Source organism: Macrobrachium rosenbergii, unplaced genomic scaffold, assembly GCF_040412425.1.
Source record: "Macrobrachium rosenbergii isolate ZJJX-2024 unplaced genomic scaffold, ASM4041242v1 282, whole genome shotgun sequence".
NCBI lineage: Eukaryota > Metazoa > Arthropoda > Malacostraca > Decapoda > Palaemonidae > Macrobrachium > Macrobrachium rosenbergii.
Genome location: NW_027100730.1, coordinates 375,305 through 430,304, shown reverse-complemented (window position 1 = coordinate 430,304; position 55,000 = coordinate 375,305). Strand labels below are relative to the sequence as shown.

Below are 55,000 nucleotides of genomic sequence, written 5' to 3'. Positions count from 1 at the left end.
GGAATTTGTGGTTGTGAGCGCATGCGCACGCAACGTGAAAGCGAAATCTTGATAAAGAAAAGTAACTAACAAAAATACAAAACATTAGACAAATATTTATCATATTCACTTACTTATATTTCTCCGTGTACAAATTATTGTCACATCAGGATTGCAACCTGAAATTTGTCTGAGTGTTTTCCTTTGAATCACGATCAGGAAAAAATTGCAGTTCTGTGAATAAATGAGGGATTTTCTTTTTATAATTTTACTTTATAAATGTCATTACCTTCTGTTAAAAATGTCACGCCTCTGGATACGCTTCTTACAGCGTGAGAGACGGCCGACAGCATCCCTTCTTCAAATGCCATAATGCAAAACATTGGTAAGATTTTTTGCACTGCCTAAGACTATAAGCCATTAACTCTGTTCCCTTTTAATATGCAGATTTCATTCATCAAATTGGGTATGAGAGTTCAAATATCTCCTTTAACTGTAAATTCTGTTCCTGTAAACTTAGCTGTACTTGCATGAGGCTGGTTTCAATATTCTTCTCCTGGTTTATGGAGCTCATTCGAATGAGATTTTTGTTTGAGAGTTTCTTATCGTTACATTATTTATATTATCTACAGTATAAATTCTACTGGTATGAGATTCCTGCTTGATGTACCTTATTACAGTTACATTATTATTTCGCACAAGCATTGCATGGGGTTAAAGTTAGACATCAGAATCGGCATATCTGATTCAGCTGCTTAATTGTTGCTTAGATTTTGAAGGAGACTTTTGAAATGGCTCCAGAATTTCGTACGTCTCCCATCCATATTCTCTTTTCTCCAGCTTTCTGCACAGCAGACCTCAGACATCCATGTCCACTGACCTTTACAACATTTCTCATTTTCCTAAGCTTCACCTATTTTGCCTCCTTCTAATGTTTCTCCCGGGCTCAGCCAAAATGTCAATTAGACTATATAATTTAGCGTTGAAGAAGGTTGTTGTTTTCTAAACAAAATTTTTTCGGGTTGTCAGCGGTTATGTCAATCTTTATAAAAAAAAAGTTTTCATTTCAAACTTGGCTTAGTCTAAAAAAATATAAAGGTTTTCATATTGGCAAAATCTGTTCGTCTTTATTTTGTATCGGCGCTTAGAATTCCGCTTAACACTTTTTGTTTCTCTTATTTTTTAATTAGCTGGAATGACATCTGCGCATTCTTCGATGCAGAATTTTCGCAAAACTAAAATGGTTTGTGATAAACTTAAGTGCACTGTCGTTTCTATTTCGTGATTAACTATCATGCAAAAATAATCCTTTCGAATTATCTTTACTGTCATATATTTTGCTTATTTTTTTTTTTAGTTTTTCATGTTTTATCAAGTTGGAATTCATACGGAAATTAAAAATGCCGTATGCTCCTTAGGTCAGGAACTCTCTCTCTCTCTCTCTCTCTCTCTCTCTCTCTCTCTCTCTCTCTCTCTCTCTCTCTCTCTGTCTTATCTGATAGGCCCATTTCCATTCAGCTGCGATAATCGACACCCAGTAATGATTTCCAAACAGCAGCATTAAAGAGAGAAGGCTGAGAATAGGATGCGTGTGTTAAGAAGAATGAAAGCCCAATTAGGAGTTAGGCCTAGGAGGATAATGATTAAGGTTTCTTAATGTTAACTGATGAGCTTGTTTGCTTAATTCTGTTCAGTGTGGTCCTGTGAACTCTTCTCTCATTGGTTGATTTATTCTTCCATCAGAATATACGGATCGGAATTTGGAATTAATGAATATTAGAATATACTTGTACGGAGTAACTTCACTTAACGTGCTAAGGTCCTTAGTGTCAACGGAGGTAATTCGTCTTGAAATTCGTGTACACTTCGGCAGGACTTGTTAACCTTTTTCAGTCGATTAAATATTAGTATTGTTTATGCTTTGTATTCTAATATTTTCAAGTGGATTGGTGTGATTTCCGAACTGTCCGCTCTGCAGTACACATCATCACGAGAGACGCTAATCATTACATAACAGGGAGCCGTCATAACTGCCGTTTAAGACCTAAGTTCTAATTGGGCTTTGATAATCCATTATTAACATATTCTCCTTCTTGTGCCGTTTATGTAAATGGTGTCTGAAGTCATTACAGTGAATTTGTACTGATGGTTTACTTGTGATTGTATTAAACACACAGAGAGAGAGAGAGAGAGAGAGAGAGAGAGAGAGAGAGAGAGAGAGAGCTGGATCGTGCTCTATGCAATTATAACCAGTGCATTTAGGAAAACTAACAAAGTCAATAGCTATAATCGGCCTGAGTTCATGCTTCATATTCGCAGGCAAGTCATCATAAGCAAACCAAATTCAACTCGCGGAGGCGAAATCGCACTTCACAGAGCTGTGAGAACTCGGTTCAAAAGCTGACCATACTCATAGGCCATTGCATGAATTCGTTGAATGAAGAAACTTATTTCCTGGTGGCCAGAATCTCTTCATGCAACAATGAAGCCCAGCCCTGTTCCGACTGAGTTTAGCGCTTCCTTTGATTTGCATAACTTGGAATCTCTTACATATTTAGCTTCGTGACTGATATAACTGGGGCTGTCTGCAGTAGATGAAATCATTTTCAATTTTAGGAGATGACGACGGAATTGCTGGTCATGGGGCTTCAAGCGAGTGTAGAGGAATATTTGTGGCGTTCTGCAAGGGAGTGTTCTCCTGCCCTCATTAGTTTAGTCCCTTGCTGTGCCATGATGGCTGGTCTAAGAGTCAGCGTGGTCTAGTCGGCAGACGATAATGTTCTTGATGTAGTTATTCGCTTTTCCAGAATACAAAATTTGGATCTGAAATGGACCATCATGGAAATAAAGTATTAAAGCATTTGCAAAATTGGTCTGCACAACAATTTTGTTGCTTCTCTTTGACTAAAATATGCATGTGTATTTTGTGAAAATCCTCAACTGTCATGTAATATATGAGATTATTATTGCAATACCGTACGCTGTGATATTTACTGGTGAAACTCTGCAAGTATTCTGAGCTCTGTTAAGTGTTTGGTGTATACAATCATTTTTCTGTTTGAATTGTTTTGCCTTTTGGAGAGAACACGTTTAATGCACGATTGGCTGCTGTTATGAGGAAGTCTCACAGTTGTAGTACCCAATAAAGCCTACTTATCTGTCTAAAGATAAATAGAAATACTGTGATATCAAATCCAAACGTCCAGACTTATAAGAATAACCTCATTTCAGTCAGAGAGTCATATATTAGTAACAGCTATTTCAGCTAGATAGCGGTGAACTATCCAATCCTCTTTCAACCACAGTCCAAACACTAATTAACAGCCAGTTGTTTCAGCGTGAGGACCCATGAGAGAGACTCTCGTGAGAACAGTTGCTCTCTAGCAAGCGTGAACGCGCTCATTTGCATATTCAAATGACTCCCGCATGCGGATGTTTCAGGCGATAAGAAAAGCTGACTTAGAACGAGATGTTTTTTGCAATCTCTCTCTCTCTCTCTCTCTCTCTCTCTCTCTCTCTCTCTCTCTCTCTCTCTCTCCTACGCACACCGTGTGCAGATATTTGAAGTGGAGGAAGTTTTGGGAAGTTATTTCTACTTAGGAGACTCATCATTTGTAGGCAGTGGCAAGCTTTTGTTTATACCACTGGAGCCACCCTTATTGTTGGAAATGGCTTAGTGGTGATCAAACGGATTATTGCAATGATAATTGTTGGTCATATTATTATTACCATATAATTTCGACCTCAAGAACCTTTAAAGCTCTTCGAAAGAAGTAATATTTTATGAGGAGTTCGGCATCGACTCTATGTTAAGTGTCCAAAAGGCTGCTTTTAGAATGTCACAAAAGTCATCCTCCACAGATCCTCTGCACAAACTTATTCTCTCTCCGCGTCTTTACGTCCCATTTTTGGCTTCCTCGTTTTTCATCACTTTTTTCCCATCTTGTGTTTGTTTTCTTTTCTTTTGAGCTTTTCCACATCATATTTGACTCAGACTTGAGTGTGTCAGTAATGTTGTTTCCCGAGTTTCGTCGTACCAGCGTGTTGTCAAGAGTTCATTTAGCAACAACCTCACACGCAGTACTTCGCATACTGCTATCTTTGATCTACACTATTCGTTTATCTAGTTCTTCACTAGTGGGATGCGTAGAGCTCTCGGCTAGCGCGCTGTTGGCCCAGCGTTCGACTCTCCGCCCGGCCAATGAAGAATTAGAGGAATTTATTTCTGGTGATAGAAATTCATTTCTCGTCATAATATGGTTCGGATTCCACAGTAAGCTGTAGGTCCCGTTGCTAGGTAACCAGTTGGTTCTTAGCCACGTAAAATAAATCTAATCTTTCTTGCCAGCCCTTTCTAGGAGAGCTGTTAATCAGCTCCTCAGTGGTCTGGTTAAACTAAGATATACTTAACTTATTTAAAACTCATATTATGTTGTTTTTCGTGAATGAAAACAACTTTGTGGTTCAGTCTTGGCATAAAACGTTTTAGCAGGAAAGCAAAACTTTCCTAACCAGGACCCGGGGAAAGGGAAGGGCAGCCCACAACCACAAAATAAGCGCTGGATCATCAGCCTCGTAAAGGTAAACAAAAGGCTGACGCTAGTCAGGCAGGTTGCAATAGAACCGGCAAAGATCATTCTTTTCTTTGATGTAGAAGAAAATAGCAGTGTATTAAGCATTGCAATCCAAAGATTGTTAATTTCCGCATTTAAAGTGTTGGAGAGGTAGGCTGACACGTATTCCGAGGTTGCCTGAGAGGAAGAATAACTTCCCAGTTGAGCTCGATTGAGCATTGACAGAAATAGTACCTGCAGAGAGAGAGAGAGAGAGAGAGAGAGAGAGAGAGAGAGAGAGAGAGAGAGAGAGAGAGAGAGTCTTTTAATAATAAATGTTTCCTTGGAGATAATGAAAGTGAAGTTGTCTCAGGTATTTTGAAATATTTTTGCATGGTCTTGTAAATAAGAAACTGATGATCGATAAGAAAACTTTTCTCAAGATTCCCTCAGCTGGGTTCAGATAATTCTCAGGAATATCTCCTTGCACGTATCTGATCTAGAGATCAATGGGAATATGCGTCGATCTCCAGTTTTTTGAAAATTAGATCAAGAACCATCCCAGAACGATAATAGATAAATTAAACGTATTGATGTATCTTTCAAAGTAGTAAACCCCAGGGGTTAGTGCCGTCAGTGCGTTCCATTTACTGTTCTCTGCAGCTTGCCTTATTAGCTGCAACCCTTCTTCCATCTTGCCTCCCATTCCCTTCTTCCATCTTACTTTCATAGTGCAACTGCTTTGAGGTTTTCCTCCTGTTACACTTTTCAAACCTTTTACTGTCAATTTCCGTTTCAGCGCTGAATGACCTCATAGGTCCCAGTGCTTGGCCTTTGGCCTAAATTCCATATTCAGTTCAAAATACTAAATCCTAGAAATTTCAGAGAAAGTTGCTTTCGATATCGTGACGTCAGAATGCTTTCAGGAAATTTATCATTCCGCTTCCTTTTAAGAGTAATAGGAAAGAGATTGCCTCTCAGTGGAGCAGTTTCAGATTCGCTCCACTCTGAAACATCTCCTCGAGATTGGTCCTCGGATACGTGGCTGGGATTCCGAGGCAGACAGATGAAGAGCACTGGGCACTCAGCCACTTAGGAAATGATTGCTGACGATCCTGCCTCTAAGTATTTTCATTCAGATGTCAAATAAAACAAAAAGTGTAGGCAGTCCATTTTATTTTTATTTCTGTTTTTTTTTATGACTTTTAAGACACATCATCAATTCAATCGTTGATTCTCCTCTGGTCAGTGCTCATGGAATATTTCGTTTCTCTAATGGATGCTTGCATCTCTTGATAATCAATTCTAAATTATTGTTTTTTACTTAAAAAAATAGTCCCATCCCATATCTCAGTTTATTCTGTTATTTAAACAGTTACTTATTAAAGTGCATAAATGTGCTTGGGTATCTATCGATCAGTTATTGTAGAATTCCTACGAAACAAAGTTAGTTTCCAGAGAGGCTGCAATCCAGATATAACTTCCATGATATCTGCATGACATAAAAAGACCTATTTTCCCATGACACCCATCGGAAACGTTCCGCCAAGGTTGTGAAGGGAGAGATCATTGCAGAAAGTCTTGCGAAGTCACTGCGGAGAAGAGAAATTGCCTCTTGACCATCGGAAAAGTTGACCTGAGGAGCTCTCGCGCCGATGGCGTTATTGGACATCAATGAATCGTAGTTTCAAGATGCTTTTATAATGCAATACTTGAGTCTCTTAGAGTGGCTCAGGTTTGTTTTTATTTTTATTTTTTCTGTCTTTGTTTCACTGATATATCATTTGTCTGTTTCAGATGTATTTCACATTCTTTTGCAAGAGAAAATCTATTTTCAAGCAAACACATACAACCAAGCACACACACACACATTTATATATACGAGGTTTTGTGGTTGTTTTTTCGCTGGGATGATCGTTTTCCAATTGTTCCCAGTAAGGGTTGTTCCACGTGTTGTGTTGTTTCAGTTGTGAAGGTGAGGTGATAACCGACGGCCTGTGTCTGACTGCTCCAGTCAGTATCAGAGCAGTGTCAAGTAAGGGTGCCTGAGAGTCAGTATTGGAGCAGCTTCGAGTATGGGTATCTGAGAGTCAGTATGGGAGCAACGTCAGTTATGTGTATTTGAGAGTCAGTATCAGAGCAGCGTCAGATATAGGTGTCTGAGAGACAGCATCGGAGCAGCGTAGAGTCAGCATGTAAACTGCATGCAGGATCTTTTTTTTTTAAGAGTCCATAACAATTCAGTATCAGGATGTTGAAGACCACTTCGTCTGTTCTGACAGCTTGCCAGTGTTTGTGGCTTCACCTGTGTTTGCAGCTTCAAGGTTGTTTCACACTGGATGTGATGATAAGTGTGCTACACTATGCTATGGAGCCATGCTAGCTATACTTGCTATGTGTGTGTTTATGCCGACAGCTATGGATGTCTACAAACACTCAGTTCCTTTGTTGCAGTGATGGGAGATGGTATGCTGTGTGGTCACTTGAGATGGTGGAGGAGGAGAAGGAGGAGGAGCTATTACTGTTAAGTTTAGCAGTGAATTAGAGAAAAAGGAAGTTGGTGCATGATACAATTATGAAAAGACTAGAGTTTGGTGGATATCATCATCTTGTTTTAGAGCTGGAAATGGATGAGGAGAAATTTTTTGACAGTGTTTCAGGGTGTCTCCACCACCTCAGTTCTCTGAAGTTCTATCATTCATAGAACAAGATATTAAGAAGTACACCAACTACTGGAAAGTCCATCAGTACAAGGGAACGGCTGGCCATGACCTTAGGGTAAATTATAAATCATTTTTCTTGTAAAACAGGTTTATTCAGGGTTTGCGGCTCTTGGCTGCTTGACCACTTGTTGTCTTTGGCGAGCAAGTGCTTGACGAAAGCAGTTTCGAAGCTTTTTCCAATCATGTTTAATTGACTTGCCTGAAAGTTAAAACAATAATAAAGTAAATAGTTATGAAAAATTTATTTGGTAAAAAAAATTGTAGATTCTTGTTCAGTATTGTCAGATTTAAGGATTTTAGAATCTATTTATATTCACCTTAGCCACGATCTTCCAAGATCAGTCTTCCTGGCATGCATCAATAAACTGAATTTTCCAATCATCCTTTCCAGTCATTAGGCAGAATTTTATCTATTTTTTTTCTTATCGTGTTTGTTTGTCTTTTTATCAATTTCTTAGTTCTGTGTTTTATTTGATGTTTTTTTATTTTGTCTTTAGTTTGTTTTTGAAGGGTTTTATTGGCTGTTGTAATTCACTGGGGCTGGCATTTAAGTGTCATGTTTTCTTTTCTTGTAGTTTTTTTTATCTTCATCTTTATAAAAAAATTATCCTCCATATTTTTGATTTCCTAAAAGAAAAGTTTTATGTTTTCAATCAAACCTGTATTTTGCAGGTCGAAAATCTTGGTAATGTATAAAAGAAAGTCCCAGTGGAATAAAAATGTTGATTATAGTTTGTTTAGCTGTTCTGATGAGGATCAGATTCCTAGGAATCAAATATAGCAACTATTTATTACATTGTAATGAAATATTTACGTTTACATTAACCAATTCATAAAGACCATTGATAAAGACAAAAACACACTTGCAACTTTTGCATTTTATATTGAAAAACCATTCTTCATTGTAATCACAAGGTTAGATAATCAGTCAGTTAATAAAGACAAAAATACAAGCACAGCATTATTAACTTTTGCACTTCATCAATTGCCAATTAGTTTGTCCTAGGTAATCATTTGGTAGTCATGTTGCACTTATACACTAGGTATTTCCATAAATCGATTAGCTGTTCCATTTGGTTCTGGTATACTTGCAATACTAAGTGATTCGGGGGGGGGCTTGGCGGGAACATTGTCGAGGTTCTGGCGAGCATTCTTGCTTGTCGAAAACAGTTGCAGACATTGGCAGCTTTTTCCAGTCATGTTTAATTGGCTTGCGCTTAAAACAAAAAAAAATTATAAAATGATTAGTTATGAAAAATTTACTCAGTAAATAAATAGCATCGAGTTCTTTTTGAAACGATTCACCTGTGTTCGCAGACATTCCCTTAAAAAAATAAATGTTTTATGCTATCGTTTTGTTATATGGTCCTGTGTTTGCAGCTTCAGCTGTGTTTGCAGATTACAGGTGATACATTTCACCTGATTGGTTTGCAGCTACAGACTGGGTGTTTGCAGTCTCACAAATTGTGTGGCAACCTCTGTGTTTGCAGCTTGCTGAATGGAAAAACATTCAGCTGTGTCTTGCAGCTGCGTCTGAGCCAAAGCTCGCCTGTGTTTCAATTCACCTGTGTTTGCACAAAGTCTGCAATTGCCTGTGTTTAACTTCACCTGTGTGCAGCTTTCACCTGTGTTTGCAAAATCTGTGTTTCCATCTTCAACTGTGTTTCAGGCTGTTGGGTATTTCGCCTTATAAGAAACATCTCACTTGTTCTTGTTTTCCTTAGCTCAGGGATGCAAACTCTGTTTTCATCATTTATAAGTACATGGGTTGTTTTCTTAAGAACAGTGATCAGTAACAGTTGTTCAGCAGGCTCCAGGAATGATTAAGTATTTTGTATTGAAGACTCTGGTTCTTTCCTTATCAGAAAATTCATTTCAATAATTGAAGTCACATTACCACACGTAATTGTTGTTCTGTCCAGGATATTTTATTAGAAACATTTACTTGCTGACGACTGTTATCCGTTATTTTGACTTTAGTAGAATTGTTATATTTAATGTCCATTTATTTACAGGCTTGTTTGTAAATAGGGAATAAAAGTGTTTAAGGTCACCGTTTCCGATTATATCTTTGTCAGCAACGCCAGGTTTTCAGGCGCCATCCATTCTGTTTATTTTTTATAAAACCCTTTTGAACGGAGGGGGTCCATGAATTATCAAGGCAACATCAGTATATATAATATTTTTAGATCATCTGTTCAAGAAATATATATCTAATATAATATCAGGCATAGGTATATATATATATATACGATGGTTTCTCAAGATTAGGAAGATATATATGCTACCAGTGATTTTATTTATATATAATTATATGTCATGGTATGTGTTTGAAAGATAAATAATTAAAGAAAGGAATTAATAAATACTATAAGTAATGGAAATGGTCAGCCGTCGTTAAGAGAGAGAGAGAGAGAGAGAGAGAGAGAGAGAGAGAGAGAGAGAGAGAGAGAGAGAGAGAGAGAGAGAGAGAGGGCACCACAAGGAATCCAGAATAAGGTTCTGCAAAGATGAAAATTATTGAAACCTTGTCCTCAGTTAATATTCACGAAGATACGAGACACAAGGAGAAATAAATGAGTGGAAATGTCTGAATGCAAAATATTTCTGGTTGGGAAAACTGCAGTAGTTGCCCATTAAAATGACATAGAGAGAGTGCGTTCATTTATTAAATTCCATTATTAAAAAATGTAATTTTCGTTTTCACTTTTATGAATGAATGCTTACAATTGACTGACGACAGTCTTTTCACCTTGCTCCAATCCTTACTGCTCTTTGTATTTAAATTATCTGAGGCGACGAATGTTTTCATTCTCAAACACAAAGAGCAAACTTCATCCTTTCGACTCCTGATTTTTTCTTTTGCTCGCATATGTAGTATACCTGTAATTTAACAGTAACTATATTCATTGCTTGTATGGAAAGATATGTTGAAATAATCCTGCAAATTGCGTCATGACAGGCAAGATAGAATTATTCGTCAGGTTTCTTCCGAAACTCCCAAAATTTCGGAGCGCAGATATTTGAGAATTGTGGAATATTTTTCCTAATCGCTGATTTACTTCAATTGATAATGATAACTTTTCAGCAATTGGCGTAAAGAGGTCAAAACTATTTGGGTCCAAGTCGAAACGACCCAGCTCACAATTCTCACTCACTTCTCACGTGCCAGCGAACGAGAGAGACAAAGTGAGTTTTTTGAAGTTCTATAACAAAAAGAATTCTTTAGCTTTCAAGAAGCACTTCAGATTCAAACAGTTCATCATTGTTATACAAATAAGCTGCAAAACTAAAGTGTAATGGTCTTTTTGTTTTTTGCAAGATCAACCGCCATTTTTTTTTTTTTTAATTTGTACTTGATAGAAGAGGATCATTATTTTGGCAAATGGCTGATGTTTTTCTTTAACCTGACGATGAGTGACGCTCGCCTTTTGGCAATATAGAACACTTCAGCTATCTCTTTATTTTTCTAGGATATCATTGCCCACAACATCAGGTAGTCTTGGAGTCATAAATTACTTGAATATTGCCATAGCTACTTATAATTTTCTCTCATCATTGCTACCAGTATTATTATTATTATTATTATTATTATTATTATTATTATTATTATTATTATTATTATTATTATTATTATTATTATTACTGGAGAAACAAATGCACAGTTATGTATGGGTACAAATAAATTTCAAAATAAAAAACTACAGTGAGCATTCGGGAATCTGTTCGTGTCCCCGTTTCCACATTACTGTGGATTTGTTTCTCCATTTCAAGACTCGTGCTATTATTATTATTATTATTATTATTATTATTATTATTATTATTATTATTATTATTATTATTATTATTAATTTTTTTTGGTCTACCACAGTCATCCTATTCGACCGGGTGGTTTTTATAGTGTGGGGTTCCGGGTTGCATCCTGCCTCCTTAGGAGTCCATCACTTTTCTCACTATGTCCTCTGTTTCTAGTAGCACACTTCTCTGCATGAGTCCTGGAGCTACTTAAGGCATCTAGTTTTTCCAGATTCCTTTTCAGGGATCTTGGGATCGTGCCTCGTGTTCCTGTGATTATGGGTACAGTTTCCACTGGCATATTCCATATCCTTCTTATTTCGATTTTCAGGTCTTGATACTTATCAATTTTCTCTCTTTCTTTCTCATCTACTCTGGTGTCCCATGGTATTGCGACGTCAGTGAGTGATACTTTCTCCTTGATTTTGTCAATCAACGTCACGTCTGGTCTATTGGCACGTAACACCCTATCAATAGACCAGACGTGACGTTGATTGACAAAATCAAGAAGAAAGTATTATTATTATTATTATTATTATTATTATTATTATTATTATTATTATTATTATTATTATTATTATTATTACTACCGGACTTTAATAACGATTACATTAGCACACAACAAGGCTTTGATTAGGCAAAATTGTCGTTGCCAATGTCGTCAGGTCAATTTTCCTTTTAACAATGAATTAAGCCGTGTTATGTTCCACCAGTTAACCTCACGCTGCTCCACAATCACTTAAATAAACGGGCAAATGAAACAGATTCATAAAATCACATGGCATCAGCTTTTGCCCCTCTCTCAAAATACAGGAGTTAGACCCAAAACAGTCATTGTTACTAATATATATATATATATATATATATATATATATATATATATATATATATATATATATATATATATATATATATATATATATATTGAAAGCTTCACATTATTAAATTGTTAAAGATCGGTTTGCTTATATTCAAGCAATGACATAGTGCTTCATTAGGATGTCGCTTAGCACAGGCGAATCTGGAAGATTGATATTGCTTGGCGATGAAGTCGAATCGTCGTCAATCATTCCGCTTTCAGCCCAAGACGCTGTCCATAATGGCTTCATTTCGCCATTTGCTTTTGGCAGCAATTTAGATTTCGGTTTCATTTGAATATTTTGCTTACTTTTTATTGATTCATTTGTTAATTTATCTGTTTTCTAATAAGTGATCACCTTTTTCTGTATTTTCCTTTACATTATGTTACTCCTGACGAATGAACACCCTAATGTTCTTTGGAAGCTTGAATTTCAAGTCAGTGGCCCTGTGGTGGGGTTGTTCCTTGCGAATAGTGTTCTTCATCTTCTGAATAATAATAATAATAATAATAATAATAATAATAATAATAATAATAATAATAATAATAATTCTGGCGTGGACTCACGATCAGGCATTCCAACTTTTATCATAATGACAACTGGTCCCAAGAAGGGTTTTCACATGCAGGGATTGGTATTACGTTTCATTGGGGAATATGTCCTGTAGGGGGGTTAGTGCCGTCAGTGCCCCTCGTGCGGTGCACTGTAGGCACTACTGACAGTTCTTTGCAGCGTCCCATCCATAGGCCCCTAGCTGCAGCCCCTTTCATTATTTTACTGTACCTCCGTTTATATTCTCTTTCTTCCACCGTCCTTTCTCAACCCTCTCCTAACAATCTACTTCCGATTCCCCTTTCAGCTCTGATTGACCTCACTGGTCCCAGCGCTTAGCCTTGGCCAAAATTCCATATTCCATTCCATTCCATTTAGGAATGTGTATCCAACATAGAAGGTCTACAGATCCACTGAATTTTTTTTTTTTTTTTTTTTTCAGTTGTCAGTCAAGACAAATTTGTGCTAATTTCGATATGCTGATGACTATAGTAGATCCGTGTCATTAACATCTATAGTATTGTGGGTAACTTCAGTTAACTAAAATTAATGACTATTATATATTTTATTTATTTTCCTTCCTTAGGTGAACCGTTTCTCATCATTCAGCACTCACATCGTGTACGTCCTTTCTCCATTTCGTTGTATTTCTCTTCATGGTTACCAGGTCATTTTATTTTCAGATTTTTAGACATTTATGTAATTCATTCTTTAGTTTTGCAGTCCTCAGAAATTTGTGTATCGCCTCACTGTCACTAAAACACTGCAATATTTGAATATAATCTTACGCAAATGAAACTGCTCCATACCCCACAACCTGACTTGAATTCTCTCCCCCCCCCCTCCCCACACCATTTCCCACTCACCACATCTCTTCATTAAGCCAGTGGTCTCAATTAGTGGGCATGGTGGGCGCATGAGAGAGAGGGAGAGGAGAGAGAGCAGAATTGAATTGGCCCTGTCTTGCTCTCAGTGGCATGTGGCTTTCCAGGAGTTCTTGTAATGGTGAAAGTTGAGGCTTTTGAAGTTTAGAAGTTCCATTATTAACTGGAATTGTCGATGTTATGGGTATGAATGACAGTTTAAGGAGAATTTATATCTTTGACCACTTTAGTAAATGGGCATCGGTCTTTCCAGGGATTGTTATGGAACTGCGAATATCCAGGATTCTGGATGCTCTGTCTTATTGACTAGGATTATAACTGATTATAGTTGCACAGTTTCTTGAGTATTTATCTGCCTTTGGAATATCATATAAGTGCCTTTCATTATTAGATAAAATTGCGACTTTATGGGTCCTACACATTCTTGAATATTGATCCTACACATTCTTGAATATTGATCCTACACATTCTTGAATATTGATCCTACACATTCTTGAATATTTCTCTAACAAGAGAGTGATAAATTAATGCACGTTGAAACCCTTTGGGTCAGAATGTCTTGCATCGATAATTAGAATCATAACAGCAATTAGTTATTTAAACTTTTTGAGTATTTACCTTCCTAGAGAATATTACTTTAATGCACACCGAAGGCTCTACGAATCTGGATTCCTGAGTATTTACCTGCCTTGGAAATATTATATTACTAAACTGTGAAGCTCTTTCAGAGCGGCTCAGTTCCTCGTTGGACGGGTCAATATCGTTCTCGGCTAGCACTTCGCTGGGCCTGCGTTCCATTCCCCGGCCGGCCAATGAAGAATTAGAGGAGTTTATTTCAGTTGACAGAAATTCATTTCTCGGTGTAATCTGGTTCGGATTCAACAATAAGCTGTAGGTCCCGTTGCTAGGTAACCAATTGGTTCTTAGCCAGGTAAAATAAGTCTAGTCCTTCAGGCCAGCCTCTCTAGGAGAGCTGTTAATCAGCTCAGTGGTCTGGTTAAACTAAAGTATACTTAACTTTCTTCCAGAGCGGCTAATTACTACTGATTTGATTATGGGCACTGTGGATACGAGGAAGGAAGTACTTTTGATTTTTTCTTTTTTTATTCGTCAAGGAAATTCCTCTATGAGCCCGCTGTGTCACGAGACTCTCAGTTACTTGTTAGAATCAAGAGCCTTAAAGGTGTTTCGAAGTACGTCTGAAGTTTGGAGAAGATGTCTTCGTCTTTCTCACGTAGTAGGTTTCTGAAGTAAGTCTCCAAAAGCAAAGTGTTTGTGGAAGGCTTAGTGAATAGGACCACAGTCCATCTACAAACTCTGCGTTAAACGATTATTTTTTTATTGATTTTTTTTTATTAATGAAAGATACATGATTTCCTAGCCTGTTCACCTCAAAATGTATCTTGTGGCTGCAGCGACCCAACATCACTATGCCAGATGAGAATCTTTACAGTTTGAGTTTGATATGACAGGATGCACAGAAATAGTGAAAGGATTAAATAAAAACAATGAAACAGTTGTCCGTGTTTAAATTAACAAACATGGGAAATATGAAAAAACTTCATTCAATGTGTTCAATCTCCTGAAACATAATGAAACTAAGGTAATTTTCGTGAGAATAGACATTTACCCATCCAGTGCATCGACACCTTTGCTATCCATCCCAAGACCGGTATTAATTTTTGTAAGACTCCTTTTTTGGTTGTGGTGGTAATAGTGATGGAAGGATTTTTTTGGGGTTTGGGGGGAGAGCTTATTGGTTTCTGTATATTTTTACTCATCATCCATTGTCTTTAGTCCGTTCTTAGCTGACTAACTTCTTTAGCTTTACCCTGCTTCAATTTCAACCTTTTATTCAAGACCAAATCCTTGGCGAGTTTTAGGGGTATCATTACGATTGTAATTATGATACTCACAATTATTATCATTAACTTTTGCCAGGAAATCTTTCGGTGTGTATCAGCCTTCTGTTATAAACTTGTCATGGCTTCTTCTTCGATATAAAGCTTTGGGAGCTCGGTCCAATCCATTCTTTTCTCAAAAGAACCTTTGCAAGTAGAGCGCTCTCTCTTTTCTCAGCAGTCCTTCAGAAATCGGCTTTGAAACTGACAGCAGAGGTTTACGCTGATCGTCGTCTCTCGGCGCTCTTCCAGAAGCCTGTAGGCATTACATACGGGGCTTTGCATCGTCCCTTCGGCCCCTAGCTGCGTCCCCTTTCATTCCTTTTACTACAGTGTCCTTTCATTCATATTCTTTATTCCATTTTGCTTTCCAACCTCTTCTAACAATTATTTCGCAGTTAGTGTAACTGCGAGGTTTTGCTCCTGTTACACTTTTGTAACGCAGCGCCTGGCCCTTGGCCTAAGATTGTATATTCTAATCTTCGCTGAAAGTCTGGTCTAGACACTCTCATCGTGAGCCTGTAATGGGTTTTATTCCCACAGACAAGATCGTGTTCTTGCTCACAGCCTGCCTACAGGAAGTGATTGCTCTTGTTCTAAAAAAAAAAAAAAAAAAAAAAATATATATATATATATATATATATATATATATATATATATATATATATATATATATATATATATATATAAAGTGTGTAGTGAATTATTATGAAGAAACTCAGATTCTAAATAAATTCGTTGTCATTGCTGTTATCTAAATTGAGATCATTAGCTACCAATTCCATCGAGACGCCCAAATTTACAGTATACAAATTTTAAGAAGAAAGAACCGAATTTTCCTTTTTCGGTAGATTTTGCGATTTAGTATTTTAGGAGGTCCGATTTTTTTTTTTTTTTTTTTTTTTTTTTTTGTTCCGAATCAGATCGTCAATGTCAAGAGATTTGTTGCGGGAATCAGGTTTTGCAGATGTAATGATTTTTCTCATAGGACTTTTGGAAGTTACAGCCTTTGAATTTTTACGGGTATAGAAAATGAATCTCCAGTTATATTTCAAACCTATGAAGCTTATTATCACCCTTTTTTTTTTTTAGATGTATTAACGATTAAGATTCTAAAGAGCTCAACGAAATCGCGGCGAATTGAATGGCAAACGTCCAGTTTATCGTAGCTACAGGAAGAGCGTTTTTTCTCCTTCCCGGAAGCGAAAGGTTAAGGATTTTCCATTGGGAACGAAAACTTATAATTTGCAATTCTAATCCACGAAACCATTTCACATATATTCGCACACACACACACACACATATATATAGATATACATATATATATATATATATATATATATATATATATATATATATATATATATATATATATATATATATATATATATATATATATATATATATATATATATATATATGGAGAGAGAGAGAGAATAATGGCTGACTTCGAGGCCCTGACTTTTCTAAGGGACGACCGCAGCGAGAGAGGAGTAGAACTGATCAAAGAGAAAGATGATAGGACAGGCATAAATGGTAGAATGCCTACAGACGTCATCCTTCTGAATGTCGGGAAGCGAGAAATAACTCCAGGTAGAAAAATCACCCTGAGTTGATCGAACTACAAATGAGATTCTTTTCTTTGACAGAACTAGTTTCAAATCGCAATTTTCCGTCGGATGTAAACTGTCTAAGGTTTCCAAATGGTTTTGGGAAAACGGGATTTATTTTTTTTTTTATCCAATAAACAGGAAAGGTTCGGAGACCAATTCGTCTGGGTATGACAGAGGAGTGTACATCTGGAAATGGAAAAAAGAATTAGGAACACATAACTTCCGAAGGTTTCCTATTCTTATTGATTCATTTTTTGTGGATGAAGACACATTATTCCATGTCAGAGAATTTAAAACGGATGAGTTTATATATATACCAGCATTATTCCATGTAACCATAGAGAATTTAAAACTATTATAATATATATATATATATATATATATATATATATATATATATATATATATATATATATATATATATATATATATATATATATATATATATATATATATATATATATATATATATATATTGTGACAACAAGCCAATCCAGTGAACAATGTTAGATGCTAAAAACTGCATTCATATATAAAAAAAAAATCTGATTAGGTAACGGCGTTATATTCCATCCCAGTACATATTTTGAAAGTGATATGAGTTTCCTTTCACCGCGCTGTTATCAGAAAAACACGTAAGATTTTGAGAGGAGAACTGGAGCTTTCGTCATTTAAAATGCGTCACAATTCATTCCGGACGGATTTAGTGTGTGGTTAGACTCTCGTCCGTACAGATTTTTATCTCAGAATCGCCGATGTCTCTGTGACGCTCCGGTGAGAGTTTGCACTGCAATAGATTTTTAACTGTTGTTCCTTACTTCTCTGAATGATGATTGTTTACAGTTATTAATATTTGCGAATGCCATTACAGACTGATGCAATAATGAAAATTTTTCTTTAGTTTCATCTCGGGAACGTACCGATATTTTTTATACATAAGTATTTCCTAACAGACTTGGTCGTATTTCCTGCAGTAAAACTAGGCGGTGGGAGATTTCCCTTCTGAGTTGGTCATTCCGCATCTTGCTTTTTAACGACAGCATTTAAATAACTGACGTATTTGGCAATCCTTTCCATATTGTTTTGATAAATAGACATGATTTCTGGTAAATATTGTTTTCATTAAGTATTTTGCCATCAAGAGTGTATTCATACTTGCATGCATACGTGCTCATATCCCGGATTAGTTCTCATATGAGCTTTAAATATTGTTTTCAAAGATGGAATACTTGGGAGTTTTATGTAAAACGTTTGAACCTTCCGTGTTAATCATTTGTAAAACTACTTAGGGGCTGTCCGTAGGAGCGAGTGACCGTGCTGGCACAAGGCTTCATCTGGGAGAAACAACTGACCAGGCTCCTTTGGAGCATCCGGTTTCACTCTTGGACGAGTTATCACCGCCTATGAGAAGGGCTGGGTTGGTCCTTCGTTGCCAAGGGTGAAAGAGGGCTGGGTTGGTCCTTTGTTGCCAAGGGTGAAAGAGGGCTGGGTTGGTCCTCCGTTGCCAAGGGTGAAAGAGGGCTGGGCTGGTCCTGTTGCCAAGGGTGAAAGAGGGCTGGGTTGGTCCTTCGTTGCCAAGGGTGAAAGAGGGCTGGGTTGGTCCAAGGGTTCTCGTTGCCAAGGTGAAAGAGGTTGGCGTTGCCAAGGGTGAAAGAGGGCTGGGTTGGTCCTTCGTTGCCAAGGGTGAAAGAGGGCTGGGTTGGTCCTTCGTTGCCAAGGGTGAAAGAGGGCTGGGTTGGTCCTTCGTTGCCAAGGGTGAAAGAGGGCTGGGTTGGTCCTTCGTTGCCAAGGGTGAAAGAGGGCTGGGTTGGTCCTTCGTTGCCCCTTGGGCGTCCTTCGTTGCCAAGGGTGAAAGAGGGCTGGGTTGGCCAAGGGTGAAAGAGGGCTGGGTTGGTCCTTCGTTGCCAAGGGTGAAAGAGGGCTGGGCTGGTGAAAGAGGGCTGGGTTGGGGAAAGAGGGCTGGGTTTCCTTCGTTGCCAAGGGTGAAAGAGGGCTGGGCTGGTCCTTCGTTGCCAAGGGTGAAAGAGGGCTGGGTTGGTCCTTCGTTGCCAAGGGTGAGAGGGCTGGGTTGGTCCTTCGTTGCCAAGGGTGAAAGAGGGCTGGGTTGGTCCGTTGCCAAGGGTGAAAGAGGGCTGCTGCCTGGGGTGAAAGAGGGGGTGAAAGAGGGCTGGGTCCTGGTCCCTTGCCAAGGGTGAAAGAGGGCTGTTGGTTCGTTGCCAAGGGTGAAAGAGGGCTGGGTTGGTCCTTCGTTGCCAAGGGTGAAAGAGGGCTGGGTTGGTCCTTCGTTGCCAAGGGTGAAAGAGGGCTGGGTTGGTCCTTCGTTGCCAAGGGTGAAAGAGGGCTGGGTTGGTCCTTCGTTGCCAAGGGTGAAAGAGGGCTGGGTTGGTCCTTCGTTGCCAAGGGTGAAAGAACGAGGCTTTCCGCTGCACAGTCACAGAACAACTGTGTTTCTGTATTTTCCATTTACTTTTTTCCCAGGGCTCCACAGATTTCCTCTTTCCAGGTTTGATTTACTGTTTTTTCCCTTTACCTTTTTCCCAGAGCTCCACAGCTTTCCTCTTTCCGGGACTGATTTGCTGTGTTATCCCCCCTACCTTTTTCCCAGAGCTCCACAGATTTCCTCTTTCCAGGTGTGATTTACTGTTTTTTCCCTTTACTTTTTTCCCAGATCTCCACAGCTTTCCTCTTTCCGGGACTGATTTACTGTGTTTTCCCCCTGCCTTTTTCCCAGAGCACCACAGCTCTCCTCCTCTTCCCAGGACTGATTTAATATTTGAGTAAGGTCTGTCACTTCCAGATCCTTTTTTATCTGTTCAATTTTTTTTTGCCTATAATTACTGTCTCTGTTTTTTCCTTTTTGCTTCTTATATTTGACCCTTATGTGCGAAAATACCTTTCAGGTATTCTTATACATTTCAAGTATTTTATCTAAGATATGAGTACGGTCTGTCACTTTGACGTCCCTTTATATCTATTTAAATCTTCATTAACTATAAATACTGTCTTTGTTTTGTTCCTCTGTGCTTCCTGTGTTGATCTTATGTGCAGAGACTACCTCCAGCAGTGCTTCTACATGTCGGATACTTTATTGGCCTGAAAGTGTCCAACCCAGGAGAAGGCTGGGGGCCACAGTTGAAACTTGTGGCGTGGAAGTGCCAATATTGGTGGAGCAAAGTTTGTGATGGTTTCAAAAGTTTGGATCACATGGGTGGAGTTATAGTCATTCGAAGCAACACAGCTGGGTCAGCCCACTCTGTGTTATAGTCTGTGTCGATAAAGGCAAACTGAATAACATGGACATCAGTCAGTTTTTTAAGGTACATTACTTACACCTGCAATTGGAAGATTCGATCTTTCGAAAATATATAGTCTGATATATAAAATTTATATGCCGCATTCTCTAGAAGAAAGCATATCAGACCCTCAACACGTCTACTTCCAATTACCTTTTGGATATGCTTTCTAGTGACAGCATATCCAATCTTCGGAACGGAAAAGTGAATGGTGACGCATATATACCTCACACGATGGGATTCGAGCAGAGTTAAAGAAAGAGTTCATGACAGTTACCAGCTGCCATCGAATTTTATGGCAATGCATTGTGTAGATTTTGGTAGCTGCCTATTTGCCAAAAAGTGGAAAGTGACTTATGAAATTTTAGCTTTGTATGCGCTACATCCTTCGTTGCTTGGAAAACTTATCGAACATTTTTGCTGGTAAAAACTAGGTTCAAATTTAAAGAATTCGGGATCAGAAATTGCAGGTGTTAGTAAAAACTAGGTTCAAATTTAAAGAATTCAGGATCAGAAATTGCAGGTGTTATCGGGACCGATGCAAAATACAGATTATGAAACTTATTCTACATGAGAGACGGAATACGGCAATTAAGGTAAATCATAAATAGAAATTTCTAATGGCACCCTGTATCAAATACTTGAGATGACCGAGGTCGGTATATTTGCTGTGATATATCTGAAGTTTAGCGAATCGGATATTAAACGACATATGTAGCTTAGTGTTTCTGAATATATAAAGTCACTATATATATATATATATATATATATATATATATATATATATATATATATATATATATATATATGTGTGTGTGTGTGTGTGTGTGTGTGTGTGTGTGTGTGTGTGTGTGTGTGTGTGTGTACATGAGTTTGCCTGAGAAATTAAACGTCTGTACATAAAAATCCTCAAATGATAACGTTGGGCATCATATATGTCTGTATATCAGACAGAGAAACGAGAGTATATCAAGGGGGGGGGGGGATTTAGAGAGAGAATCAGATCCACCCACCCGGAAGGGCGATAACCAGACGAATTACGAGACAGTCGAAAGCAGGAACCAGTCGGGTGTCTGTGGAGAGCGACAGAGCGGCCGAAGGCGAAATGCGAGTTACCCTCGGGTTGAACTGTGGAAGGACGTGATTAAAAAGAAAAAAAAAAAGCAGCTCTTCGGAAAGCTGTGAATGTAGACACCGCCTTTGAATAGAACGAAAACAAACAGAGAGAGAGAGAGTTTTTAAGAGTGCAGTGACGTCTCGAAGAATGATTTGGGCAACAACAGAACCTTCTGGAAGCTGAAATGGTCTTGAACAAACATGACTACTGCAGCACGGAGGCATTTCAACCAAACAACGCTTCAGACAATAGTTCTGCTTACGAATTCTGAGTAACCGCCGGAATTGACAGTTGAAATAAATAAAACGTAACTTACATAAAGTTTATGCAAATAGATACAAAGATTTATTTTAACGGAAGAGAAACTCCTATCGTGCAAGCGGCACTTCAATTGCATACCTTTTACAGAACTCGTTCTCTGGTTCGTGGATTCGGGAGAATCGTCCTGAGCTAGAATAATGAGAGTGAATCTAAAAAGTCAGTCCTCTTTAGAAACAAGTTTTTCTTCGTTTTACCTGGCCTCATATTTGTTCTAGTAAAATGCCTCCTAATCAAGATCATGTTTATCACTGCCCTGTTGCCGGTAAATAGGAGTCTATATAATAGAGTAAGCGTGAGTTTACACGCTTCCTCCTTATCTAATGTTAAAATGCATTTTTAACTAATATTAGAACCGAGGAATTTATATGCTGGAACCCCTTACACAGATTCTTCAATGATAAACGTCAACTTACGTCTAAGAATTCATTTTCTGAAACACCGAATTTCGGTCTGAAATTCCATTTCCGCTGATGCGTTGGAGCCATTCTTATACAAAAAATGTTAGGTCGTTGTCTAGGTAATACGAAATCCTCATTAACCATCCCATTTTCAGCAATGGAGGACACTTCTCCTGTAGGTTGCTAAATACGTCTTGAAGCCGCATCAATTGGCACAAACAAAGCAAAAGAGGTCTGTTAGACATTCGTGACGTTCCTAACGGCTGTTCCTGAAAATTCCTTTGCAATGTGTTCAAGTAAACTCTCACCCTAACGCTTCTTCTGAATAGAAATGCGTGAACTGCCGCAACGAGAATGGAAATACAAAGTGCCTCAGTAACAGTTACCGCAGGAAAATGTTCTTACTCGAAAGTGGAAATGAGGTCCATTTGCAGTAAGAACTTCTGTCAAGGGGACGGTTTTACTGCCCCCGAAACTCCAAGATGCCCGAACATTTTCCTCCTGTTAGCCTCAGGGTTTTTTTCCTCCGTATTTTGGGAGTATCACAACACGGCCGTAAACACCTTACATATATTATTATTGCAGCGTGGCCTTGAGGTAATCGTTGGGATAAATAACATTTCTTTTTTCCAAGCTGTGTTGGTCTCTTTGGAGGTGATCTGAATTCCATATTATCAGATCTGCTTTTTTATTCGTGAAGGTAATGTAATTCCTGTAAATGAGAGCTAATGAACTTGATTGACTAATTTGTTAGTGTATGTTTGTTCGATCTCTATAGGAAATGCGAGGTTAATCCCCACCCCCTTCACATGAAGCCCAGAACTGTGGTCAGACAAGATCTATGCCCCCCCCCCACCTCTCCTCCCTTCCACTGGTATTCTCAAAAATATTTGAGGCTTAGCAGTGATCAGTATTACAAAGTAACTTCCACTGATTACCTCTGTGACACGTCAAAGCCAAAGTTTTAAATGGAGTGTCGTAGTTTCTTTGCATAAATTCGTAAAAGTTGGTTAGTGACTAGATTTTAGTGTTGTTTTAGGCAGTTCCTCAACTTCACATAATGTTTCTCCCATCATGTTTTCTTAGGAGATTATTCGAACTACAATTTGATTTGAGCCCCACCAGTTTCAGTTTTAGAGCATTTCTTTATACATTCCATTTTTTTTTCTGTATGACTTATTTTCTCCACTCATTTTCAAGTTCGTGGCCTTTAATTCTAAGTATAAATGTTTGTACGCTTAGAACATTAGTAGTGGAATTTTGAGGGAGGTATGAATTCCTTACATTAAAATAATTGTGATCAAGCTGGGACTTTCTACCACTAATGAAGAAAGGCAAATATGTTATTAGAGTTGAATCTTGATCATTCCACATCCTCCTAATAACAGACTATAAGAAATATGCTTTTTCACATAAGATATTCAACTAAGCTTAATATTCCGTTCAGGGTCTATGGCTAAAAGATTGATGGATTTTTTTTTTTATGTTTTAGAATTGCAATTACTCGTATCAGTTGAGTTCAATAAAACAGTGAATAATTGGGGTATCTTTGAACTGTCTGTATATTATTCTGCTGCCTTTAGAGATATACTCATCACCTAAGCATCGAAAACATACTTTTAAATCTCTGAATCCCCTTCGAGGTCAGAAGAGTAGGAAAAAGTATTCCAAAACAAATAGAACAGAACCTGTAGTGGGATGCTGACCTTTCTTTCCTGTGGCTTCATATTTGGTCGTTCTCCTTCTTTGCTTCATATCCCTGGACTCTTCGGGCCACACAAGGCTCGTCTTCTTTCAGTTCTGGAGAGGTCCCTTCAGGCCTGAAACCTTGGCAATATTCAGCCTTTGTATGAAGAGGGAAGAGGGACCGAATGCCAGAGGTCAGATACACTCCATGTTGGTCACCAACAACACTTCCCACCAAAATGTCGGTCGTTCTTGCAGGTACTTTCAGCCGAACTGTTATGGTGAGAAGAGAGAAGTCGAGAGAACGAGGCTTTGAAGATATTGTTTTGATAAAAGCAGAGAAGTTTTAGTGTACCTGACCTTTAGTTAGTGGGATTGCGGTAGTGGATAAATTTTGTACCTGGTTTAGTCCAGGATGGAGAGAGGCAAGGGGTTAGGAAAGTCATAACACATTATCTGATGAAAACCATCTTCTCTAAGATGAACTAGCAGATGCCAGCAATCGGATATTGAGTAAAATACAAAATCAGAATCACGACAGGAATTCGGGGACACATTGGGCGTCTAGGTGTGGAAATCTCGGAAATGTGGCTGCAATTTCGATAGGCGAAAGGGGGAACTAGGGAATAATGGCATTTTCTGTCTGTGTGGTGGTATTGTTTTTCTATCATAAGACAGTACAAAAAGTTTCTTTTTGTATGTGAATGATCTGAATACAATTTTCCTTATTATTATTATTATTATTATTATTATTATTATTATTATTATTATTATTATTATTATTATTATTATTATTATTATTATTATTATTATTATTTTATAACCGCTTCATGATGCTCATAGTAACACTACGAACACCTGAATTGCTGAACCAACAAATGAATTGTGATATTATCGAAATAACCGGAGTTCTTTTGACAGCAATACTTCTAGTAATGGGTATTTCAAAGAGAAAAATTAAATACACTTTTAGAAAGACTTGGACATTATATTCACTTACTAACGTGGCTGACAACGCTAAATCTCTCTCTCTCTCTCTCTCTCTCTCTCTCTCTCTCTCTCTCTCTCTCTCTCTCTCTCTCTCTTTGAAAAAAAGGTTCAGTAATTGGATACAGACTATATGCCATTTAGCTTTAAAAAACCCTATTTTTAATATTCATACATCAGTTATTGAACAAAATTCTCTCTCTCTCTCTCTCTCTCTCTCTCTCTCTCTCTCTCTCTCTCTCTCTCTCTGACACTAAAGGTGACATAGGAAGGTGCATGTCATGCTTTTCTCCTTCACACATCGGATGCTAAAATGAATTTGCGTGGTTCATATTGCAAGCTTATCCCTGTTCATAAATTCCTTAAGAATTTGCTTCCACAAAAGCGTTTCAAAAGACATAAGCTTAAAATCTTCAACATCACGTTATTTAAAGAATTAAAATTATTCTTTCGTATTCTCCTCTTTCGCCATTCTGCTGCAATCTTTGTTTCCTGTTGAATGTGTCATTCTTAATCATTCTTAACACTACGCTACTGAGGAAGTTCAAGTGTTCATATGAAGGTCTTTTACTCAGCGGAAATGAGAATAATTTAGATATCATTGTAGTTACTTTCGATTGTTCAGGTTTGATTAAGTGTTGGTGTCTTTAGGCTGGAATAAAAGAAAAGGCCTAAAAATGACTTAATAGCTAAAAAAAAAAACGATAACATGAAAATATCTCTCATGGAACAATAACATCACATAAGCTACTGGACAGAAATAGGTCAAAATAATGAAATCAAATGCCACACCTTTCTTTAACCTTCAGTGAAGATGACAATATAGCATAGCTGCATTTTAGAATTGCACATTTTTTCCGAGTGTGCAGCTGATTCATTTCTTTCGTGCAAAAATTAATCTTCTGAGGACAACGCCTACGGGGACAAAACCTAGATGAAATGGAAAGTAATGACGACAGAGCCACACCTCTTAATAGTCTGGTATTCGGCGTCACCACAGTGACTGATGGTCTGCCATCTGACAGATGCCCACCAACTTTATATGATCAACACACGTGGCCTTCGAAATTTAAGTTGCAGAATATTTTAACAAGTGACGCATATATTAGGATGAATTGCGACACTGAGGCAGTTTTCCAGAACAGTACGTAATGAATATGCCAAGTAAGATACGCAAGTGCTCTTTTATTATTATTATTATTATTATTATTATTATTATTATTATTATTATTATTATTATTATTATTATTATTATTATTATTATTTTCTCAGTAAATAGCACGGGTTATCAACTCCACGTTCAACCATCACAAAGAAAACACAAAGCAACACAGTGTATCATGTATATTGTAAACACATGTGAATAAATTCCTAAGGTATTGCCGTTATATTTCGACTGGCCAGGTACCGTGATGCTTCAAATAAGCAGCTTATGTGATGAGGGCACTATTGTTGGTTTTTATTGAGCTGACTTTATGCCAGCAAAGGTTCTTGCTCATAGAGCAGCCCGTAAATGAGGACACTGTGATTGAGTGCATCTGGAAGTGAGGGATCTTGGACAGAGTACTTTGAAAGACCATGGTGCTGAAGCTATGGCACATCCCACGCCCTGGGGTAGGGAGAGGCTGCAGTTATGATGCCACAGGGAAGGACCAGAAAGAGGACTGACTGAATCGTCTCACTGTATAAACAAGCGCCTATTGGGTGAGAGGGTAGGGTCTCAAACTGGAGGGCAGGGTCCATAAACAATCTCGGGGGCCAGGGGTTTCAGGTCCTGGATTGTAGGCCAAATCTGGAGGGCAGGGCATTCCAGGTAGAGACCCAAAAATCTGGATTCAGGTAGAGACCCAAATCTGGAGGAGGGGACAGGTAGAGACCCAAATCTGGAGGGAAGGGGATTCCAGGTAGAGACCCAAATATGGAGGGCAGGGGATTCCAGGTAGAGACCCAAATCTGGAGGGCAGGGGATTCCAGGTAGAGACCCAAATCTGGAGGGCAGGGGATTCAGGTAGAGACCCAAATCTGGAGGAAGGGGCATTCCAGGTAGAGACCCAAATCTGGAAGGAGGGGGCAGGGGACCCAAATCTGAGGTAGAGACCCAAAACTGGAGGGCAGGGGATTCCAGGTAGAGATCCAAATCAGGAAATGTAGAGACCCAAATCTGGAGGGCAGGGATTCCAGGTAGAGACCCAAATCTGGAGGGCAGGGCATTCCAGGTAGAGACCCAAATCTGGAATGGAGGACCCAAATCAGGGAAGGGGATTCCAGGTAGAGACCCAAATCTGGAGGGCAGGGGATTCGAGGTAGAGACCCAAATCTGGAGGGCAGGGGATTCCAGGTAGAGACCCAAATCTGGAGGGCAGGGGATTCCAGGTAGAGACCCAAATCTGGAGGGAAGGGTTTCAGGTAGAGACCCAAATGGGGTCAGGTAGAGACCCAAATCTGGGGATTTCAAGTAGGAAGGGGAGGTAGAGACCCAAATCTGGAAGGAAGGGGGTAGAGACCCAAATCTGGAAGGAAGGGGATTCCAGGTAGAGACCCAAATCTGGAAGGAAGGGGATTCCAGGTAGAGACCCAAATCTGGAAGGAAGGGGATTCCAGGTAGAGACCCAAATCTGGAGGGTAGGGGATTCCAGGTAGAGACCCTAATCTGGAGGGCAGGGTTCCAGGTAGAGACCCAAATCTGGAGGGTAGGGGATTCCAGGTAGAGACCCTAATCAAATTTTCTGAGACCCAAATCAGGAGGGCAGGGGATTCCAGGTAGAGACCCAAATCTGGAGGGCAGGGATTCCAGGTAGAGACCCAAATCTCCAGGTGGAGACCCAAATCTGGGGTCAGGGGATTGGGAGAGCAAATCTGGAGGGCAGGGGCAGGTAGAGACCCAAATCTGGCAGGTACTCCAGGGACCCAAATCTGGAGGGCAGGGGATTCCAGGAGTTTATCTTTTGAGGGAAAATCTCATTGACCCAAACCTGGACAAATTATTAGAGACCCAAATCTGGAGGGCAGGGATTCCAGGTAGAGACCCAAATCTGGAGGAAAGGGGATTCCATAGAGACCAAAATCTGGAGGGCAGGGGATTCTAAGAGACCCAAATCTGGAGGGCAGGGGATTCCAGGTAGAGACCCAAATCTGGAGGGCAGGGGATTCCAGGTAGAGACCCAAATCTGGAGGGCAGGGGATTCCAGGTAGAGACCCAAATCTGGAGGGCAGGGGATTCCAGGTAGAGACCCAAATCTGGAGGGCAGGGGATTCCAGGTAGAGACCCAAATATCCAGGTAGAGACCCAAATCTGGAGGGCAGGGGATTCCAGTTAGGGCAAATCTGGAGGGCAGGGGACCAGGTAGAGACCCAAATCTGGAGGGCAGGGGATTCCAGGTAGTCTCAAATCTTATAGTTGACAACTGAATTCCAGGTAGATTCCAGGTAGAGACCCAAATCTGGAGGAAGGGGATTAAAAATGGAGGGCATATTTTCAAATTTCACTAAATCTTTTATTGGATTCCAGGTGTTAGATCATATGGAGACGGAGTTTATTACGGAGTATCATGCTCCTGACAAATTATTCCTCGCCGTCGTACATTTGCTCTAAATGTCTTAATGGTTGAAAAAAAATTATTTTCATTTCACTACTTTTAATGGCTGCACTACGACTTACGGAGATATATACATTTTTTAAATGAATAATTGAGGTCTATTTAGATTTTCGTGGAGCGAGATCTGGAAAGGTTTCAGAAAATCATGCGGACTTACAGTATATATTTCTCTTTTGCTGCATATCGCATCATTTATATTGCCTGAACTGTACCCACTTCATTGTAACATGGATATACAGAAAATGAGAGAGAGAGAGAGAGAGAGAGAGAGAGAGAGAGAGAGAGAGAGAGAGAGAGAGAGAGAGAGAGAGACTTCTGAGGTCGAAATGACACATAATGCTTAAATATTACATCACTCAAGTGAAATTTTACATATCTTTAAAATGTTCCCAACTTGGATATAATCCTCTATAGTAAATCATATTCCCAATGACATGGTACTAGGATATTTATAATTAACATCAGTCTTAAAATATCTCAGAGCAATTGCAAACAGCACAACGATAATGATGCAGAAAGTCGCGTATTCTTTGACTTGCAGGAGCAACAGTGCCAAAGACGAATTTTCCTGCCAAAGACGAATTTTCCTGCCATTCTGAGCAAATCGTCTCATTCTCCTCGTGAGAGAAACGCGACAACGGTCTGAGAACATCGCTCAGTGTGAATCGTATTAATGAAAACTTCTAATCTGCAATTCGACAAGGCCAAGGCTTTTGCTCATATGTTCCTGCTGAATTAGTGAAGTCTGTAATGCTCTTTTTCTGTGATATATATGTATATATATATATATATATATATATATATATATATATATATATATATATATATATATATATATATATATGTGTGTGTGTGTGTGTGTGTGTGTGTGTGTATACAAATATGTGTGTGTGTGTGCGTGGTATTGGTAGAACAATCGCATTACATTTCTCATTCTCAAAAGTGTGAGGAGGACTTTCTCACTAATGAAACTGAAAGGATAGGAAATCAGATTCTTCCAGTTTTCCTCGAAATGAGCCACATTTTAAAAAGTAGAAAACAAAAAAAAAAAAAAAAAAAAAGATGAAGAGGTGTATAGTTTTTTAATTTGTCAACTGGCGTGAGTAAAAAAAAAAAAAAAAAACCAATATCATTTACTGCGAATATGTACCCTCGTTCTTCGCGTGCGCATGAAAAAATCGAAATTTATTCTTTCATCTTCGTATCTAGCGGTGGTAACGACAAGTAAACATGATTATTTTGGGCATTATTTTTGGTGAATAATGCTCCCTCGATCGTTTTCTGTGCATTCACTGTCGGGTTTTACCGTAAAGCTTTATTCTTCTCTTTGCGTCTTTCTTCGTCATGAACACAAAGCACAGGAGATACGGTGGAAGACTTTGCAAGTTTATACTCTCTCTCTCTCTCTCTCTCTCTCTCTCTCTCTCTCTCTCTCTCTTCGTATTTTAAAGGCGCAGCGTTATTTAACACCTATTAATATAATATATAACTTTCCGTTCAGTCATGTAGCTTGAATTTGTAAATCTTCAGGGAAAAAGATCCCTGCGTGTTTAAATGGCTAAAAATTGAAAATATAATAATTACCATAAATTCAACGAGTAGGTACAAAGTCTCAGACGTTATTGTCTAAGTCGGATATAAAATGTTCCTTTTCTAGTTCAGGTGCAACTCAGAACAGATTTCTGGGAATCATCTGAAATGTCTCGTAGCTGAGTTTTATGTAAATCGTCAAATTATGAAGTTTCCTTCTTTAATCCAAAACAGTGATTTCGTAAGAAACTTGAGCCATGTGGAACATTTACAAAGATTAATGTTCCATCTATATTTTAACATTAACCAATAAAAGAAGCTACGATTGAAAATTTAGTATTAGAATATCTTGGAAGCCATTTTTGTTTGATCCATTACTCTTTATTCAAAACAAGTAAAAAATGCGCTGAAGTGTCTTCGGCGCAATCGAGTTTTCTGTAGAGCAGCTACAGCTTATAATCGAGGCCACCGAAAATAGATCTATCTTTCTGTGGTCTCGGTATAATGCTGTATGAGCCGGGACCCATGAAACTTTAACCACGGACCGGTGGCGGCTTATCCTATATCGTTGCCAGAAGCATGATTATGGCTAACTTTAACCGTAAGTAAAATAAAAACTACTGAGGCTATAGGGCTGCAGTTTGGAATGTTTGATGATTGGAGGGTGAATGATCAACATTCCAATTTGCAGCCCTCTAGCCTCTGTAGTTTTTAAGATCTGAAGGCGGACAGAAAAAAATGTGGACGGACAGACGAAGCCGGCACAATAGTTTTCTTTTACAGAAAACCAAAACGACGTGTCATGTGAAAAAGGCGGCATTAAAAGACGAAGCAAATGAACGAGGAAATAAAAGAGAAGCAGACTCTAACCTCGTTTTCAGGTGGTTAGGAAGGCGCAGAATTATGCTAATGAGCTGCTGATGTCAGAGTTGACCACACCTGCTGAAGAGAGACTTCTCGACTCACATTCGTAGCTCTTAATGATAAACACACACGCCCTCTGTTCCTCTCTCAATATTCAGAGTTAAGGGTTGGCAAACAAATTATGGGAGTTTTCGACATCCAGTTTTGTTTTCTGGGAATTGATATGTCTTATGAGAAGACTCTCGTGTAAAGAAGAAAGCCAAACAATTCTCTTCTTGCAAATTTGACTTGTTTAATGTTTAATGGTTGACTGGAAGAGGAAAAACAGTTGGGAAATTTTATTTCTCTTCGTTGCTCTACAGAAGATGAGGTGTAATAGACTGGATAGACCATATGTAACCAGAATGTTAAGTGCATTGTGCATATAAGTTAATGGGTTTTCAGTATGTATATATACGTAGTGCACGTATTTTATGAGCCTATTTTATTCCTTTTGCTTCACATTCATTGATGTACTTTCTTCCACCTGACTTTCCACCCTCTAATAGCAATTGTTCCACAGTGCAACTGCGAGGTTTCCCCTTGTTCCACCTTTCAAACCTTTTGCTCTCAATTTTCCTTTCATCACTGAATGCCAGCATAAGTCGCAGCGCTCGGCCTTCTGCCTGAATTGTATATTCTATTCTTATCAAGGGAAGCCTTTTCCTTTGGATATACTCAAATCCGTTTTTAAAATTGAGCTTGTTGGCCGGAGTTTAAGCCTCTGACTTTGCGTTTACATATTGTTTATGCGTGTTACTGTGAACTTCTTCTACACCAAGGCAAATTTAAGAAGAGATTCTGGCGGCTGTTTCGGGTGTGTGCACGTACTGCCATGCCTGTCACGATCCAGTATCAGATATTCATCTTCATTACAAGGTCTCTGATGGAGGGGAGATTTCATTAGGTTTGCTCTTCTTTCCTTTATCGGAGTCCAGTGAATACCACTGACGGAGAGGGAGGAGGTTTCAATGATGCATGGATTATTCCCCCATTGTTCAGTATCTAAAGAATACATCCCAATCGCCGATTAGGGCCATCCGCTGTTACTTCGTGGAGTTGCAAGTTGCGTTCTTATCTTTATTTATGGCGGATTTTAAGATATTGTTTAAGTACAGGATAAATATTATCCGTTCCATGGCGTAATTCACCGCTAAAGCATTCATTTTTAAAATTAACTTGTCATTTTTTATTTTTATGCACATAGAAGTTTAACATTAATCGTAAATTGATGCGTCTTCTGAAGTTTGTGTAAGAGCCCTATGCATGCTAATTCTTTGCCGCCCTCTCTATCTTGGTATTCTTCTCTGCTTAATTGAGTGGAAGCTTCTGTGTTTCTTGCAATTTTATTTCTTCAGTTTGACAATCTACATTCTTTCAAGCACCGAAGTGCGTTCTGTTCTGTCTCCGTTGCTTGTTTTCCCCTACAACGATTTTTCTTACTATTCCTCTTTCAGTCAAGGGTCATCGTCATTCCAATCAGTTCTTGCATCCTCGAGCTCACAACCGTGTAATCTAGACGTGGAACTGTTGCAAAACCCATAAATAAACATAAATAAAGATCATATCTGCATATTACACATTAGTGGAACGGTTAGGCATTGTCTCCAGTTTCTTGCTCTCAAAAAGAATCCGGAATTTGACTCTTGTAACCCGGAATCCTGACTACCCACTCCATCTTAATTTTCCGTTCAACGATAACAGTTATTTTAAAAATTCACCCCGGCGGCAAAAGAAATCTTAAAATGTAATATGTTTATAGAACATTTTCTGCTCAAAATGACTTTTTCTTTCATTTCCCGAAATGTTTGCATACACTTGTGTTACACCCTGTGTATCTATCTATCATATATATATATATATATATATATATATATATATATATATATATATATATATATATATATATATATATATATATATATATATATATATATAGCCCTTCGTTGGCTGAGTCGGTTGAGCTTCAGACTGTTACTCGATGGGCCGGAGTTCAATTCCCCCGGCCGGCTGATGAAGAGTTAGAGGAATTTATTTCTGGTGATAGAAATTCATTTGTCGCTATAATGTGGTTCGGATTCCACAATAAGCTGTAGGTCCCGTTGCTAAGTAACCAATTGGTTCTTAGCCACGTAAAATAAGTCTAATCCTTCGGGCCAGCCCTAGGAGAGCTGTTAATCAGCTCAGTGGTCTGGTAAAACTAAGGTACACTTAACTTTTTAACATATATATATATATATATTCTCTCTGAAACTTATTTTGTTTATAAATCGTAATTATATATTTCAGCGAAAAAGAAAATCATGAACTTAAAAACGTGGCATACATTTTGACAAACGCTACCAATTTTCCCATCAGGTTAAGCTATACAACCAGGCAAGGGAATGAAATGTCACTTGTGGACACTCTCTAAAATAGAGAAGCAATTCCCTTTCCTTTGGGATCTGAAACGTCCTTGTATCCAACTGTTTGCTTTTAAGAATCTCACGTAAATTTTATGGTTTGATCTAAACTAACAGATAAAAAATCAGTTACCCGAAGTCGTGTAGATTTTTTTCGCGCAATGGAATAGTCAATTGGATCGCGATTTAGAAATAATTTCCACATTAGCTTTTGGGAATATTGTGGCTACATTCAAAATCCCCTTCCGGTTCATTGTTCCAGATGATTAGTAGTTGAAAATGCTAGAATGGTTCAGTCAGGGGTAATGAAATCACAGACGATCTGTAAACCATTAAATAAGGTCAGTCAAATTCCATTTTAAATAACGAGGAACAAAGCAAATGAATCTGTAATGGCCCTTTGATCTAACAGTAAAAACAAAAGTAATTGCTCCGAATACGTTTATTGATAAACATTGATAGATAGTGCCCCATTCATCAAAGCCTGAATTGCTTTTATATGAGTCATAATGAACAAAGATAATCCATAATGATTCAAATTCCTTCAAAGAACAGCAAACACAACATGAAAAAATATACATTTTATCGTCCACGAAAATATTTATTCTGTCTTCTGGGGGAGAAACAAAAACGCCATCGTCGAAAAATACGAAAATAAATGTAAACTACAGAAAGTTTTAACAAATATTTCATTTTTATACAGTATTTTTGGGAGCCATTTTTTTTTTTTTTTTTACAATTTCATGCTTAATAATAAAATCTAAAAAGCAAGGAACGGGAACAACATAAAATCAGAGAAAATAGAATCATTTCTTCGTCGATGAATTATTTTTAAGCAAAATTAGCAATAAGAAGCACACCGAAAGAGAATAAACTCTGATAAGAGCAAGCAAAAATGAAAAACGAGCAGAGCCAATGGGGTCACTTTCCTTCGGGAGTCTTTAAGGAACAAAAAAAAAAAAAAAAAAAAAAATTACAACGAGAGTATAGACTATGGAAGCTTTCGTTGTCTTCTCTGAATTTCGTGGAGTTGCGACACGAAGCAGCGAGCAGCACTCACAAGGGAAAATGGCTGTTGACGACAAACTGTTGACCTGCAAAGGCTGTTGGAGTTCCCGACACACAAGGAGCAAGCGAATAAAAGTCATTGCTTAGTGTGTCTAATCTCTCTGCTGTTTTGAATGATGCTTTTCGAAAGTTTGCTGTTACTCCTACGTACAAAAGTGAGCATCTAAGAAGTCCCTGAAGTGAATAAGACTTGAAAAATAAATGATATTTATACAAACTCATCTTGCATCCTATAATTAACTATTATTATTCCTTAAAATTCCTCTCAGGTAAATAAAGAGAAAAAGTAACAGGAAACTCCTTTCCTCCCAAATCTTTGACAGAGATTGGTGAAGTTTCACAGCAACAGCAACGTTGATGAAGGTAGTCATAAATGTAACATTAAGTCATTTTTGATGATGGTGAAAATATGACATAATACAACGACTCTCTGTGCATTCCCGAACGGAGAAGGATTCGCTTTACTGTAGAGCAAAGGAGCAGGTTAAGAGATAATACTCTTACTTCTGTTGAGCAACAAAGGCCAAAGGCACGAGCAACACGATAGGCGTTTCTAGCCCAGGCTCCGAGAAAGCTGGGGAAAGCAGAAGACAGGTAAAGGGCGGAGCCTCATCCTCGAAGGAGGCGGAAAGGCCTTTCGTACTCCTGAAGGGTATATAAGTTAGGAAGAACACAAGCGTTAGGAGATTTCCAAAGCTTGTAGTTAGCAGAAAAAAAAACACTGAACCTTGTAATTTTGTTAGCAAATGAGTAAAGAGGATTCTTTCTTTATTCCAGATTATTGATGGACAAATTTTTGGAATGTATATAATACATCTGCCATTAATAACTTTAAAGTTGCATCTAAAGCAACCTGTCATTATCAGAATTCAAAAATAAAACTGAATAAATTGAATAAATTTTGTTTCTAGTTACCTTGTAGGTTAATGTAACATTTTGTTTGAGTTGCAGGCGCTTGAACTGAGAATGAAGAGGTTAAAATTATCTGCAAGAAATCTGCGGTGTGTTGAAGACGTTGGATCTTTGAAGAGTTCGTCAACGCTTTAGTAAAGATTGGGCGGTTTGGCAGTATGGTGACTAATCGCTGATTTCATTTATTGTTCGTTGATTTTCTATAAACACGGATAGATTTATTGGCTATTTATAGAAGTAATATGTATATTAAGAATATTTTAACACTGTTAAAAAGCACAAAGAATTAACGTGCAATCAGTTGTATTCCACGCGTTAAATAAGCACATAGGGGAAAAGAATGGTAAATGATAGACAATCGTGGCCTCTGATGGACAAAACAAATAGTTTCTAAGTCCATACACAATGCAAACCACAAGTGTTAATCAATTGATGAATAAAGAGAAACATCTCGTTCCTAGGGGAGCTGTTAACCAGCTCAGTGTTCTGGTTAAACTAAGATATACTTAACTTTTCTTCCAAGTCACCAGTTATACCAACAAATCTCCAAAATGATCATACCAGTGCCTCAAAGTACAAAGAAATGGAAGGGTAACTAACACCCAGTTGGGTGATATCAGTAGTTAGTTCTCTCTCTCTCTCTCTCTCTCTCTCTCTCTCTCTCTCTCTCTCTCTCTCTCTCTCTCTCTCTCTCTCTCTCACACACACACACACAATGCTTATATTACTCTTAAATGAGTTTACTGACGTAACGAAGTTGGTCTAAAATTTGCATAATGTGAAATGCTGCTTCAACATTTTTGGAATGCATTTTCCTCCCCTCGCTTCCGCGCACAAAATTTCACCAGTGGTTCTCCATTGGCAAAAATAAAATAAAAAAAAAGAGAATCAAATTTCTACTTCCAGTTAGCAGGAATTGACTGATGGAACGCATATAATATACTGACAATTCCTTCTTGAGGAACTTTGAATAGATAGTTGGAAAGCATTGACAGCCTATGAGTTAAGTATACCTTAGTTTAACCAGACCACTGAGCTGATTAACAGCTCTCCTAGAGAGAGAGAGGGCTGGCCCGAAGGAATAGACTTATTTTACGTGGCTAAGAACCAGTTGGTTACCTAACAACGGGACCTACAGCTTATTGTGGAATCCGAACCACATTATACAGAGAAATGAATTTCTAACACCAGAAATAAATTCCTCTAATTCTTCATTGGCCGGCCGGAGACTCGAACTCGGGCCCAGCAGAGTGCTAACCGAGAACGCTACCGACTCGTCCAACGAGGAACTGACAGCCTATGAATGTGTCAATTTTCATAGTTAGGAAGTGGATTTAAGTGTCCTTGAATCCATATTTAGAAAGCACTTACAAACACACATTACAAATTCCTATCATTATGTGGTATTATAATTCTCTCTCTCCTTATATATATATAAATATATATATATATATATATATATATATATATATATATATATATATATATATATATATATATATATATATATATATATATATATATATACATAATTCAAATAGAGACATAAAAAGAAAAGTGAAAGACCCCATATTGGAACTGCTTGTATTTTTAGCATCTTCAGGAACTACAAGCACAACTGCCAGTTGATAATCATCTTAAACATTGACTACCGGTAAAAGGAATCACAGAAGGCTAACGATTCGAAGGCCCAGCGCGAAACGAAAGCATCCTCAAATATGGCGCCTCATTCCAAATTTACATGTCGTCAAAAATCAGAAACTCTATGAAAGGAAATGAAATCAGGTGCTTTTGAATGAGGAGAGATCATTTTTCAAATCATTAAATCGTTGCAACGAACTGTTGTTATTCAGCTATTTTTAAAGTATTTTGTCATTCCATTTTGCTCTGGAAAAATGTAGAAAAATTGACAGACAATTTGACAGACAACTTGAAAGCGACGCTAGACGAAGGAAACTATGAGTCAAGATATAATAAAATAGAAGGGAATCAAAACAGTTTTTCTAATTTTTTTTCCAAAGAATGTTCCACCTTGCCAGAGACACAGAGAGGCCTCTGTTTCAGTTGTAATGAGTTGCTACTCTCGGGCGAGTGGGCCGAGTAGTAGAGGAATGATCGCAGGCGAAAGTCCAGCAGCTAGCTGTTGATGCCGTGGAAACGGGGAGGTACATGTATAAAGTTGGTATATATATATATATATATATATATATATATATATATATATATATATATATATATATATATATATATATATATATATATATATATATATATATATATATATATATATATATATATATATATATATATATATATATATATATATATATATATATATATATATATATATATATATATATTATATATAAGATTTCCATTTCCATTCCTCCCTCGTCAGGCAGCTAGGAATTAATTTATTCAACGAATAATTTCATCTTTCATTTGACTGTTGGGCCAAGAAAACATGGCGGGTGAGGTAGACCAAGCGCATTTTGAACTCATGTAGGGAAAAGCCCCACCTCAGCTGACCTGGGGTAATACAGTAGCAACGCCCCTTCACCCCCATCACGCTATATGTAGGAGCAGCATGTCCGTCAGGGGATGGGAGTCGAATCCAGGCTGTGAGATAGATGGGAACTTAACCTCTAAGTACTTAATCATAAGACCCAGTATTCTCCACTCTTTTGCTGGCTGTATGACTTTTGCAGATTGACCTAGGCCTACCCTTCGAAGCAAACAATCTGGAAGGAGCGCACTGGTTTTCTAGAGACGCGGGACTCCACGAGGAACCAACACTCGAGACACAAGTGTAAATTTTGCTTCTTTCCGCTGGTGAAAATAACCACGGTGATCAGCCAAGCCTCAAATGTTCAGCGCAAAACATCTACAGGCCCAAGGTACATCGACTGCAATTAGTCAGTAAGCCAGCTCCTTTCTCTCTGTGATATTTCTTACTTTTTCATTTCTCCAAATCTCAGTTTTCATCTTCCTGAAACGCAGCCCCTTTGTTAAATCAACCTACGCTCCGGGCAGCCGTGAATCGCCCCTATGACTTGCTTTGAAACCAACCTAATTCAGTTCAGTGATTAGTATTCAGATATTCCCTCCATCGTGTAAATTAAGGGCAAATTAATTTAAGTAACTCAAGTAATCAATTCCTGCATAGTGCATAAATTCATGTGAGAGAAATTATTGGGGCTAAATTGCTAACGCTGGCCTTTATATGCAGCAGTTCAGCCACCCTCTGCCCAGTCAAACCTCCACCTTGTGAACCCAATCCTTAAAGAACACTGCCACCTCTGAAACCAAGGAAGTCAGGATAGCCTTTACTCATTGCACGCAAAGCCAATTATGGAAATTATTACAAGCCTTATCACGCTTTCCAATTTGAGACGTGCCATTTATGTCACCGTAAATTTCATTTTCATTAAGTTTCATTGCTTCATGTGTAAATAAATTCATTGTAACGTGACAATTGGCTCATTCCTTATGGCGACCTTCCATTCTTTTATCAAACTGGTACCATAAGGTCAGTTCTTCATTTTCACTGTTAGTTTGTTTACGGCTTGGTGTTCTCTGTTGGCCCATCTGGCAGTAATTTAATATAAACCTCCCCTTTCCTCCCTCCAAAGAGACCCAGTCCGTAAGAGTATATATATATATATATATATATATATATATATATATATATATATATATATATATATATATATAAATATCAACACACAGGCCATATATATGGAACAGAAATAAATTTCTGACTTATCGAATCCAGGTCTTAGGTGGAAAGCAGGGAAGCGTTATCCACGCTGTCTAAAAGAAGTTGGAACCTGAGCTGACCCTTAGAATTTGCAAGCTAGTTTATCAGAAAGTAGAATTGCAATGACCCAATAGACACCATTTCATTCTGAATTAGCTTCTGAATCCTAAGATGAAATCATCAACACACAATCAACACACTAAAAGGTTCAGGTCAGCATTTCTAAAAGATCTGAATTACCCCTTCCTTTACCTGAAACAGATATTTAGATGGCATGGTCGAAAAGGGCAAAGATAAGAGTCTGAGTGCCACTCCTTAAACATTAGCCCAGCTAAGCTGCTAAGCAGCTGCCCAACTTATAGCAACCATTCTAAAGGCAGACTGAGCTGGCTGAATTGTCTTTCCACAGGACACCTGGGAGATGCAGATGGCCAGAACACCTGAAAAATGACACATCTTCAGCCTGGTCACCATATGGGCCCGACACTGGGACCCCTACCCTTGGGGGTTGCCTTAAAAGAAGATCTTTGCAGTTAGCCAAAGCAGTCATATGCATGTGAGAGGTGCTGAGAGGCCCTCCCCACCCCACCCCATCCCAGTTGACCCCCTGTCCACACCCGAGTTATCAGACTCGACTCTGATTCTACAATCATCCTCGGAACAGACCGTCCAAGTGATTAGTGTGCCATGCCATTCGTGTGATTGTCCCTCGTTAGTATTCGTTTGAGACCTGCTTCCCCTAAGGTAAAGCAACCATTCTAAAGGAAGACTCCAGTAGGAAGATCTTCAGGACACCGTTGCAAGCCTCCTAATAATTCATTTAACTATTTTCCTTTTGACCCTTTCTGTAAATATAGGAGATCTTAATTTAACCAGCAGTGTTCATGTAACATTCCCTCAGGAAGTAGACCCTTAAGCTCATTGAATCATCCCCATTTTTCTTTTCTATTTATGATTTCCCTTAATGTAAAGTCAGATTTCCAAGGCCAAATTAAAGAAAGATCTGTTGCCAGCCTGTAAAACATCTTCCCGAATCTAGAAATACAATATATATATATATATATATATATATATTTATATATTATATATATATATATATATATATATATATATATATATATATATATATATATATATATATGTTCTTTCCGGAAATATAAGCCATCTTAGTCCTTGGCACCAGGTACATACACAGGAAAGTTTAAAACTGAACGTCTTTGTTCAAATTGCAAAAACAAAGAAACTGCGAATCCATGAAAAGCAAAAGCAGTTTCGGCCCTCCTTAAAACGCAATGGAGAAAAAATGTCGTCTGAGTATCATTAGAATTGTTGAGAAATGGGAAAAAAGATATTGAAAGAGGGAATTCATTTCCTGTACCATCTTCGGATTAGGTGGAAAGAGAGTAAGAAAACTAATGTGAATAAATAACGCCTTCTGCAAATCGTGGCCAGGGGAGATAATGAAATGGAGAGCCAAAGTGTACACAAGCAAAACAAAAATGAAAAGCAAATAAAAGAAGGAGGTTAAATATAAACAGTTGACGTTAAACTGACCATAAACATTGCGCTAAGAAAACACGACTGAGGAAATGGAAGTGTGAAGCAAAATAGTAACGAAATAAGGAATAAGCACTTTTTGGGCAAAGAATAGAAGGAAAAAAATATTTTTAAAACACGCTTTTATTGAAATGCACTAAAAGGTGAAAAATAAATCTTTGGAGACACACCAGAAATTTCTTACAATTAATCATGTCTACAAAAATAAAAGCGTGGCTCCAAACATAGAAAGAAGCGCTACAGGAAAAGAAATATATATTGCAGACATGATTAATTGTAAGAAAATCCTGGTGTATATCAAAAGATTTATTTTTCAGATTTTTAGTACATTTTAATAAAAGAGTGTTTTAAAAAAGATTTTTAAAAATTTTTTTAATTTTATACTTTTTAGTTTTGACAGAAATTGTATCCGATTTATGTTTGCAGCTAACGAAATTCATATCCTGTCGAGCCAAAGAAGGTTTGAAAAACCCGAAGAGTTATTTACTGAGTCAAAGAAGTTATGAAAAATCCAGAGAGTTTCATGCAAATCCTGAGATACTGGGAGAGGTCACTGTAGGGTCACTAGAGGTCGCTGCTGACCTATGATCATGTAAGGTTGTGTTGTCACCGGAATTGAGTAACCATGCAAAATTTCAAGTCCATCAGACGAAGGGAACAGGTTGAAAATTGAGTTATAAGATTTGACGACAGACTGACAGACAGACAGACAGACGGACGCAGAAGTCAAGTTAAATGAAATCATGTAATAAAGAACTTGTATACAAATATAAAAAATGCAATAGGTAATGTTGAACCATTTTTTACTGAGCAGAAGTAATGGGACTTAATCAATAAGATACTTGAGTAAATCTAAGTGAGTTTTCCAAAACTATTGCTAATATAATAATATTCAATGTTCAATAAAAAGTAATATATTTCTTTAAAAATCTAGTCTATGATATTAACCAAAATTTTTAATCAAAGATTTATTTAACAAATTTTGGATATTTTTTTATTGCAGTGTTTTCAAAATCATCATCATCATTTTTTTATGCAGCTACATTAATTTATTGAAGATTAATCTTGATTTATGTTTCAAATTCACTACTGTCGGGGTTAGGTTTGTAAAAAAGTCACGAAGAGATTATTTACTGAGACAAGAAAAAACGAAACGCAAATAACATATAGTTTCATCAAATCCTGCGACATTGGGAGAGGAAACGTTATCAAATGAGAACATGTAAATTGTCTCCTAGGTTGTATTGTCTCTCGATTGAGCAGGTGCAAAAATGCTGATCTAAACCATTTACAGAAGTTGGTTATTGAGTTACAAGATTTGACAGAGACTCGATGGCAGGTTGACAGACAGGCAACCAGTCAGAGTTAAATGAAGCATGTAATAAAGAACTTGGGTTCAAATATAAAAATGACCAGTCAGTAATGTTGAACCATTTTTACTGAGCAGAAGTAATGGACTTAATCAATAAGATTACTTGAGTAAATCAACGGAGTTTTCCCAAAACTATTGCTAATAAGCAAATGGATGTTTAAAAAGTAAAACACTTCTTTAAAAAAGTCTATGACTCCAACATTTTAATGAAAAACAGGTAACAAACACCTCAATTTTTTATTCAGTCGTTCTTTCATCATCATCATCATCATCATCATCACCATGCAGCTACATTAATTTATTGAAGATTAATCTTGGTTCTTTCAAATCGTCACTACTTTCGGGGTTATGTAAAGAAAGTCACGAAGAGATAATATTGCTTAGACAGAAGAAACGGTCGAGGTTAACATATAGTTTCATCAGCGACATTTCGGCGAAACTTTATCAAATGAGAACATGTAAATTGTGCTTCTACCTTTCTCTCTCTCTCGAGGAGCAGTTGCATGAAAATGCTGATCTAAACCATTTACAGAAGTGGTTATTGTTACATTCACACCCTAAGATACACACAAATCATCCCAATTCCAATTAGTATATTGTAAAATGGAACACAAATTGGCAATTTATATCAGTCTTTTTGGGGGGAGCAAATTCCCCTTCTGATTTTACCCTAAAAAAGATAGCTTCCTTTGAAACCATCGGCGCCTGGGATCATTTCCCGTTGCTTTTGTGTCTGAGGATGAAGGAAGGAATAAAGTCAATGATTCCGTGAAGAAATCTCCAGCCTAACTTTATCCAGGACCATAAACTTGTTTTATGATGCATTAAATGACTATATTTTATGTCCCTGGAAGAAATTATGACGTTCAAGATATGGACTTTCTTAGACACTGGCAAAATTGTGTTTCACTGTCATCTCTTTGTCAGGGTCAGGAAACGTAATGAAAGAAACATCACATAATTCCTGACATCTGGACGGCATTTCAGAAAACGAGGAGCGAAGTGGCATATCATTATGGGTTGGGAATACAGATAATATTATTAACCCCCATAACTAATTATTTTTTCATATATTACTGGAAATATAAGTAGAAAAATAAATTGTAATTTAAAGCTTAGGAATATGTATGTCATACTCTCCATTCAAGTGACATAAAATCAGTCCTTAGAAGAAGTGCTGAACATTAAGTCCCATTTACAAATTGAAGATTTACAAATGACCAGTCTTTTGTAAAGATTCAAAATACAAACCTTTCCCTGATATGAGGGTTAGGGTTACCAGACCTTACCCCCTGAAGTCAGGTCAGTTTCTTTGTAAGATTCAAGAGTTAGTGAACTAATGAATCTCCTGATATTTGGAACAGAACCTGTCTGAAAAAGAAAAAAAACTCGTTAACGCAACTTTCTGCTACGAAGTATTAATTGGAGACTTTTTTACTAAATATATTTAAATAATTCGAATGTTGTAGTAGCATCTCAAGACTTAATTTTTGTTTGTCATCCTTAAATCAACAGTTAGAATTTATTGTATATGAACAAAGATGATAGTTCAGAGTTGTACAACGATTTAAAAACAATTAATTTTGATGGCTAACAAAATCCCCCCCTTTGATCCCAGCCTCTGCAGAACACTCCTCAACCATTTATCATTTGTCTCCCAGAGCAACCTCTCTTAAATCTTTTCCTGTTTGTCGGACGTCAACAGAAGGGGAATCTCATAAGCAGAGATTAAAATGAGTTTTACATATTCAAAACGGATGTTGTTCGAATGACCAGAAAAAAGGGAAATAAATTGATGGTGAGGGTTGGGGTCGGGGGGGGGGGAGAAAGGGGGGACCAATAAGAAAGACAGATGGCCTTCCATTTTGGGGCATCCTTTTCTCTTTTTGTTCCGGCGTCAAACGTTTGACTTTTTCAAGAGCGGAATCTCTATGCAGAATCTCTGTCAACATTTTGTGACTGGTTTTTAACATATATATTATGGGAAGGCGCAAAAGCCATAGGTTTATTCTTTATATTTTATTTTGTTAAAGTAACTGTAGTCGTCGACTTATTAGTTCACTGCTGAATAGCTTTAGAGAAGGCTTGATGCCTGCTGAGAGTTTTGTTAGAATGAAATTAGAAAGCAGATGCTGAAATTTATGCCGTGGGAAGGACAGGTATTACTGTATATCCGATAATAGTTAAAAATAAAAACCATTTTAATACGTATCATATCAAATTTTTCATGACGTGGCAGGTGCAACTTACATATTGCTCAGGTCTCATTGATTTTATTTATTATATTACCATTAAAATTTGAATCAATTCTCCTTCCCCTCCCCTCCATGGCATCCCTTTCACCCCTTCTCCTTCCCCTCCACCTTCAGATTTTCCTCTGTTCATCCTCCCCACGATTGTCCTCCCTTCCCCTTATTTATGATTTTCCCCTTTCCCTCAACCCTTCTCCCCTCCCCTTCTCCTGAAGGTTCCCCCCTCCCTTCCCATTCCTCCCTTCCCTTGCCCATTTTATAATTGTCCTGTTCCCCATTCCGACCTTTGCATCACCATCATTTATTTTCCGAACTTTCGCCTCATTCAGGCTTCCTTTCAATGTCAGAGACACATTTGAAACTCCCGATTCCCCAAAACCCAGAACTATCCTTTGTATTTTATTTTTTTAGGAAAGACACTCTGACACCTTTTTTTTTTTGTATGATGGCACGATTTTGCAGTGTCCAGTTTTATCCAGGCTGTTTACTTTTTATAGTAGTTTTATCCAGATGATACTTTATGACTTCTTACTTTAATGACCAAACAATTTATCCAGGTCTTTATTTGCGAAATGTATTTTAAAATGATTGTTTTCTATGGTTTAAAGCTCATTGAAATGAGGTATATCACGGGTTTTCTCCTTGAGTTTACTCGTGCACCTTACATATTGAATGATCATTGACTTTATTTATTTGAAGCGTCCCAATCAATTCATGACCAACGTCATTCTTAAGACGCTGTTCAGATTTTCATCGTGTTCATCAATTACGAATGATTTACCATTGAATTATTTATGATTTCAGTTTGAAAATTGGTCCCGTGTGTGAAGGTGTCTTATTGCATTATATTATTGCTCTCCATTTTATAATTGTCCAGGCATTCAGACCTTTAGCTGATATCTTTATTTTCCGATCTTTGGTATTGTTCACCCCTTTCAATGTCAGTGGATTTGAAAGGCAACCCTCATTTAACTATTCAAATTTTTTTATAAATAATTTGCCATCTCATTTTGAGTGTCCTTTTATCCAGTGTATTACTTGGGCTATTCCCTTTTATCAGATTTACTGCAACCTTTACTGTCCCTTTTATCCAGGTATAATTTGTATTTCAGTTTATTTCTTGGTCCCAGTTCATGAAATGGGCTATTAAACCTCATTTAGTTCAAATACAGTGAATAATTTTCTTCCTCAGTTTCCCACCTCTCTTATGGCCAACGTCGTTGCTGACTAGTCCGTTCATTTACTCAAATACTGAATAATTTGCCATCTCAGTTTGAGGATTGGTCCCTGTGTAATTGGGCTATTCCCTCATTTACTCAAGTACTGAATAACTGGGAGAGAGATCGGGCAATTCTGCAGCGTCATCATTTTCGTAACTCTGTCTTTTATCATTTTATTTAATCAAAGGAATAAGTGGTGCTGCTTTGGTGGTTCGAATCTTCTGTCTGTTAGATGTCGGTGGACTTTCTTAGACATCCACTGGATACAATTGCTCTCGGTAGCTTGAACGTTTTTCTGTTACTTTTTTGCCTAGAAAATTGACAAAAACTACATATTCCGGAGGTTCTTTGGTAATAAAGTCTCTCTCTCTCTCTCTCTCTCTCTCTCTCTCTCTCTCTCTCTCTCTCTCTCTCTCTCTCTCTCTCTCTCTCTCTCTCTCTCCATAACCGACACAGTCCCAAATATAACACGAAAACTCGTTTCCTTGAAAAAAAAGTTCCCATTATTCCAAATTATGCTTAAGAACGAACTAAGAGAGTAAGAGAATGATAGAACAAACGAAATAACAAATATCATACTTCTATGGAAAGATAAATAGTTCTAAAATTCATGTAATTTATATTCAAGATATTGGTCAGGGAAGGCTTTTCAATAACGGGAAAGTTATAGAGATCTGGTCTATTGTTGCTGAGTATTAAATCTTTAATTCCATATTTTAATGTTTGGAAATTTGGTCTTGATTGCAGCAGTTTCACCACTGAATACTTCCGCCACATTTGTTTGACTAAATCCCAAAGTTCATTCATTGCATCCTTTCATAATAACTCAATCATTTATTATTTTCAAACTACAGAATCAATAATAGACGTTATTAATAAATAAATGTCCATATAAAATTCGGAATTTATGCTTAAAAATTTATATTTGAATAAGTCATTTTATTATAATTAGTGTGAATAAAAAATCTAATTTCATTCAACTTGGAATAATACCATAAAAGAGTCATATTTTTAAGAACTGTAGAGTAAAAGTTTCAGAACAAACATCGCGACTTGTGATTGCCATCTGTAAAAAGAGAGTTGTTGGTGGTTGTATCCATAGTAAAGAGATATAAATTTTGAGTGTTATTATTATATTTTAGTTCGCCTCAGAATTGTAATGTATGTAGGGGCATTAGGAATGTCTATGTTTTCTTCTTTTTAAGGGCCGCAGCCTCCGCTTCCTAAACTCATAAAACGTATTGTACACAATGAACATATCTTTTATACAGAATTTGTCAAAAAATTATTTTTCGTTCCTCTTTCATATTCTACTGTCTTCCCTGTTACTGGCCATTGGTAATTATCATTCAAATAACCTTCCGTAAATATTTCAAATTTATGACTAATGATAAGACACCAGAACCAACAATCACCCTGTCACCTCTACCTACTGGGACAAGGTACCGGGTAATCTGCCTGCCACCGGACAATATGAAGACAAAACACATGAGAATCTCCAGCGAAAGGAACAGCAGATCCTTTAGTTATCTCGGCAGATTTGTATGTTTCTAGATAGCTTTCCTCTGGAATGGGAAAAGAAAGAAAAACTTCTTCACCAGTCATAATACCAAAAGCCTCCTCCCACACCAGGAGAACTCTGGTGCCGTCTGGGGAGACTTCACTTGAGGGAACTTTTCGTAACTCTCAAAAAGTTACTTTTGGTGTGGAAGGAAGTTTAAGGCAGTGTGGAAACTCAGAGCGTTAACAGAAAGCGATGTAGTTAAATTTAAGCCGTTCCAGTCTCGTGAATGGACTGCACACGTTCTCAACTGGTTCTATACTGGAGAGAGGAATTTTGCTGCATTTACACAAACACACACACAAACACACACACACACACACACACACACACACACACACACACATATATATATATATATATATATATATATATATATATATATATATATATATATATATATATATATATATTGTCACAAATATACACTGCTCTCGTTTCCTTGTTCTCCTAAAATAGGGATCAGATTGTAACCCATTGTGGGGTAGTGCCCCAGACCCGATGATATGGAAAGCAAAGTGGTAGTTTGGTCGCAATTTTGAGAGAAAGGTCAAAGCAGGTAGACAGATTAGATTATTCATATGGAGGGTAGACATACTAGTAGTCGCTTTATATCCTTGATCCAAGGATATAAAGCTAGTCTTAATTGTCTTTTCAGGAATGTCGGTGCACCCTCCTTAAGCCTTCTCCACTTCTGTACCTTGAGAGCTCACAGGCTGAACAACATTCAAAATTCTGTCAAGAGAACTCAGTACTGACTCAGTCGCCATAGAGGTCAGATCTGGCCTTACTGCATTCGACTCTTGGCAGCATTTCTTTGTAACTGGGGTCACAAGCGAGCCAGACTACAAGGAATCCCAGCATTGTTTAATTGAGGACCTATTGGAGCAACTAGCTGTCTTGCAATAGTGCACACTGCAGTTTGGATTGCCCGGTAATCCTGAAATTAACAATTAAGTGCCAGTTTCTGTTTCACTAAATCTCTCATTTCCTTTTCAAGATTTCCCAAAGTAAAATACCTTGTTGAATACTGGTAAGTTTGTTCACCATATGAATTAAATTTATTAATGAAATAATCCTTTGCTCAGTGACATAGAGTAAATGAGTCCTCCATTGTGATAGATTATTGCAAGTGAGAGAAACTTTTATGCACAATCCTTACCTTGGAAACTTACTTCCATATAAAAGCAAAACTCTCCTTCTGCAACTGAGTGTCAGATTGGGCTCTGTATAACCACATGCCATGGGCTCCCATTTTGTATTACCATTGTGTGAAATTTCTATTTCATTCTGAAAGCTAGTTAACTGTAAATTTTTTGTGAGATTATTGTTGCACTTGCTTGGCTGGGTTGCAGGCCAGTTATGATTTATTTCCTCTGCTTGAACTGTGAGAAATAAAGTAATTTAGTGGAACCACAGCTTTCATAGTTACCTGTACCTTTCTTTAGATGCAATTAGAAGGTAAGGCATCCCTTTTGTTACATTTACTTACATATTTGGTTCTGGGTAAATGGTTCATAAGGCAATTTTTTAAATCAATGCTCGTTTCATCTAGCCAGACCAAACAAAATATGTAACAATATACAGTACATATATCTTATATATAAAAGTTAATGTTGGTATGTTTGTATATATATTTGTAACTTTGTGTTCTATAGAAATCCGGACTGCCTGACCGATCAAGACAAAATTTGGCGCATGGCCATCATTTGACCCAACTTAGATAATAGGTTAGGGTTCAAACCTGTACCCCACTCCCCCTTCCCCCTTCCCTTTGTAACTTATGTGGTAAGTAAACACTACAGGTTTATCATACCTCATTTCACATACTGGAGACCATAGAAATATATTATTGAAACAGCACCACAGTAACACCTGGATAAAATGGACAGTTAAAGGTGACAGTCAACACAGTAATATCTGGATAACAGGAACAGTCACCACAGTAATACCTGGGTAAAAAGGACAGTCACAACAATAATATCTGGATAAAAGGGACAGTCAGCACATTAATACCTGGATAAAAGGGACAGACGCTAAAGTAATACCTGGATAAAAGGGACAGTCACCGGATTAATACCTGGATAAAAGAGACAGTCACCACAGTCATACCTGGATAAAAAGGACAATCACCACAGTAGCACCTGGATAAAAGGGACAGACGGAACAGTAATACACGGATAAAAGGGACAGTCACCACAGTAATATTTGGGTAGAAGGGACAGACAGTACAGTAATACCTGGCTAAAGGTGAAGACAGTACAGTGATACCTGTTTAAAGGTGTCAGACAGTACAATAATACATGGATAAAAGGGACTGTCAACATTCTAATAACTAGATAAAAGGGACAACACTCTAATAACTAGATAAAAGGGACAGTCACCTGGATAAAAGGGACAGCAGTAATACCTGGATAAAAGGGACAGTCACCCAGTAATACCTGGATAAAGGGACAGATAGATAAAAGGCAGTCAATACCTGGATAAAATGGACAGGACAGTCACCTCAGTAATTTCTGGATAAAAGGGACAGTAATCATAGTAATAACTGGATAAAATGAACTGACAGAGCAGTAATACTTGGATAAAAGGGACAGTCTTCACAGTACTACATGGATAAAAGGGACAGTCATCACAGTACTACATGGGTAAAAGGGACAGTCATCACAGTACTACATGGATAAAAGGGACAGTCATCACAGTACTACATGGATAAAAGGGACAGTCGCCACAGTAATGCCTGTCAGTTCATACACGACTGTTCAAAGGGTGAATGTTTGCATGAAAAAAGTACAACTGTCAGTCAGACCATCAACATAAACCCCTCCCCCTCTTTCTTCTCCCTCCCTTTCCCATTCCACCTCCCACTTCCTTCCTCCCTCCCCCTCCCCTATCCCTGTTACCTCTGCCTATATGTAGACTGTCATTCAGAGTTTTCCAGGGCAGTGACTGGTTGGTCAGTTAGCTTATATATATATATATATATATATATATATATATATATATATATATATATATATATATATATATATATATATATATATATATATATATATATATATATATATATATTATATATATATGTATATATAACAGTGGTTGTGCTGGTAAAGAGGAAGGGAGAATTTAAAATTTAAGGTAAACAGAAAGAAGACATACACCAATTCATACATACATATGTTCTCCAGTCATAGGAAAGAAGTTAAAATGGGACTAACGACAGGGTTGTCCATTCAATGCTTATAGGATTTGCAGCCCCAAATTCTTAGATGAAGAGCTGGAATACCTGAGGGAGAGTTTTGGAAGATTAGGATACCCCAAGTACTGGTGGGAACGGGCACACATTAAGGCAAGAGGAAACTATTTTGGGGAGAGGGAAGGGGTAGAAAAGGAACATTTGAAAGGGAAGAAAATAATTACAGTCCCAGACAGCAACACTATTACACCCATCAACAGGAAGCTAGATCATTTGAAATTGATAGGCAGTTACAAAAACACTATTAGGAATAAAATAGTTAGAAACAAAACGTTGGTAGATGGGGAAAAGGTGAGGGCGGGTGTTATACATGGTAGTGTGTCTGGACTGTGAAGATTATTACTTTGGCGAAAGTAGCAAATCCTGCAATGAACGAGGAAAACAATATAAACAAAACAAGGCAGTACAATCAGTCGTCAGCACAGTTGCCAAGCGCTGTTGGGAAAAAGACATAAAATAGACTGGGGAGAATATGGATTTTTTGTACAGGAACACTAACAAAAATAGCTAGACTGATCGTAGAAAATGCCTTTATAACATGCGCAAACAGTGTAATGGAAGGCAATACTGGAAACAGATTTGAAGATAGCCTATCAAGAAAAATCATATACACTATAATAGAAAAGAGGACAAGCAAAAACACAAGCGATCACACGGACAACAGACACCTGGAAGAATCTGCAGGTAGAGAAAGGCCAAGGCACAAGGGCAGGGCCACACAGGAGAAGGAGGATAATCAAAGGATTAAAGATGCCGGCATACGGAATTGGAAAAACAGGGGCTTTAATCCACTCCTCCATACCCATATAAATACAGCTGGACTACGTGCCCAGTCATTCTCACGGATACTTGACGATGAGGACTGTTAGTCCTAGAAAGCTTGTAACTTTTCTTGAATAAATATTTCTGCTAGATACCATCCAGTTTTAATGAGGTCCTGTGAGTAAATTTATTAATACACAGAATAGTTATGTAAGTGATAAAGTTAATATATATAAATATGTTGCAACGAGGGAAACCTCTTCTATGCCAATTCTCCCTTCAAGAATTACAGTACTATAAAGTATAAGAATAAATAATTAACTTTCAATGAATTTATAATAAGATTTATCCCCATTGTTTATTCTCAGTAGTACAGTAAAAGTTGAATAAAGGAAAACTGGGAAAATAATTTGCCCCTTTGGACATTTCTCTCACTCACCCCTTGGGTAAGCTTTAATCTTCCTCTGACTGAGTGATCTGCCCCAAGGCCTTAATTCCAGGTGCTGTCCTTCAGAGATTAACCTTTGCCAGCGCTGAAGTGACTCAGAAGAGAAAGCAAGCCGTCCCATCGCAACTGGCCTCACGTGCTGGCGCCTTGACACCTGGGCGTGAGTGACCTCATACAAGGTAGCCCTTCCTCCAGACGCCACGTGCAAGCCCTCTATAGAAAATAGAGTACCAGTGAATACAAAGCCACCGGGGAAGTGAAATCTTAATCCTCCAACGTTACAAATGGGCATTGAATGGGCAGATCGCTCTCAGAACTCTCAGAGACATTGGATACCCTATCCAGGATACTTGCAGTCCTCTTAACCCCTTCGAGATGGCCCTTGCTCTTCCCCACGTGGCTGGTCTAGAAGCCTGTGTTACTTTTGTGGTGAACCCCTGTCATTATTACCCTCCATCACTGGCACCCGTAGATGAGGGAGCCCCCATTTCCTGAAGAAGGTAATGTACCCAAATTAGGGCCCTCAAAGTCAGTCATGTATCCTATTATTTTCTCTCACGGTTTTATTTTTCTTTCTCATTGCGGTTTACCTCAGTAAGACCTGTGTTCTTAAATAAAGCGCATAACATATTAATGTAAGTGTATTAACCAGTGTTGCCGAATCAAGTTGCTTGGCACCATAAGTGCAACCCTCACTCAATTCCCTTTAATTACGCTGTTGACTCATTAAGCAACCGTTGTATTGTCGATTGCAGATAGGAGTGTTTGCTGTGGAACTGTCTCATCATCTTGTGTGTGCAAATTGAAATCTGAAGATTAATTTATTCATTATACATACGCTTCAAAATCCTGTTTAATTTTAATTTAATCTTAGAGGTTTGGTCAGAGTATATCTGATTTGCTAGTGGTGACATTTTGCTTTGATATTTATGTAACTATGGTGCCACGGAGCTGGTGAGTTAAGTGTACATTTCTTCTGAGTTGTGTAATTATAATTATTAAGTGAAACACTGATTTTCCCTTAAGATCCAGTTAAATTAACTTTAAATTGACTTTTAGTAATTTGGTTATGAGTGTGGGCCCCCCTTTGTTAGATGCAGAATTATCTCAGGTAAGAGAAAGGTAGTACGTTGCACGGCCACACCTGTAATATATATATATATATATATATATATATATATATATATATATATATATATATATATATATATACATATATATATACATATATATATGATGATTATTATCACTTTTGTACGTGATTCATTTATCACACATTACCACAGGTGAAAAATAAGAAACGGGGTGTAGGTCCTACACCCCGTTTCTTATTTTTCACCTGTGGTAATGTGTGATACATATATATATATATATATATATATATATATATATATATATATATATATATATATATATATATATATATATATATATATATATATGAGCAATAAAATAAACCAAAAGAAAGCGCCTTATTTTAGCAGATGATGGCATGACCGTCCTAAATTATTCAGCAGGGTGAATGCCATCTTTATGAAATAAAATTTCCATTAACCTCTGTTATAATGCGTTCTTGTGATCCCAAGTTCAGTACTTTCCAGTGGGCACAAGATCGTAGCTAGCCAATTATTTGTAGTTATTGTCATCGAAATATCCTGATTTACAAAGATAATATTCAACACTGTAACCACATGGTAGAAGGTGCCAATATCGTAACATATCATTAACTAAACTATCAAAGAAACATTTGCTAGAAGTAGATCCAGATTCATAAGTAGGTCCCTATATAATACTGACATGCATAGTTCCAGGACAGACATGTCATTGTGATCTTGATACTTAGAAGGATACGTTCCTTATTTTTAGTCTGAACTTGCCATGGACAAAAGGTATCCGAATGAAAAGATCTGGCATAGAGTGGCTTCCAGAAACGAGCATTTCAAATGTGGGACCAGTTCTTACTAGGAGAAAAGAAAAGAGTTCCAATGCATCAAACATTTGGAAAAAGCACTTTACCTCTGGGTTTAATTCCGCTGGGTTGCACGGTTACTTTGTCGTTCAGATTCGGACCAAATTTGATTGAATAATTAATATTAAGTATGAATAATAAAAAACTGTCCAGGGTTCAAGACCAAGACAAAATAATAAATTTTGAGTCAGCTGAAGACCTGTTAACTGATATGAAAAATACAGAAGAAAGAGGTCAACGTGGTAGACTCAGTGCACAATGCAAGACAAAAGAAGCCTTCAGAACTGCAGCAAGAGCTGCGAGAGGCAGTATCGAAGGGTTTGAACTAACCTCTGCTAATTTTAAACAGTCGTTCTACCAACTCGAAAAGACTCTTTATCCATGATTTGGATCTTTCCCAAAATGACTTTCAGGCAGTCACGAGGTCCAATATACCTTGAGTTTTCGAGAAGATTCACAAACTTTTAGCCCATTCCCCCAAACAGACAAGCATACAGACAAAAAAGAACGAAACTTATGAAAGAAGCCATCTTTTCTTCTCTTCCTCACTTGCCTCCTCCTTCGAGTGAGAGCTTCTTCCTATTTTTAGCAGACTGCAGCTTAATGAGAGGAAATGAAAGCTGATAATTGTGCGCTTGACGCTTCAGAAACGATCAAAGGAAGAGAAACCCTCTGATGGACTCCCATAGATCTCTCCTTTCTCCTCGTTTTGCCTCGTCTTCTCTAATCTCGAGTTTTACTTTCCGCCTGCGTCAGGGGGTATTCCCTCTTCTTTTTCCTCTTCCCTTTCGCATCATCAAAGATGAAGAGCGCTTATCCGAAGCGGTTATGTTCCGCTAGATTCCCCCTCTCCTTTCAGAGGCATTGGGGACTTGAAAGCCTACCAATCGGTTTGAAGCTGCGTGAAATTGTTGGTCCCTTAGAAGGTTTCTTCACTGAGGAAAGTTACCAGTAAGCCATTTGTATATTTTTTCAGAGGTTTTCATGAAGCAGTTGCCAATGTAGAAATAGTTATGTTGTAATGCAAAACAAGTAATACATATAACCTAATAAATGGTTTTCTGATGTATTTTTTTTTACGGGTAGCGATATTTCCGAATAAATGAGATCATACAAAGGCATGTTTTAAATCGTATATGTTTGTGTGTTTAAACCTGGACACACCGAATGGTGAATGTCATTCGGAAAGATAGGGATTCCTATATTACTTACCTGTGGTACCTCTCTCCAAATTATGTAGGACAAACAGCATTATCTTTCAGGGGAAACATGCTGGAAGCATTAACGCCAAACACTCTTCCAGTGTCCTTTTACTGCTCAGAATGTTAGTAATGAAACCAGACTAAACATTTCAAGAAAGATTTTAATGATGTCATCATAATGTGACGCTGACATTTATGATGAATGAGTCATGAAAACCTTTGATTCTGGTCTACCTTGCTACCTGGTTCCGTTTCGACAGGCGAAATGATGCTAAAGTCGACTATTCTAATCCACTGGCCAGACGATTTGTTTTGTGTTTGTGTGTGTATGTGTGTGTGTGTATGTGTGAGAGAGAGAGAGAGAGAGAGAGAGAGAGAGAGAGAGAGAGAGAGAGAGAGAGAGCCCTTCATGAAATATATCTACTCTTCTATATTAGAGGCAATGGAGTTTCCAATTTGAAAAGAAAAATGTGAGATTTCTCGGGCAGGAATATCGTTCAGTGGATTCTCTGTGCCTTCCAAGAGCACTTTATTTAGATAGTAATGTTAAATGCTAATTGGTTTCTCT

The 55,000-nt window shown here is 37.8% G+C and overlaps 1 protein-coding gene across 1 annotated transcript; it reads right to left on the bottom strand.

Moving 5' to 3' along the window:
• Positions 1-26,382: 26,382 nt before the first annotated feature.
• LOC136838242 (uncharacterized) lies at positions 26,383-48,050 on the bottom strand. Its single transcript, XM_067103109.1, has 2 exons — positions 47,971-48,050; positions 26,383-27,172 (listed from the first exon to the last, which is right to left on the bottom strand). Exons 1-2 carry the CDS (start codon positions 48,048-48,050, stop codon positions 26,383-26,385), a joined length of 870 nt encoding a protein of 289 aa, XP_066959210.1.
• Between the last annotated feature and the right edge of the window lie 6,950 nt (positions 48,051-55,000).

Coding starts and splice junctions, on each gene's coding strand:
- LOC136838242 (XM_067103109.1), bottom strand. CDS start 48,050: ATGGGAGCCCATGGCATGTGGTTATACAGAGCCCAATCTGACACTCAG. Junction 27,173..47,970: donor AGTTTTGCTTTTATATGGAA/GTAAGTTTCCAA, acceptor CCTTCCTTCCAG/ATTTGGGTCTCTACCCCCTT.